General features: G+C 37.9%; 5 protein-coding genes across 14 annotated transcripts; 3 read left to right on the top strand and 2 right to left on the bottom strand.

Annotated features, from left to right (window-relative positions):
* Positions 1 to 2899: 2899 nt before the first annotated feature.
* LOC119660602 lies at positions 2900 to 29475 on the bottom strand. 8 transcript variants are annotated; one of them, XM_038069284.1, is made up of 16 exons: positions 29209 to 29475; positions 28980 to 29141; positions 20445 to 20735; positions 18072 to 18246; positions 17292 to 17363; positions 16029 to 16264; positions 15883 to 15968; positions 12163 to 12849; positions 11537 to 12056; positions 11112 to 11471; positions 10541 to 10998; positions 10384 to 10482; positions 10017 to 10327; positions 9680 to 9959; positions 7973 to 8113; positions 2900 to 3861 (listed from the first exon to the last, which is right to left on the bottom strand). In XM_038069284.1, exons 3-16 carry the CDS (start codon positions 20662 to 20664, stop codon positions 3658 to 3660), a joined length of 3849 nt encoding a protein of 1282 aa, XP_037925212.1. In that variant the 5' UTR covers positions 20665 to 20735; positions 28980 to 29141; positions 29209 to 29475; the 3' UTR covers positions 2900 to 3657. The 8 variants fall into 8 exon arrangements, with proteins under 8 accessions (XP_037925212.1, XP_037925213.1, XP_037925210.1 ...); XM_038069285.1 differs by having other exon boundaries at positions 28980 to 29107; XM_038069282.1 differs by having other exon boundaries at positions 28980 to 29475.
* Positions 29476 to 32227: 2752 nt separating this feature from the next.
* On the top strand, positions 32228 to 39209 carry LOC119660296 (zinc finger protein 271-like). Of its 2 annotated transcripts, XM_038068768.1 has the most exons (5): positions 32228 to 32746; positions 33037 to 33517; positions 33582 to 33717; positions 37341 to 38464; positions 38593 to 39209. In XM_038068768.1, the coding sequence occupies exons 1-5, from the start codon at positions 32603 to 32605 to the stop codon at positions 39147 to 39149; spliced, it is 2442 nt and encodes an 813-aa protein (XP_037924696.1). In that variant the 5' UTR covers positions 32228 to 32602; the 3' UTR covers positions 39150 to 39209. The 2 variants fall into 2 exon arrangements, with proteins under 2 accessions (XP_037924696.1, XP_037924697.1); XM_038068769.1 differs by lacking the exon at positions 33582 to 33717 and having other exon boundaries at positions 32229 to 32746; positions 33037 to 33404.
* Positions 39210 to 40658: 1449 nt separating this feature from the next.
* On the bottom strand, positions 40659 to 48017 carry LOC119659454 (ATPase family AAA domain-containing protein 3A homolog). Its single transcript, XM_038067539.1, has 8 exons — positions 47670 to 48017; positions 47398 to 47552; positions 47223 to 47335; positions 42595 to 42801; positions 42269 to 42536; positions 41650 to 42206; positions 41395 to 41593; positions 40659 to 41341 (listed from the first exon to the last, which is right to left on the bottom strand). Exons 1-8 carry the CDS (start codon positions 47869 to 47871, stop codon positions 41276 to 41278), a joined length of 1767 nt encoding a protein of 588 aa, XP_037923467.1. The 5' UTR covers positions 47872 to 48017; the 3' UTR covers positions 40659 to 41275.
* A 313-nt stretch (positions 48018 to 48330) lies between these two features.
* LOC119659455 (aurora kinase C) lies at positions 48331 to 50220 on the top strand. Its single transcript, XM_038067540.1, has 3 exons — positions 48331 to 48581; positions 48783 to 49086; positions 49151 to 50220. The coding sequence occupies exons 1-3, from the start codon at positions 48465 to 48467 to the stop codon at positions 49957 to 49959; spliced, it is 1230 nt and encodes a 409-aa protein (XP_037923468.1). The 5' UTR covers positions 48331 to 48464; the 3' UTR covers positions 49960 to 50220.
* A 4135-nt stretch (positions 50221 to 54355) lies between these two features.
* Positions 54356 to 58425, top strand: LOC119659795 (myb-like protein X). Of its 2 annotated transcripts, XM_038068065.1 has the most exons (5): positions 54357 to 54757; positions 54826 to 55154; positions 55211 to 55432; positions 55598 to 56369; positions 57595 to 58425. In XM_038068065.1, exons 1-5 carry the CDS (start codon positions 54577 to 54579, stop codon positions 57645 to 57647), a joined length of 1557 nt encoding a protein of 518 aa, XP_037923993.1. In that variant the 5' UTR covers positions 54357 to 54576; the 3' UTR covers positions 57648 to 58425. The 2 variants fall into 2 exon arrangements, with proteins under 2 accessions (XP_037923992.1, XP_037923993.1); XM_038068064.1 differs by having other exon boundaries at positions 54356 to 54757; positions 55211 to 56369.
* Positions 58426 to 61847: the final 3422 nt, after the last annotated feature.

The following is a 61847-nucleotide window of genomic DNA, read 5'->3' as shown; positions in this document are numbered from 1 at the left end:
GGCGAGAAGTTTGACGTATTATAACTTTGTTACTAATAGTGCGATTTCCACGAAACTTGATAGGATTAAGGAAATTAAAACGCAACACCTTTTCCGTCGCTAGTAGTGATTATTTTATTGCGGGAACAAATTGATCATTTATTTAACAGGCTTATTCTCATACACTATCCAACCCAAAAATCCGAAAAAAATCAGGAGGCTGAAACTATATGGTACCTAGGCTCCGAAATACCTTCCATACTGGTATCCTTTCAAATGAAGTTAATAATAGTATATTACTATAATTTTTAGTAATTGGCTGCAAAAACCCCCCGTAAGTTCATCCTAGTACCACGAACTACAGTAATGTAGGCTATAACATAGAACATGATCGTACCAAAGTTAAATTAGGTCAAAGTTATCGTTTCTTTACAAATTCATGACTATAAATATCAATATCACCCGAAAATGGATACTCTCACATAATATTATATATGCATATATTACGTGCTACGTACTAAGGGAGCAAATGCACACTTAAATGTCTTTATGTTATGACCTGAAGCGTCCAGCTTCCGGTTTCCCGACTTATTTTGTATTAATCCGCGAACAAATATATTATTCGTGCGATACTGTCCTCTGTGCAGGTGCAAAATTTGGTACTCCTAAGATGAACTTAGATAAACTTACAAGCCAATTTCTAAAAGTAGGTAATGTACTATTAGTAAGTTTATTTGAACAGATTATATTGAGCTCTACATCTCCTATAAGGGCATCATGGATTGAGTAGTCTCCGAAAATCAGATCTGTCTCACTTTAAGTGTGCACATTTTGACTCCTTACTCGCGCACTTTGCAATTCACGTCAGAACTAATATTCGGAAAGTACTAATCGGGAACTTTCATTTGATACCCCACATGACCCTTTAATCTTCCCGTAGATTTATGTCACTCACTGTATGCGTAGGATTTCATAGTTGGACAAATGCGTGTCCACCAAATTTCGTTCGGATCGTCTTAGTTGTTTTGGAGAAAAGTGCCTACGCCAGACAGACAATGAATCGATTTTAATAAGGTAGTTACGGACACTTGTCAAGCTCTATCAAAGCTTGATGTTTTTAAATATTCGTAAATAAATGTATTACCATTTAGTTAAAGAAAAAAAGCGTGCATCTATCTGCGCCATTTCATTTTTAAAGCGTTCCAACTCAACCTGCCATTGCTAGTTTCGGAAACAGCTGAATTGCTATATACAAATATATCCTGGAAAAATTCGCTGTGTAATTTCATTGATGGCGTTAAGTTTAAGCCATAGCAACGCATGTCCGAGCACCATTAATCATTTTTAAATGTTATTTTTATTTTTATATTTATTATAGTACAATTATTAGTACAGTTATTTTTTATTTTTATAGTACAATTTTTCCGTTCCTTTTAATTACAGGTATTACTGATAACTTTCGAAATTTATAAGTTCCACAAAACGAGAATTATACAACCTCATGGGGAAATCTAAAGGAAAAAAGCTCCGGAAAAAGGTGCAGGATAAACTCGAGAATATTACTCAATGGCCTAATGATGAAAGAAATGTTGAATAGATCACTGAGGTTTTTTGAAACCAATTTAAACAAAGATGGACTACAACAAATCGGGTATGAGAAAACACACCCCAGAAAAGGCACTGTCTATCTTCGTTCAAGGGAAATATTATAATTCAGAATGCTAATAAAGAAATTGACTTGACAAAAAGCAAAGACCCTAAAGCGGAATTCATTTTCCTGAAGTATATATGGAGGTTCAGCTGCAGGCATTGCTCGACCATATAATATCGCGTTTATCAATTTACTTGGCTGTACTAATTGACAATAGTTCAAATGAACAACGAGAAAGTTTGGAAATAATTTTAAAAGGATGAATCACAACAATCGCAGTATTAACAAAAATTTCAGAACATCATCGGTAGTGACGCAAACATATTTCAAATTTCTTAGTTCCTTTACGATTGGTAGCTAATAACACCGGAAAATTATATGGCAGAAAATCTTGAAGACCAGTATGAAAACGATTTATTTCTAAATCGGTTCTTGGAAACCTTACTCCATAAGGCATATAAAATATCAATAAGGAAGTGGCAAGCGCGATCTTCTACAGATAAAAAGACTATGCAAGAAGCAAAAGAAAAAATGCAAACAGAATTTAGGCAAGAAATGGGGCTCCTGGTAGATGTTCCGAAAGCCGGGTTTAAAATTACCAATGATGGTAACATATCAGACTTAAACTCACTAAGAAAGAGGACAACTGGTCCTCGAAATACCAGTATATTGGTAATAAAGACTTTTTAATCAGAATTCAAAGAAGAATTTAGCCTTTTCTTTCTGGTTTTTTCAATTTTTTTGTGAACTTGGAGCCAAATCGAGCGTACACAACCAACCGATCATTACGATCTTCAGTTGAGAATTTTGCAGACTTTAACCCTGTTAACTTCCACGAACGTCATCTCAGACGATGCGCTGAAGCTAACGAAAAAAAATATTCGGTATGGAGTCGTTTGTTTACTCATAACAAATGAATTATACTATTGAACATCATGTGACCATTAAATTTTGTTTTATATCGAATCTCTTCACAAAAAATACATGGGGAATAAGTATTACAAAAAAACGTACGGTCAGTCATGTTTACCACAAATAAGTTGTTTAGCCTTCCATCTATCCTTCCCCAATTTAAGCCATCTCCCATGGACACTCCTAAAATTTCAGTCACTCTTTACCGCCCTGAGATTAGTTGGATTTCAAAAGCTAATACTGTCGTAGTTGATCATTACAATTATTATTATTATTATTAGAGATCTATACCACAATGATCTCGTTGTGATCGCAAGCCTCAGGCGATTGATCGTGAAATGAAATGAAAATTAAATGTCAATTTTATCTATAGGGTCATATATTTTAGGTCTCGCTGGGTAGCCATGATACATAGATGACCTTTATTTTTTTAATTTTGAAGCCATCCTCATAAAACTATTTGACGTAACATATTACACATTAACTTTATTCTATAAAATCCATTTTAATAAAACGCTGTCGAAAAATGTACAGGCATAGATCTTCATTGTTAAACATTAATATTCTCAATCTAGATATACAGAATGTACTTAATCGGTGAAAATGTAAGAGAGGCAGTAAGCAACTAATTTGTAATGGTTGAACTCATTAATGAAGTAGAGAGCAACTTGTGTTTTTCATTCTAGTCAAATCAACTTACTTTGTTCAAACTCACATCGTTTCTTGCTAATAATAACACAGTTAATAGTATTTGGTGTATTCGGTTTCGTATTTTTTGTTCATCGTTATCTAGTTAGTTCTCCTTTAATTGTAGCGAAAATGGGTTTGTCATAATTTGCATTTATATCATATCAACTTTAGTCTTAATTTCACTATTGTTTCATATTATTATTAATTTCTAATATGACGTAATTTATGCTATTATATTTATAATAATCTTGACTAGATTAGATGTATTTTATTTGCTCTATTGCGCAAAAATTCTATATCATCCTATCAAAGTAGAAAAAACTTAATATTAAAAGAATTCCATAATTGAATATCAACACGCTGATCATCAGATGTATTGCAATTGTTATATTCAATTTTTGTAAGTTTTGAAACGCTTGCATAAATTAAACCGTAGTGCCGTATGCACTGAAAACTACACGCGAACTATCGGTATCTAGAGATATATCTTCAGGACTGGCCAAATCTACACGAACAATACTCGAGTTGTTACGACGACGTGCCGACTGAACTGCACCCCAATTGCTCAGAGTCCAGTGGAAGCCATTAGATTGAGGTTGTTCTTGTTCCATCTTAATTGTTGTACTAACCTGTTTAAATAAAAACACATTAGGGTATTTTAGTTGTAAGCAAATCTTAATTGTTAATTTGATTTTATTATTCTAATTTAACAAGTGAGGAACAGCTCTCTGGCTTTCTCATGTGGTCAAATTCGAGTACGAACAAATACAAATACGCACAATACAAATAGCCAGAAATGTAGCCTATTTTGAACTTTGAATATTCTATTTTAAATTACGAGAGAATATACTCGTACATTCAAATTCAATGAAAACTGGATTTTAGCGTGTACCTTGACGTGTTTTCTCTCAAAATTGCATATTGTCAATTGTAAAATGATTGCTTGCAAATAACATGCCAAACCAGCAACCTATGCTGTTTCCACCAATTGAATACTTTAGCAGAAGTTTATTCAAATATCAATAGCAATTTTTCTCTTTCATGAATGCAATTTGAAAATAAAATAATCAACAAACATTTATCATTTATTATGATTTAATAAAAAAGCTAGGAAAAACAAATAATAAAGGAATTACACACTGACACTGACACACTTGATGTACTTAGATGACATCAAGCTGTATGCTGGTACTGACGACCATCTTAGAAGTCTGTTGCGAATAATAGACATGTTGAGCCGTGATATTCGGATGGAGTTCGGATTAGACAAGTGTCGAATCCAAGCTATCCGCAAAGGTCATCACGGGCCGCATGCGAGACATACCATTGGTGACCTCCACATCGAAGTTATGACCGAGACAGACTTCTACAAGTACCTAGGAATTCTGCAAGGAACCCATACTCGAGTTGGTGAGCTGAAGGATGCTCTGCTGTCCGAATTCCTGCGACGTGTAAAGCTGGTGCTGAAATCGCATCTCTCGGGGAAGAATAAAATATGCGCCTTGAATGAGTTCGCTATCCTTTCACTGGCTTATGCATTCGGAATATCGCCGTGGACGAAGACCGATCTGGAAAACGTCCAGCGGCGGATACGGACAACTATGTCTAAATTCCGAATGCATCATCCAAAATCTGCCGTAGAGCGGATGAACCCGCCTCGTGACATCGGAGGTAGGGGCGTGGTTGACGTAGCGGCACAATATCATCGCCAAGTCGACTCACTGCGCGCTTATTTTTACAGCAAAGAGCAGGCGGATCAGACTCCACTTAACTTGAAGGATCGATCTTTCAATCCTCTGAGTGGGGTGAAGTCGGACCAAGAGCGGATCGATGAATGGAAGTCGAAGGGAATGCACGGTAAACACGTGAATTGTCTTTGGCAGTAATTTGTCGAACAGATGGCTGTGTGCTGGGGAGCTCTATGCTGAGACGGAGGGGTTTATGTGTGCCATTCAGGACGGTGTGGTCGCCACCCGAGCTTATAAAAAGCTCATCATGAAAGAACGGGTGGAGAACGACCAATGCAGAATGTGTGGTTCGGCGTTAGAGACGTTGGACCATCTCATTTCTGGCTGTACTATTATGGCACCGGTGCAATACATCACCAGCCATAATTCTGTATGTAAGGTTATTCATCAAAACCTTGCATACAAGCATGGGCTGATCACGGGAACATGTTCGGTTTACCGATATGAGCCGCAAGCAGTACTTGATAGTTCTGCTTGCAGCATGTATTGGGACCGGCAAGTTCTGACTGATCGCCATACTCCACACAAGCCTGACGTACTGATAGTTGACAAGACGGGTCGCTGCGCGTATATTATTGATGTTGCTATCCCCCATAATAGCAACATTGAATGGAAATACGTGGAGAAGAAGGTGAACTATGAGCCATTGGCTCGGGAAATCAAAGAAATTTGGCGTCTCGAGCGGGTGGTTGTAGTTCCCATAATATTGTCAGCTACAGGTATTGTACCTAAATCCCTCACGGCTTCCCTTGATGTTCTTGGAGTTTCGCAGTCTGGTTCAAACCATGCAGAAGTAGACCATTCTGCATACGTGCTCGATGTTGCGGGGAGTACTCCACGGATTCTCCCATTGACCTACCACCGGCCACTACCACCAGCGCCCCTTTAGTTTTCAAGTAGGTAGGATCGTCCGAGCCTAAATGCTTGGCGCTTAATACTAGTATTAGGTAAAATCCGACATCTGCCGAGATTGTGATAACAAGGAAATAATATTTCTTTTATTTATTTTTTAAGCACATATACCTTTATCTGCTTTTCACACTTTAGATAAGTGTAATGTATATTTCTAGTGCTAGTGGCCAAGGTAGCCAATAAAGAATATTTTTGTGCGCGTCAATTTTTTAATAATTCAATTTCTTGTTGCACGATGTTCGTTACACTTGAGAAGTGTTCGCGCAAAATTTAATACTTAAAACTTTTTCGTCCATACAGTGGCTCACTATAAATGGGATTTGCTACGTTTTGATACTTTCTTAGAATATTTATTTTATTCGAACTATAAACTAGAAGGAATGAAAGCAGGGAAATTATTTAAATAAATTTGTTCAGTGCCAGAAAAAAAATAGAAAATTTATAATTCTCCAGCGTGATCAATTTAATGATTTTACTCGACTATACGGAAAAAGTAAAGTTACTAATTTGTATACACTTGTTTGGCATTCAGTACGTCCTGGATTCTCATAGTCATACTAGAAACTAGATTTTCACAAATTCCCTGTAGTAGCCACGATTCGGTTTGTGTCCTCGAATTTTGTGTTTTAAAACAGTCCACAGGTATTCGGTGGGATTAGGTCTGGATATTGGCAGAGGTCAGTCTAACGTTTTTGTTCCGCACTTCAGAACCCATTTGGTGGATTTTGCGTCGTAACACTGCCCTGTTAAATAACAATGTCTGAAGCACTAACGCTTAAAACTTTCATGATGCCAAACAAATAATCCTGTAGAATTTTTATATAAGTGTCTACCTTCAATTTTCTCCAACCTCCCAGCTTCCTTTCTTGCCATAAGTCCCATACCATAACTGAGCCTCATTCAAACTTCAGTGTGAGCTCTACATGGTTCATTCATTCGCGGCCACCCGATTCAAAACGGTTTATTTGGGTCTCATCTGACCATGTAGCCTTTTCGAAGCCATCTGCAGCCCAGGTTTTATATTTTTTTGCGAACACCAGTCAAAATTTTTGATGTTTCTCTGTTAGTAAGAATTTCTCAACTTTCGCGCGCCCTCTAATACCAGATTTTCGCAGTGTTCGGTATTTATCGCTGTTTATATTCCTTACGCGTTGCTTATCCTGAACTTGGCTAAGAATCCGCTTACGGCTTGTTTTATTTTTTACAGATAAACAAGAATTTTTTCGACAAATTTACTGCTAATGCGTTTCACATTAGGTAGCATCTCCTCAATTTCGTTGTGGATGTTGTGAGTTAAGGTCTTATTCTCTTATCCTGTGTCTACCGACGATAACAGGCGCCTTAATGATCAATTTTGAATTTATTTGTACGTCTTACCTTTATATTAACATTACCTCTTATTATACAGTGAGCACAGCTGTCAACCACCCATCCTTACTGAACCCGGGAAACTTAAAAATTGAGCGCGCGAACATTTGTTACACGATCCAAAATTAATATACCACTAGTTCTGGCTGAGAAACTAATAACTATTATTAGAGCCATATATGATGACATAAAATGTCAAGTGCTTGCTCTCTCAACCGAGTCAATGAAGGTGGGCTGAGTTGGACTGAAGATAAACAACAACAAAACCAATTGCACTCTTCTCATTTGCAATAATAAGCAAAACATCGAACGCGTTGCGTTGATCATTTTTTATATCTAGAAGACGTTCTTTCTGCCGAGGGTAGCTCCAATCTAGATGCCGCTCGGGGTGTTAGCAGCGCTGAATCCATTTTCGCTCATTTTTTCAAAATGTAGAAATGCAACTATTTCAACAATAACATCAGCTCCACCAGTGTTCTTTCTTGTCAGATATTAAGAATATTGCGGGCAAGCAAAAAAATCTCACATAATCGAAATAGTGCATCGACTATAGGCTAATAATGAAGTTACAATTCACGCGGGCTTTTTCAACAATTTCAAAAGTAATTATTTGTTATTACAAAGAAAATTTTCACTGCCCATCTCATTTAGCTTATATATAAGTACAGTATACAGTATTATCGGAAAAAATATATGGCCATGAAAATCTTACCTCTCTGTTCCCGCATGGCAAAGTTTCAGTTCCACCAGCTGCTGCGACCGATTCTCTAGTGCCGGCACTACTATCCGAATCAAGAGAGTCTATACTTGAATCTCCAGCTCCTCCCCGGTACCGAGCAACTGAATTTACCGCCTAAAATAAACATTTTTGAAATGTTTTTAAATCGATGAAAAAATATTTTTCTTATCAAATATGTCCATTCCCCAAACTAAATCTCCTTCTTAATGCAAATATTAAATTTACGTTGTTCAGCAACAAAATAAAGGTATTAAAATTCAAAAAAATTAAAATATGGTCACAAACTTTATCTCTAATCGCAATATTTAGCACAGATAATTATTTATCAATTATGTGTCAACAATCCATATTTAACCAGGGCCTTGAAGTGTGTTAGAGCACTTCATTCAAGGCCGTAACGGTCGTGCTTATATCGCGGCAGAACTCCATGTGGGCTATATTGGGAAGTTGCGCTGTACAACTCGAGTGCCGCACCCTTCATTTGCGGCGGAGGTATTAGATAGGCCCCTCATGCACTCAGTATAAACCAGTACCACTGTGCTAATTTCGACAGAACTCTGATTGTGGTCTCCAAATCAATCCGTGTCTGAAAATCACCGTGCGATTATGCCGACACATCAGGTATTTATCAATCAACACTCTGGACCTTCATGTCGCAAGGGACTCGAATGTGGTTATGAAATTATGATATTTTGCAATATTCGTCAATCCAAACGCAAACGCTTTGAAAGCATGCATTATATTTCCAAATAAACTGTCAAGTGTGCCCAAACTCGCAAGCTATTAAGTCATACATCTCAATTTTCTCAGTCACGAGTCTTGTTCTTGCCATATGTTAGCAACTCTACGGGCTGGCAGTTAAAGGGCCGATCTGGTTCATCTTCCAATGGTCGATTTTTTGAGTTTTTGGCATTTTCAATCATTTCAGCCCCACCCCTGACGCAGGTGAAAAGTTTATGGTAGGGAAGGGGAGGCTCGCATCAATGAAGGCGGTGCGAATGGGGAATATTTTGATATAGTCAATCTTGCGACGATATTGCCTTATAAATAAACTGATTCGTTACGGAAATAGCCTTTTTTAGGGTGATAAGATCTTTCAACGAGGGATGACAGCCACAATTCTTCGACGATGTTAAAAAAGGAAACTTTTTCTTACTGTGTAGCCCATTTCTCTAAGGGGTGGCACTGACAAATCAAACTTTACCATAATGATAACCATTTCCATCCATTTTTAAATGGAGTGAATGAAGTGCCGCTAAAATGTCTCAACGGGCTTTGAGCGGAAAAGATCTCCCGCTTATCCATTGATCCTCGCCTTTCCGCCTGAGTGATGGGGCTCAAAGTTAAATCCTAGCGATTTGACATGAAAATATTCCCAATTTGGAGCGTAGATGGCCGTCGCAATTTTTTAACGGTTTTAGAGAGCCAATCGAAATTAAAAGCATTGGCAATTAGCAAGGGTATTCCAAGAACAATTACGAGTGATTGGAAATATTCGTAAGAATACCGATTATGAAAATTTCAAGATTTTACATACTCGTATCTCGCAGTTTGGAAATCTCAATATTTTATGTAGCAATAACCGTCCCGAGTACGATAGCACTCATATAACAATATGAAATGGATCCTTTGGAATCTTCTGAGCCACCCAAGTTAAATTTGTTTTTTTAATCCACTTACATAACGCTTTACCTGTATATCTCCCTGACAATCTTCTACAGCTCGTAATATTTCCCAGCACAATTCCGAATCAAGCGAAATCGGTTGCTCAGAGTCGCGATTGTGTATGGATATTGCGATATGTACGGGATGAGGAATCGGCAAAGGGATCAATAATTTCTCAGCAACACTTCGATGATGAGTTTTTCGCTTCCATGGTCTCCATGATCTACTCGTGTCAGTTGTTTGTTGCGTTCGGTGTGCCCGCACGCGAGGTGTGGTTAGTCCAGTCGTTGTATCTCTAAGTAACAATTACAATAAATAACAAAGTAAATATCATAAAGGAAACTCATGATACCTCTTCTCCGGTTTCCGGAAGTTCATGGTAATTCTAGATCTTGGATTGAATGCTGAAACCTCCAAAAATGGTAAATGAACTTGTACATTTCCTCGTGGAGCATACACATTGCCCAACAAATCGGGTCCATTTGAACCTATAACATCGGTGGCGTTTTGTACCATTTCAGTGTAACGTATTAAATCAAGTTGGGAATGTGGTTCAAGCTTGAAATGTGTATCCGTATCACTTAGCGGTGTGAGAAAATCTAAACTAAATATTTCTGTATAAATCAGAGCTGCGAGGCCTGGCCAATCGCCAACTGATAACCCCTGTTGGAAGTCGTTGCATCAATTATTAGTTGGGTTTCATATTTAAATGGAATTACCTTATTGTCCCAAAATTCATCTTCACTCAACGATAGTCTTCCTAAGACATGTGTAGGGTAAAATTTCTCTAGCATATGAGCAGCCAACTGGATTGCAATCTGATGAGAAAGTTAATTTTAGGAACTTTTTAGTAAATGGCACAACTATTTCACGTACCTTTAAATCGATCGTATTTAATTTAACTCTGGATTTCACAGCGGTCGTTAATCCGGTCTGCAAATCTCGCCGGCGCTTCTCTAACTTCTCATGCAAAGAAATCATTAAATCTTGAGCTTCACGATCAAGTGCTTGATATGGTCCAGTTTTAGAGAGTTGAGCGGAAAATGGCCCAAAACATGCTTCTACAAATTGACTAAAATCTTTTTGCGGTTGCAATATAACACGCTCCATGGAATGTTGGTAAGCTTGTAGTTCATCCAATTCCATTTTAGCCTCAAAAGCAGCCAGTGCTTGCTCGGGTTTTATAACAAAATAATAATCAAGAGCTAGACCCGGTCCGGCTATACGTTTAACAGCAAAACTGTCACTTGCCGGAACCCGACCACATTTTTTTATAAAAAGATGGAAGGTAAGAGAGTCCCATAATAATCGCAGCGAATATCTTGCAGCTCCAACTGTAATCAAGTTAATGATAATAAAACTCAAACCTTGCACAACCACTAAATAATATTCTGCTGTCTAAAGCTTAGAACAACTTTTAGACTTTAAAAAATTATCTAAAAATTACCTAAAAGTACAACAACTGATGCTGTCGGGCAAATAAATGTCGCTACAATGACTGCAGCAAACGGCTGTAAACATCCTTGCACTAATATATTCCATATTAAGGCTTCAAAGAACACACAGTATCGATTACGTGATGGATCCGGACAATCCAAATCATATACAAGCATAATATACACATGAAGTAAAATAGTGAAGGCAGGTACCCATATGGGGGCGGCTAATGCTAACATTATACTGGAGAAACTGGCAGTAAGACAGACTATAGGGAATATGAATAAAATAACTACTGTTCCAAGGAAGCCTTTGATGAAATAATTCCACACCCGATTCATATTTCTTGTAAAACCTTTACCAATGAAGCCTATAAATAGAATGCAATACATTTTCACTTAAGATCAGTTAGGATCAGTTTCAATTATAATTTACCTGTGTCTGGTTCTGACTCAAAATGTGTACGCGATTTTGAAATGTGTCGCCATAATTCTATTAACCGCGATGCCATCGTTTGTGTTATACTAGTTTTTCGGGGAAATAATGTCCCATTCACTTGTGATAACTCCAAATCAGGCATAAAGGGCTTAACACAGCAAAGAGCTCGCAAACCGATCGGACTACACCACGGAACCAAAATTCCCAGAAGAAACATCATATTCCACATCCAACACCATGTTCTCTGCATTAGGTTCAGTAACCGCCAAAACGGCCAGCGTGTACTCGTTGCACGCACGGTTTCTTTTTCAACTAAGAATACTGGCTGACTTGGATCTGATCGTGGCGTTACTATTGATGTTACTTGTTGACAAATTACAGTGGGTATTACTTCCGATTGGCCTTGGAAATTACGACGTATGATCCACGATTTTGGTGACCATATTCGACATGCCCATTGGAAACTTCTCGTCGGTGTTTTCGCATTGCATAGTTCTTTCTTTAGAACTGGTTCCCGCTGAAATGTTTTAGATACGTTTATTTCTGGCGCGACCATACTCCACATACATACGACCATGTTCAAAAAGTTTTAATAGCATCGGATTAAAAAAAAATTGACATACCTCTTTCATGAATATCATATCTCTATTCAAGAAATACGCTGTCTGCTGCAAATTATGGCGATTACACATCAAAATAGCTTCTTCGTGTGCAGCCCAAGTAGATGTATTCATTTTGGAAGCCTCAGCAGTCCGTAGTTTAGAACGTAACCATGGCGCGATTCTCGACAAGACCGAATGATCATTCGCTAAACATTTCTGATGATCCTCCCGAGATCTTTTCAATTCCTTTTCGATTTTTTCTACTGCTTTGTGCATTATTACTACCGATTGTGCTTGCTGCACAAGAAGTTGAGGTATTCCATCGCCTAACTCCGCTAAATCAGAATTCGACAATATTGATGAATAAACACGTTGTAAATACTCCCGCATTACAGCCTCGTTAACTTCCTCCTCTATTTCCTTATCCGTAAGTTTCTTTTCTCGCAATTCGGCTATAAGGCGCTCACGAAAATGGAGGAACCATCCTCTTGTCTCTCGCTCTAGTATGCCTATTAAAATAGGTAAGGCTTTGCGCATTATATCACGATTGAACAGGCGCAAATCGATTTCTTGTCCTTTAGGTGTTAGGAATAAGTAAGGAACCGGCTGAGCCGTTTCACATTCTACATCGAATTTTTCCATTGCTGCTCGCCTTAGTTGTTTCCGAACATATGTGCATAGTGCATCTAAACAGTCTTCATATTCGGGCTGATTATGATAAAATAATAATAAATTGTTATAATTGTAGATGCTAATTCTAGTAAAATAGCAAAGCAAAAGTATAGTCATAACCTAGAGTCTTTCTAGCAGTCAAAGCGTTGCAAGTAGCACATTTTCTATAAGCCATATGAGGGCATATAAAACAATTTAAATTTTTTTGTAGTATATCAACATTTCCCTATTTGAACAACTCATCCACAATATGGAGACCTACTACGGCTACCTATTTCCTAGTAACCAACATAATGTAACTGATATAAAAGAAATGTGGTAACATCCAGGAATTCTTGAGAACACCCCCACCCCAAATATTTCTTTAACAATATTGCTATTCAAAATAAAAGCGCCAAACAGCACTAAACTCGTCAGAAATAATTATAACCTTTGATTTCAGAGAAGAGCATCGGCCGATAATTGAATCGTATCTATTTAAGCGCAATTTGCTGAAAAATTCATATGGCTTACACGCTCCACTTGCAGATTTGTAACCTCCAAATCCAAATAGACTAAGGACTAAGGTTAATAAAAAATAATTTTTTTTATTTTTGAAAATTGAAACAAATATCAGCATTTCCGGAATCTCTCCTTCTCATATTTCTATTCCACTTGCTTGCGAGCACTTTAACTAACAGGTCAAGTAGAATGGGTTTAATGGCACCGAAAGCGTTGTTTGTTCAAAATATTTTTAGCAAACTAATTTCATCACTTTCAGCGGTGGATTTATAATCAACACTTTTATCCACTGACAAGAGAATTCAGAATGAACAGCAACAACCACAATGAACCACCAAAGGATATGGGTAGTTGTCAGCTAAGTGTGGTTGAAAACAATTACTTCATGGAACGGTGATGGATCGTACCTTAATGTCGGTCGGCCTGGTACAGAACAACGGAACGTTGGAATTCTCCCAAATCATCTGAAAACTATTATATTTCCGGGTTTTGCTAAATTGTCGATAATGATAGTGCGCCGGATAAAAAAATGAATACTGCATCAAGCGTTGTAGAGAAGATCCAGTCAAATTAATAAACACCGATCAGAGAAATTGGCCATCAAATTTAATTAAGGATGTAGTAAGCAGACAACAATGTTAGTTTAAGTGTTGTAATTAAGGACTAGCTAGTTAGACCTTTGAGATACATTGTGCAATTAGCAGCAGCAGTTGTACTGTAAAAGGGATTAAGACGCGGCTGAAATATTTTTGATTTTGTAATCCTAATTTGTGTTGTGAAAATGACTTAACCAAAAAAAAACCTATTTGGCAGAATTATACTAAGATTAATGATTTAAATAAATAAGCATCCAGGGCAGTATGCAACAAATGCCAAAAAGAAATTCATTGAATACCTTAGCGATTAAAAGACCACGTTCAATCATGTAGCACATGGTTTTTTTAATAATTGGATAAAATAAAGTAAAAATATTGCAATTATTTTTTCGGTTAAGGTTTTGGTTTTTCAAATCCCTCATTAAGTGACAACGATCAAGCGTAGGAACGTCCAACTGCAACGAGTGTTACAAGATTCCGATCTACCAGCTTCACATTTTTTGTAAGGACTTCAGATGAGCTCAAGCAGCAGTTAGATAGTCAAATTGCGAAAGCTATATATGCTACAAACCTTTCGGTGTGTTGAGAATCATCAGGTTACAAAAGCAATTTAGTTGCTGCGACCGGGCTATCAGCCCCCATCACGATTGGATTTGGGAAACAGATTACTTGATGAAATTTAGATCGAAGAGAAGAAATATAGAAATACTTTTCTACTGTAAAAAACAGTTAATTCGTCGATGGATGGACTTTCTAATGTTCATATGGATCCTATCATTTGCAGCAATATTACTAGTGAATTTGGAGAGGTATATTTATTGGAAAGTATCGACAGATCCAGAAAACCTTGTACAGTAAGAACTTTGACCCTATGGTGAGACGTTCCGAGCGGAACAGTTTTTGCAAGCTGAAATAGCCTCTGTTGGCTGCCAACAACCGTGCGCGGATTTCGTCGTCGTAGCTGTTATAGGTTGTGATTTTCGACTCTAGGTAGAAGAAATTATCAACGGTCTCAAAGTTGTAGTTTCCTATCTTTATTCTTCCCGTTCGACCAGTGCGGTTTGATGTTATTGCTTGGTTGGTTTTTGGTGCTGACCTTACCAGCATATATTTTGTCTTGCTTTCATTGATGTGCAGCCCAAGATTTCGCGCCACTTGCTCGATCTAAATGAAGGCAATTTGCACGTCTCGAGTCGTTCTTCCCATAATGTCGATATCGTCAGTAGTTGGGTGGACTTAAAGAGGATCGTACCCTCGCATTTACTTCAGCACAACGGATTACTTTTTCCAGGGTCGGGTTAAAGGGAACGCATGATAGGGCATCCCCTTGTCTTAGACCGTTATTGATGTCGAATAGTCTCTAGATTGATCCTGCTGCTTTTATCTAGCCTCGCACATTGGTCAGGGTCAGCCTAGTCAGTCTTATCAATTTAGTTGGGATACTGAATTCCCTCATGGCCGTATATAGTTTTACCCTGACTATGCTATCATAGGCGGCCTGAAGCCTCTTTGGTATGAACCAATGATGTCCTGGGCGTATGGGACTATCTGACCTAGCAAGATAGAGGAGAATATCTTATAAATGATACTCAGCAACGTGATACCTATATAATTGCTGCAATGCCTGATATCTCCCTTAGTATGGAACAGATAAGGCCTCGTTGCCAGTTGTCATTTCAAGGCAAAGAACATTCTTCATGGTGAAAGGTTTTCATTAAATTGTTCATGCAATCTCCACAAAATTCACTTGCATTGTGCAATGCCCTCTCGTCTTTTTCGTTGATATTACATTTATGTAACAACCGAGATTAAATTTGAATTTGTCATTCGGAAAGATTGCGGATGATAAGTGAAAATAAGATACTTTTCGAAGAATATCTATCTTTACTATGAAAGTAAACCTATATATAGTTTGCTTATACTTTCGCTTATGCTTTGTTTTACATTGAAGTTTCAAGTTTTGGCTACTTACCCTACAAACAAGTTCTGCGACCAAGTAACGACAACGCTCCTCTTTTATTTTATAATCTAAATTGTGTGCCAGAAGCGAAGGTATCCCTGCAATCAAATCAAAAATAATTAAGAGCATATTTCTCCGTCGTCAACTGTTTTATTTACCTATGAACATATCAAGCAGTTTTGCTAGCCCAATCACGAACGATCTCAACGCGCTCGCAACTGAGAAGAAATGTGATAATATTCTGGCGCGTGCAGTGACAACGATGAATCTTGCAGCTAAGGCTAAGTCGCTCAAGAACGAGTCTTGGGCTCGAAACCTTCCTTTCTGAAGAAATTGTGAGAGCCTCCATTTATGAACTTGACCCGGAAAGTTAAGACTAGGAACATCAAATTCCCTAGATGAAGTAAAAGATAATATGTACCACTAAATATGGAGGTAAACGCCTTCTAATGGAAATTATTAGCAAATATTCAGCTCATTTTCGTTTAGGTCATTATTTTGAAGAAATTTGCGATGATAAACGGTGAAAAAAATGTTAAAGAGCTAATGTGCCAGATCACGGAGAACGCATGAGAAAATCTAACAAAGAGGATGGCTCCTAAACTTTAATCCAAACCACCAGACACATTAACAAATTGTTTAAAGAACTTGGGAACTCGAATGCAGTTGCCAACTTTTTTATATTGTCGAAAGGAACTTGAAGGCATTTCACGCGATAATGAGCTGAAAACTTTCTCCATTTAATTTCTTATGTAGAACACTGACAAACAAAGATTGAAGCAAAAGTTTGCAAGCCAAAAGCAGTGAGTAAAAATAAGTAAAATTATTTAACACATTTGCCCAAACTCTTCTTTTCACCAAATCAAATGTAAATATAAAGAAGTGTGTAGTTCTCTGTGTTACTTGTTATCCATTCATTTATACACTTGAAGGAAAGCAGGACGTGTGATGCATTTGCTACCCGTCTAAATCAATTGAATGTTTGAATGAATTGAATGTCATTATCGTCGATTCCAGCCCAAATATAGGTAGCGCCTTCACCAATTAAACTGCAATTTTTATTTACGAACGACAGAAAAATGAAGACTCACAATTACAAGACAATCCCTCTGAATAAAACAAAGAAATATAAGTCTATGAAACATAAAACTGAGCTTTCACACTGCATAGCATCCAAATGGCTTTTTAACACTTGTTCATAATTTCTCCAGTTTATTGTTTTACAACGTATCAACAACATGCTGTTATGGCATTCATTCTTATCGTTAAGTAAATTTTGGTGGGAAGTCAAACACGAGAAATCATATCTGATATAGATTAAAACAAAAAAGTGGAAATATTTGAGGAGACAATTGATATATACATGTTTTGGTTTCATAAATTATACTTGTGTTTTTCAAATAGTTCTCTCATTTATTTACCCATTTCGTCGAATACTTTCCAATTGATCCAAAGTCAACTTCTTCGGTTTCCCATACTTATCCTTTTGCAAGCTTTATGGAAATATTTTGATCGTTTATTCAAGGTGAACATCACAGAACATTCAGTAGTTTCATAAATTCAATAAAATAATATGAAATCTTAAATAATATTTGTAAAAGTGTTACGCCCTAACAACTTCAGGAAAAAAAATCCGAGTAATATATTTTCAAAAAATTTGATAACATTCAATAGTGAATGATGATTTTCTTGAAAAACGGTGTATCACTGCTTTTAATGTTACATTATATTTTTACTTTCTTGCAAACATGAACTAGGAAATGGCAGCTATGTAGACTACTTCCCTAAAAAGTAAACTAACGCGAGAATCTTAAAATAACTGTCTCCATAGGGATCAATGTTAAACGTAAAGTGTTCTCTCAAAAAAGGCAATGCTCTCATTTTACATTCTCACATTATAAATTCTTAACGAAATTGTTATTCGTTAATATCTTGCATTGTTAAATATATGCAATGATTGATTCCTGTCCTAATAAAAATCTACCTACGCAGTGCATGTAAGAGCTTGCGTGTTAGTGTTTCATTGAATAATTTAAATTTCATACAAAACAATACCAAGTAATTACTGTTACAAAGATTTAAAAATGCAGCAACTGAAAATGTGTTCTCTACATGAAAGCAACATTCGAAATAAATCAATTTACAAACTGAATTAAATAGATGATCTAAATAAATATTTTAAAGAAATTGACAATATTTACCCCCTTTCTCTAAGCGATTTCAGTTGGTTATTTGTGAGACGTCGTGGTTCCCCATTTCCATCAGCAGCAACAGCATCCAATTCGTCAAAAGGCGGTGCAACAAATAAATCCCGTAAGTTAATAGGGCGTGACTTGCGATTATTCGTTGTATTTGATGCTAATGGTGATGGGAGAGCTGTGTGGATAAAAAACAATGGATACAATAAATTGATATTAATACACAGGAATATGAAAAGATCAACAAATGGAATTGCTCTATAATTTTAAGATATTCAACTATATTTCTTCAAACGAACGATCACGGTAATATATAAGTACTGAATACTAATACTGAAACAGTGAATATCTTTACGAATTTCGAAATACGCTTGGGCTTATGTATGCATTCAATAAAAAACATTTTCAAAATTCACCATTAATTAAAATAAAAATAAGCAAGTGTTCTTTCTTTGTGTCCAATATTTTGTTTGAAAACTTCAATCCTTTGCATAGGGCCTACTGATAAGATTTTTGCTTTTAAAATATTTAAAGGCTTTTAATAAAACTTTGAAGATAGAATAATATAGTTTTTGTTAATTATATACTGTTATGAAATAAAGAAAAATTTTAAAAAGAAAATGATTCCGTTTTTTGAGTTTGTCTTGCAAGAAGACTTCTTCCTTTGGTTTACTCTTTATTTTGTCTGAAGTATATATATAAATAATCTTATAATATTAGAGAGTTATAATTGGGTTTCCGGATAGCTCAGTGGTTAGGGCGTAGGTTGTGATAGCAGAAGGTCGTGGTTCAAAATTTCACTGATGACAGGTAGGAAAAGGTAGGAATGGTAGGAAAAGAAGACGTGGCAAACCTTGCCTCAGATAAAACGATGGCGTAGACAAAACAGCCATTAGGGATATTGAATTGCTGAACCTCAGTGTCAAAACGGGATCTCTGTAGTTCCTTACTAGGATAGACGTAAACCGGACATCGGTTGTTGCGCCGTTGGTGATGATAAATGATCTTAAGCTTAGTTTCAGAATTTCGAAACTTATTATGAAGTTTTACCTCAGACCGGTGGCTTGATACGCTGGATGGGGATTTAAAAGTCTCAAAATTGCATACAGATCTTTTTATGAAATATGCACAGTTTTGTTATCATTAAACATAATGCTGTACAAATGTGAAGCCCACGACAATGAACACATCTGTACTCTCTTCTGACACTGGAAAAAGTACCGTTATGTTACACTGAAAAGTACTACTGGAACAATGAATTTTCAATGTTAACAACATTTGACATCATTGCAAAACTTTTGACATCATTAAAATCAATTATTAAATCAATAGATTTTACCAGTTTTAAAAACAAGCGACCTAAAAAATATGCATTTTCTTCAAGTTGCAAAATCATATACTCGTCAGTATGGGCAGAAAAGCTGATATTCCGGCAGCAAAAACGAGCAATTCAGAAGCTTGGGCAGGAATTAGGACTAACTTACAGGGCCCTTTATTCTTCCAAAGCGATTGACATGTGACCGGTATTTCATTTTGTGGAAGGTCCCGTACGACTTATTAGAAAATATGCCACATAACAGAAGGAGTAAAATAGGATGTCTCCAGGATGAGGCATTTCCATATAATTTCAGAGGTGTTGCATCCCTTCTTAACGAAGAATACCATGAACAGTGGCCACTTGACTACTTCCTAAGATATTTGAAACAAATGGATTAAAGGTATACTCAAAGATCCTTAGAAGTTTTTTTTTGAAAATCCCTAATGTTACTGCAAGCATATCAAGGAGAATATTATCAAAAACAATACGTAGTTTCCGCAAAAGAGCTTCCTTAGTATATTGTGTATATTTAAAATTCGAGAAAAATTAGCTTAAACCACAAAATGTTGTGTTAGAAAAACACAATTATTGCTTTTGGAAATTTATTACTTCCAAACGGCTCACTTTATTTATACAAATTGGCATTCATACGTTAAACCGAATTCTTCGCTACGATCCAGCGTTTATTTCAATACCATAACTATCATAGTTTTTGATTTATTGCAATTTTAAGAAATCGAAAAAATGTTTATCTTTTTTGCTTAGAATTGGAATTGGAATTGGAACATGAGGAATCACCTGGCATACCGTTTGTGTGGTTGTTTTGAAAGCAGATTATCGTTATTACATTCAGGGAAATGTTGACCCCAGAATTTAGCATAATTTGTAAATGGTCAAAGGTTATATACAATATGTAACTCAGTAATATTATATATCTATGGGAGTGGAAGCTAGAATGTTTAAGCCAGCATTACCATCCCATTCCGCCTGCGCATTTTCAATTATAATATTGTATTTCAGATGAAACTCTTTTATATCTTAACAATACAATCACTCACCAATTGGAAATGTTTTCCAGTGATATAAAAACTGTTCAGCAACATTTTTGATATGTTCAACAAGTTGTTCAACTTCAGGTGGAGCTCCGACTAGATTTACTGTGAAGTGTACAGGTTCCTTTTCCGGTCCGACTAATGATGTTGGACGTAAATGTGCACCGGAAGTACTGTTTTGCAATGGGGGCAAGTTACGATCTCCTTCACCGCCATAATACTCCATCTTAGATATTTCAATCTAGCATTCTCCGCTACATATCCAATTGAATTGAAGAGGCATCAGAGATATATCTGCTGAAAAAATTAAAAAATTATGTTTAGTTAATAATCAAAAAAGGAAGGAATGAAAAAAAGTTGAATATCATAAAAAAATTCTAGCGAAATATTTTAATACATGAAAGGTCGCCGGTTGCTCCCACAAGAATATCTAGAATGTGGTTAATCTAACCAGATTAGAAAAATGGTTAACCTAACCAGATCAACATATATGTTAATAATATTTCATAATTTTTATCTCAATTCTTCGCATGAAAGTACTACATATTCTTCAGCTTAAAAAAATTTCTCCAAAAATGCATAATAATGAATAACACGTGTTGCAAGCATAATTAATCATTTTCCATGTGCTCGAAAAACTACAATAGCCTCACATACCTCGTTACAATCCAAACTCTCAACTAAGAGGATTTCATCAAAATTCTATAAAAAGAAACTTTACTTTTCAACACGTGTTTCTCAGAGAAAAAGCAATAAATGATCGCTGCGATTGCTATTTTAAGATAATATTAGTTCGAAAAAAAGCCAATTTCTAGCAAGAACCCCCAACTATCCTCAAAATGGACAGAATGGATAAACAAAATATTCGCTGGATAAATTTGTATACTGAACTCACTTAGCAATGGAATTATTATTAATTTAATCGATTTTCATGCAAATCACGAATGTGCCCCGTAATTGCACTAACATTTACATACAAATAGCAAAATGCAATTAAATATTAACTCAATCCAAGAGCAGTGAAGATTAGTGGTATTTTGCGACAGCTGTAGATACCCTCTGCCATCAATAAACAAAAGTAATTATGAAATCGCTTTGTTTGAATAATTTCAGCTTTCGGAAGTACATATGTAGCCCCGATGCATGGAGGCAGCATATCTTGTTTGATATGTTGCAGACTAAATTTGTTGAAAAGACACATACCTTTGGTCAGTTGTACGATACAATCCAGTCATCGAACGTATTATTAAAGGAACATTGAGAGCAGAGTCGCGACTAGAATCGCAAATGAGTTGTGGGAGCAATAACTTATTTATGCATGGTTTATTGAACAATGGAATGCGACAATCGTGAGGAATACTTGCTTAAAAGAAATTTAGCTTTCCACTTGTATGGATAGTCATACAAATAACATGAGCTTCTCTCCTCATTTTTAAATTGTTTCAATGTCACAGTTCAAGTAGAAAACGGTGCGTGGCTTATGATATTCGATGATATAAAAAGTCTAAATTTGTAAAAAGTTTCTTTCTCTTTCGGGCAAAACGATAATGTGTCTAGGGAGGATTTTGCATATTTTTCTGTAAAACATTCGATTATCTATTCTATCTATCTGTAGCCAGATAGACTGCTAATGTGGGTCTCGTCAGGTGTTCCCACAATATTTTTGTATTCATCATAGTTAATACTTTAAACGTCGTCTTCCTTTTTGCATGAAGAATGCTTTAAAAAATTAAAAGATGTCATTTGTGCTATCGAATTGTATATCGCCCAATTGACTTAAGTTCATCAGTGGAAGCAACCAGTCAGTTAGTCAGAAAATCGCACTCATATTGCATAAATTCAAATGACCTTCGGCTTGACTTGATTGCATGCCTTCTGATCTGATAGCCTCCGCTCCATCTTCATTTTGTCAAGAGACAAAAAATACGAACAAAAATCAAAAAGTCTTCCTCATGAAATACTTCCAAGATGATAACCCAATATGGAGTTATTGTTTCATGAAGATCAAAATGAGCATCAATTTAAAGCAGAATGACAGAAACTTTTTTGTTCACGTACCAGTGAATTTTATTGATCATTTTTAATGAAGCCTACGCTCAGTTAAAACAGTATTTTTTATAAATTTAGAATCAGTAGTAAATTATGTTTGCTTTATTTAAGTTTTATATTCCCTTAAATTCATTGTGGTGAGCAATATAGCAAAAAATATTTTTCCTATGATCAACAAGCTTAGAATTGATAGACACTATTTTTCTCTGCGAAACCGAAACATCCCGCGGGCCAACAACCTATATATACAAAGACATACTATGACCCCAATAATGAAAAATTACTATTGTACATTTCATTGATGATAAACTTTCCAAATGAAGAACCCATCACAAAGTGAACAAAATCGCAAATGATCGACAACGAATACTATTCCAGATGATTGGAGCTGGGTCGTTGTCCTTACGTGCAAAAAATACAAAGCGCAAAAAAGATTTACAGAAGTATGAAATGAACGGAACCCGGTATAGACTGTACAGATTCGTGGCAATCTTTCAAGGAACTAATTAAGGGGATTATTCATAGTTAGCATTTTTATTAGAATCGATACGGTGTCTGTCTGTCTGTCACACCCGATTTATTCGGAAACGGCTAGACCGATTGTCACGAAAATTGGTGAGAGTATGTAGTCTGGTGTTCTCTTTATATGCAGTAAGTGGCGCCATCTTGTGTTAAGTTTAAGGGGGGCTCCCCATACATGTGAATGGAGGGTGTACATTTTTTTTTACAGAATGTAGCCATGTGGGGTATCAAATGAAAGGTCTCAATTAGTACTTTTTGAAACTGGTTCAATATTTGATGCTGGGTGAAACATAGGGGAGTGAGGGCTCAAAATATGACCCCCAAAAAGTGTAACAGGTCTCGTTCTCAGAACTTATCCAACCAAAAAATCTGAAAAAAACCACAGTGGTGTATCCCTATGAAATCTAGGCCTCAAAATATATCCGGTTCCGATATCTGCACAAATAAAGTTAATAATAGTATATTTCCATATTTTAAAAATTTACCCGGCACCCCCCTTATATTCATCCCAGAAGTACAAAATTTAGCATGCGTGTAATGAAGAGCATAATGCACAGTTTGGTCAAGTTTGAAGAAAATCCAACTATTATTAACAAAGTTATAGGGGGTGAAACTTCACAATTTTTTGTGAATTTCGTGTACTCTATAACCTGCATGACGTCATCATCACATATCAATTCGTCAATACCACAACGAAATGAGTTCTTATGAATTGGGTCGCAGAGAATTATTTTGTTTTAGTTTTTTAGTTATTTGTCAACCAGACATGTGTGTATGTAGGTATATAATATATGCGTGCTAATGAACTTTGCGGGTAGTGCCTAATTCAGATAGATATAAGAAGTGAATCGTATATATGGGTACGCTAAATTTATATACTTGCATATATGTGTACAGTGTTCGGAAATAGGCAGTTTGTTTGTTTAGGGTGAGCGTAATATCTATGGCTGTAATATGTACGTATGTCTCGTAGTTTGGAAAAATATGAAGGATTATGTTGGATTTGTAGCTATATACGGATAGAAAAATGTGCGTTGAAATTTCTTACATAAGATGAACACAAAACTTTTATACTCGAAGCGCGAGCTTCCGGTATTCCGACTTGTTTTTATTTAGTAATCCATTAGAACGTAGGCTCAAGAACCTTGAAAATTTCAGAAATCACAATCTTAAAAACAATTGCCTTTAAACTACCGGTGCTTCTTTAGAATAAATGAATGCCTAAGAGAGGTTCAGTCACAGACAAGAAGGAAAACGGCAAATAAAATCAAATCAGCAATAACATGTATTGTAGAGTAGAGTGAACGCATTACCATTTAAAACTATAAAATACTTCGCCAGTTTCATCAGGAAGGAGATATTAGTACCCTCAATGGTTCTCAATATAGAGCGAATAACGACGTGTGCAATTCCAAATCATCTAAAGTGTCCAAAAATAATAAACCAGCTTATAAGAAAACAAGTCGGAATACCGGAAGCTTCGGGTATGAAGATTTTGTGCTCATATTATGCGAGAATGAGGTAGCCCGGATAGCTGAGTGGCTAGAGCGCAAGGCTGTCGTACGGAAGGTCGCGGTTCAAATCTCGCTGGTGGCAGTGGGATTTGTATCGTGATTTGACGTCGGACACCAGTCGACTCAGCTGTGACTGAGTACCTGAGTCAAATCAGGGTAATAATCTCGGTCGAGCGCAATGCTGACCACATTGCCTCCTAGTGTACCGTTACGGTCTTGAATGAAGTGCTCTAACACACTTCAAGGCCCTGATCCAACATGGATTGTTGCGCCAATGATTATTATTATTATTATGTGAGAAAGTTTCTATGCACATTTTTCATTCGTATTTGGCTGAAAATCAAAACTACAAAATACATACATATTACAGACGTAGATATCAGTCTCAACCCAAAGAAACAAACATTGCCTATAAACGGATACTGTACTTATAGGTGCATGTATATAAATTGATCGTACACCTATTTCCGATTTACTTCGTGCATAAAAGTATACATATATATATATAAAGTACGTATATTGAATACCGCTGGTTCAATGTGCAAATATATCTATCTGAATTAGGCACTACCCCAAAGCTTAATTAACATATACATACATTATTATTATTGATATATAAATGACTAAAAAACCAAAATGAAATGTTTCCCTGCGACCCCCATTCTACGAGAGCTCACTTTGTTGTGATATTGACAAATTGATATGTTATGATGATCTCGTACATGTTTTAGAATGCATGAAATTCGCATTAAATGTAAAAGTTTCACCTTCTATAACTTTGTTAATAATAGTTAGATTTCAAACTTCCCAAAGTTATGCCTAATGTTATCCCCTATACCACTGCCAAATTTGCCAAACGAGACCTGCTACACTTTTTTTGAGCTCTCACTCCCCCCCCCCCACACTCACTTTGTTTCACCCGAGATCAAATATGGGACCAGTTTCGAAAAGTACTAATTGAACTCTTCCACTTGATACTCCACACGACTACATTCTGTGAAAAAAAAATGTTGCACCCTCCTTTCCTTTCCCCCTCTCTTAAACTCAAACAAAATGGCGCCACTCGCTGTATGTAAAAGGATCCACAGATCACACGTTTTCGCCAACTTTTATGACAATCGGTGCAGCTGTTTCCAAATAAATCGGATGTGACAGACCGACAGGCAGACATCGACTCGATTCTAATAAGATTTTGTTTCACACAAAACCTTAAATACCATAGCTGAGGCGTGAACGGTAACAATATAGGTAGCGAAATTCGAAAAAAAATCTGGAAGCAGCCAGGAAGGAGCTGCTAGAAGCATTGAAAAAGTAGACACATAAAGATCTAAAGTGCACTGTTAAAAATTTAACATCTTTCTTGACCACAAATTATGACCTTTAGAGGGTGGTGCAGAAACTCAATGATACAATCTGGCGCGAATTAGCAATCCGATTGACGGTCGGCTAATAGGCGAGGGGTGATGTCAAGAAAGGTTCAATCTTTGCTCAATACTTGAGAGGCGTTTTTCAACCAAACCCACAACTAACGAAAGAAGAATTATCGTTTTCGATTCCCCCACACAAACCTTCCGAAGTCTCAAGATTCTCGCTAGACAACAAAAGGCTCCTGGTTTCGACTTTATTGCGCAAAATTTTCGCCTTTGTTACTTTTCGAAGTGCTGGAAACTGTCGCAAATAACGATGATCCCGACGGAATGTAAAAATCTTACGCTTGTTGCATCCTATAGATCGATATATCTGCTTCTCTCACTATCAAAGCTATTCGAGAAACTTCTACTACCAAGCTACAACAATACTAGAATCAAAAAAGAAATTACACCTTCTCACCAATTCATCGATTCGCATTCGAGATAAGCGATACTTTACTTTTACCTTCGATGACGATACGGCAATGTTCTGCACACACTCTAATCCTAGTGTTTCATCTCGAAACCCCGAGAATTACATGCAAGAAGTTGGGCTGGAGAACCAAAGCAAAAGTGTAATCATGTCACCTTCACATCGAAGAACCGAACATGCCCCCCAATTAAGTTCAAAAGATTCGAAGACCTGCACTCTCATTCCAAGCTGCCATTGGAATTCAAAGTGGTGATATATAAAGCAGGGATAAAGCATCTTCTCACACCGCCAACATTGAAATCTAGCAAAAAATGCATCCTAAATATTAAGATCGACTTTTTCCGCACTATGGTACAACAGAAACTCCAATATTCGCCGTGACTTGGAGATCTTACAAATAAAAGACAAAATTAATCAGCTTAAGCGAACATACTCTAATAAACTTTCTACACATCCAAGTAGTTTAACCAGGAACCTATAACATAAAATTAAATGCCATCGCCTGGAGAAGAAAAGTGTTTTGTCTTCATGATTTATACATTAATATATATAAAAACTAAAATAATTGACTGCTCTTTACCCTATATTCCCTAACATTTGTGGCGTACGTAGACGGTTTTTAAGGTTTTGTGTAAAAGAAAACCTTGTTAAAATCTATTTGCTGTCTGCCTGTCTATCACACACACTTTTCTCGGAAACTGTTATAGTGATTGACACCAAATTGGTGGAAAGGTGGGAGCTGTGAACGCTCATGCATACAGTCAGTTACATCATTCTACGTCGAATTTAAGGGGTCCCATACAAGCAAAAGGGGGGGGGATGTAATTTTTTCTTTCAGCAAATATAGTCATGCAGTATATCAAATGAGAGGTCTCGGTTAGCACTTTCTGAAGCCGGCCTTAGTTTTGATATTTCTTGGAAAGGTGGGGACTCGAAATCATTTCACATTTCTTTGACAGACCCATTTTCAGAAACTACTCACCCGAAAGATCTGAAAAAAAAATCAAGATGCCACTATATGGTGCCTAGGCTTCGAGGTACCCATTTGTTATTTTATATGTAGAAAGGTCGAAAAATAAATGTGGTGCAAATGTGGCGTTTAACGTTTTTGTGAAGAACCCGCTTCTTATCCCCAGTGACCAAATAAGGAAGGAAACCTTGCGTTTTTTGTCATTGAAATTGTACAGGTGACCTTCCTTTTTCATGAAAGGTAACTCGTTGAGAACCCAGGAATCAAATTTCACAACAGAGCTCAATATTAACTGTACTTGGTGGTACGGTGCAGATCTACGACTGATGTTTGATCGATATTCCTCACTCACTGTAAATTTTACACACAAATTTTTGGCAAGCTTTCACCGTTCTATGTTCTTGGTCGAACTCATACAATAAATAATACCTTAAATAAATTTCATCTACTTTCATGTTGAAGACGTCGCAATTCATTCAAGACTAAGACAAAGGACCAACTACCCCTTCTTCAGCGGCCTCTTCCAATCATACATTTCCCATCCTACACCATACCGAGCTAGCAAATATTAAAGGATCGCCGTTAAAGGTGTGAACGTCGCGGCTTAGAAAAACCGAAAACTGTCTGCTCGATTTTGTGGATGTTCACACTATTTACTCGCATAAGGACATATGCAACTGACGAGTCGTTTGGATCTCAATCCTGCTCCTGGAATGTATAGCTTTGGATTGAGCATGGTCCAAGTGTACTCCGGGATGTGTTGAAATGTGGCCCGGACTCGAGGGAGTTGTGGTGTCAAATCAAGCAACCTGTTCGAGTTGTACTCGGATGAGAGTTTGGCACGAGCACACTAAACTGTGCGCATTTGGCTATCCATCGAATGTAATAAGATGTCCTCAAAATCCACACTCTAATACTCCCATTTATAAAAAAACAGCTGTTTATGGGTTACAGTCTTCAGCTATATTTCCAAATCTTCAACTGTAGTTAATTATGTTTGAGCGTTAACAACGCTTTGATAACGAAGAACAATCGATGTTCAATCAAGACATTTCGATTTGTCAACTTTTATTGATTAAATAGCTTGGAAATTATGATGGAAGGGCATTGCGTTAGCTTTCATAAAATGTATCCAAAGTTAGGAACGATACTTCGTCCGTTCATGGAAACGGCACTTACAATCAGGTTTACAGCCGCTGACTACCAATTAAGACCTACAATCTGCATTTATGAGCTACACATAGCACTGTCTAGGTCGTTTGTATGGAATTCCTCGTTGAACGGCGAATTACTTGCATCCACTTCTTTTCAGTGACGAGTCCAACAACGCTGTCTTCCCCCCTTTTTATCACATTTTCAGCTTCAAGATGAGTCCGAGTTCTTTGGGCCTCGAGTTGTATTCGCGTAGTTCTCGTGTCAAACGGACAAACAACACAGCATTATGTTTTGAATTGTTGCGATTCCAGACATTGTAGAAGCCTACTTGGTCCGGATCGAATTTCACCTCTTTCTCGCCTCGAATTCTTCGATTTTTATCAACACAGGCAAGGCATCAGTTCACCGCACGCAAAAGGTGGACCAACAAAATGTTAAATATATGCATGAAAGCGTGTAAGTGGTAGGAGCCTATAATGATGGACTTACTTTTGGAAATGATATCATTTTCGATTGCTGGTTCGCATCCGGGCAGCAATTTTTTGACTGACAATTACTGATGACGGGATTGGATTCGAGTCCTCTTGAAGCTGGAAAGCCCCGACTGAGCAGTGTCACTAGCAATTTGAATGGGGGACACTAGGGTTTTGACTTTATTCGAACGAAAACAATTTTTCTATTATCGTTTGGGAAACTGAACATGGAATACACGACTCACACTTTTACAGTGGAGAAACTTCAGGCGGCCACTCTCTGACAGCCATGGATTCATTCACTTTTCACATCCTTTTTCACACGCACATCCTTCCAACGAGACCAACGTAATAGTACGAGTTCACGGATGATTCGCCGGAGTGAAAACCCAAGTTCGACGGAATAATGCAGAAAAGCAAAAGTCTACAGAAAACATGAAAAACATGAAAGATCACTCGCAACCACCACCCGCTGAACGACTCCAAAAGCCAAACTAATAAGAAAACCAGAAACGAGATGGACGAGATCAGGAACAAGTATCCGCTGGAGTTTATCGGATGCGAAAGCGAGACGGGCATTGGATTCATGGAAAGTTGAATGTATGGAAACTGGAGTTGACTGATTCCAGCCCAATTGGAATTGTGACTTTGCGTTATGATACGATGACAAAAATTAGGCAGTTACATACGTTGGTGCGGATATTGGATCAACGACTTGCGATGTTTGTACAATTTTCTAACTAATTAGCAATCATAAACAAATTATATACATATTTTCCAGTGTCCAGTGTTCCAGTGTTCATAGCCGAACTCATTAGACATTTGGTTTAATTTGAAACCAAAGAAATAAGATTACCATTGTTTACTAAAATAAATGTTCATTTAAAGTATGAGGTAATCATAATGCAGATTTTCGCGTAACCAAACATTTTCAATTTCGTAATAAATTCTAACAAAGAGAAAAGTTACAAAATATTAAGAAAAGACAGTTGTTAGTTACTTTTGAAAGCTGATGATAATCTTTTGTATATCAAAATCATTAATAACACATCATTGATTGTGCAAACTTGAGTAAAGAAACTAATACTACTAATACTTGAAATATATGATTTTGACTTTTTCGACAATATTTTCTATTTTATTCGCATATACAGATATTTCCGGAACCACTTGTTCCCTTCAGCAGTGCCACACGTCTACTCATAATTGGTAATTAAAAACCTATATACTAGTTTATTCTAAAACTTATATACATACTATTCTAATTAAACTACTATATTACTTATTTCTATATCCTGAAACAGGAAGAGTTTTTTATTAGTTTTTTAGATAATGGGTAATGGGAATTACCTAGGTCTGAATTGAACCTAGTGTCCGCGGGCTGTTTACTAATATATAGGCTTTCGTAGGCGTCAATTTGGTAAATTAGAGACACCATAGATTTTGTAGGTTTTCGAGAGTGCTTAATCGCCACTTCTACCATTTCTTTATGCTCCTTAAATTGTGTGCTTACCGACCGATATACACTTTTAGACGGATCATCTCATCTACAGTTTTCCGGTCGTTTTTCTGAGATTTTAGTTGGTATGTTCTACTTGATCCTACCAGTTGTATGTCGAACCATTTTAATGTGCGTTGTATATGTCGTGACAAGTTTGAAATGGTAACGCTTGATCTTTTTGGTGGATTTGGTACCGATTATTGACTGTACAAGGTAGTGAGGTTGCCCGGTTCTATCCTTCGTGTGTGTTTCCGGATGGTTTTTTTAGAGTGGTGCTGTTGTACCCATTCTTCCTTGCAATATCCATAATACGATTTTTTTCTCTCGAAGTCTTCCTCTGCAAGTGGAATTGTTATGAGGTGGTAGATCACTGTCCCATAGGCTGCTATTTTTTGTTGGTCACTATGGAATCAAGTGGTCAGGATTCTTCGCTGGGTGCTGGTGAGTTTCTTGTAAATATCAAAAGAAATCTGTCCGTTGTACCGTTGTTAACTTCAATCTGAAGTGTCGAAGTAATTAAGTGATGATGTTATTCAACATATTGTTAATACTTGTTTTTGGGATAACCATCATCATCCACATACCTTAGCCATATATTTGAGAGTGATATATGCTCCCTCCTCAAAGAAAGTGGGGAGGAATATGGGCGATAGGTAGTCATCTTTCTCCACTCTTAAGTGAAATCTTTATGGCATGATTGGATGAACAAATGTGTGTCATATGTCAATGAAAAGACTCAGGATAATAAAAAAACAGGATAAAAGACAATTTCTCACCAAATTAATCAAGAAAATAATTAATATAGAGCGACTAGTGATTATGAGAGAGACTACTTTCAATGATTTGATCGAGTATCCGTCAATGCATATCAAATAAACAAGTTTTTCCTGAGAGCTCTACTGGTAATTTTTTAAAGATTACGATCTCTAGCCATCGTTGTTTTGGAGGGCCTTTCGACCCGGATGTTCAGGCCAATATTAAGCAAGTCTTCATCCGCACGAATTACATGATATACCATTGAAAACGGCTATCGCACAATTTTTCCATGAAGAGTGAAACCGCCAATGTTCTCATTTCGGACGTGATCATGATGAGTTATACCATGGAGGTAAGGCAAAATTTTCGTTACGATTACCACGAGTCGATGTTCCTTGTCTTTTCAGGACCATAGACGACAGGGCGAAGGAGGTTGTAGTAGATTTTAGATTTGAGGCTTTTGCTGATGTGCCAAGTGCAACATCAGCTGTGGTGTACCACCTCATTCATACCATTCAAATCGTGATACATTTGGTTATTGGTGACTTTCTTTTGCCACTTTGACTAGAGAGTGCGATGAGGCTTTCTTACCGAGTTATGGGCCTTGGCCAAAACATTCTCGACTTAGAGAAGAATGCAAGGATAAATAAAAATGAAACCAGGGTTTTCGGTCAGATTCTTAGCAACTCACAGCGATAAAGCGTAGTCGTTGTTAACGCGCAGGACTCCGTACAAGGATTTATGTCAACCACTAACGGAGATGCTTCCTGTACAATTATACTTATTGGCCCGCTTTTTTTAGTTCTGAAGTATATCATTTTAAATCCACCTATAACGTCTGCAATGTAAATGTTTTCGAAGTGCTCTTCACTATGCGTCTGCTTATATTCCTTGCCAGTAGCAAAGATGCGACACTATAGCTTTCTCTTAATTATTTATTATTTTCACTTGATTTACATTTCAATCAATCCAAAAATATACCAAATTAACTCCAATTTTTTTAAAAAAGAAATCTTTTTAAATAATAGAAAACATGTTTATTGCTTGAACCAGTAACCGACCAAAATTCAATTGCAAACTATTGCCGATGCACCTAATTTCGATGGTCTTGCAATGCCTTAACACCATTTTTAGAACCACTGTACTGTTTGTTTTGACAGACAGCGTTCCACACCACTGCCTTGTGGGAACGTACAAAAGAAACTATTCAACATTCTGCGAACCGCATAGTTCAACGCACCTGTGCCTTCCACTGGATAACGTTTCGCACACTGACACTTCATGTTCCACTTTTTGACGTACCCGTTGGTTCCATGACCATTCGCGTCATAATTATTGTTTGCCGCAATCAACACACTGGATACTTTTAAATTCTGCGGAAAATGTCTATTGTGGATGCGATAAATCTGAATTTAAATAAGATATGTCGGGCATGCTTGCTTCACAATGATAATATGAACGAATTGAATGGAGTGGTTGAAAGTGCTCAAATGTCACTAGGCGACTTGTTGTTGGCATGTTCGAAGGTAAGTAATTGGAGCTGGGGGTTCGATTGTGAAAGGATTAAGCAGGCTAAGTGAAGAAAAATGTATTGTGCCGTTGTATCCCAAATAAAAATACAATACTACGTATAACCTTGTTGGGAGCCTACAATGGTTTGGCTGGGAAGTATTCAAATTGAATGCTCGGCTTTCAATCCAGCCGCGTTTACCAATCTATCATTGATTGCTTTCCAGTAAAACCAGCTCCTTAAATAGATATCAATTACTTAATCGTGTTCACGTGTAAAACCTACATCTTTGTATATATTCCACAGGTCACAGACCAGAAGTACATGCCCACCCTGCTATGCCTGGAATGCACCAGCCAACTGATAAATGCCTACAATTTCAAAGTGAAATGCGAAGAAAACGACAGAATCCTTACCAACTACTTGACCGGACTGAAAAACAGCCCTAGTTACGTTTACGACGAACTGTCGCAGGACCCCATCGACATTAAAGTTGAGATAGATGATGATAGGACCCCAAATGACCAGGACCAGAGCTTGGAGATCTGTCGAGTTGAAGAAGGTGAAAACACTATGGCTCCTAGCGTGTGTGATGAAATGAACGAAGACGACAAAGGCAATTTGAAGGTTTCCATATCATTCTCGGATGAAATTACGCCCGACGCCAAGAACAGGTACCGTTGTGAGGTTTGCAGGAATGCATATAATCATAAGAAATCCCTAATTCGACACATGAACAAAGTACATAGAGCTAATATCTCGAATCGCTGTAAAATCTGCAATAAGGGTATGTGGTGCGAATGGAAGTACATCGAGGACTTGGGTGTAATTGTTTCGAATTTGTATTTTAGTGTACGCTAAAGGGGCGCAGCTTGAAGCTCATATGGAAACACACATGCAAAATCAAATATTTAGTTGTGGGATCTGTGGCGAAACTTTTGATTCCGAGCAAATGTGGAAAATCCACCGAGAAATGCATTCAAAATTGTAAGCATGTTTTTTAGTATTTCCTGTGAAAGTCACTCGTAGCTGTTCATGTGAAAACTTGGTGAATATTGTGCATACGATTCATTGTAATGTGGATGCCGGAGTTAGGTCTACTAATATGTCCATCATGCATTCATCATCGAATGTAGTAGTTGAAACTAACATTCATAAACGAAGTACAGTTGTCGGGATTATCGGTTGAAAATTATAATTTCGTTTCTGCTATTCCACTATCCATTTAAGAAATTGTATCGCCTGATCTGACTTTCATTTCATTGTTAACTATTTAGAGTATTACATGTGAAGAGCGGATTTTCTCTGGTTATCCCTGATAAAGAAGCAGCTACTTAGCTGTCAAAGTCGTCTAGCCCCACAAACATTATTTTATTTTTTTCTTTGCGATCGTGTTCATGTGAGAATGTAGAATGGGTGTAGGTGTCGCAGCATTTACTTCCTTTTCGATGCCGGGTTAGGTGGCATTAGGGGATAATGCCACCTGGACTAATAGAAAAACTATTAGAAAATAGTCAGTCCGGCTGGAACCAGCAACCTCACCGTTGACAACCAATTATTGAGGTGACTTCTATGTGCACGTTACCAGGCAGTTGAGTAGAAATATGACAGCTTAGCATGGGTGGACTGCAATAGAAAATAACTCTTTCATATGCGGAATATATTGATGGAAAATTAACTCCACTTACAACGAGGAGGTGTTTTAGATTTGTAACATAGAATGGAATGGATTTTACCTCAGTAGAATTGGACTTCGACACGCTGCTGTAAAGAGAAATTTACGGGACTTTGAGAAAAATATGGATTTTTCAATATTGTATTTTGGGAGAGACGGAAAATAGAAATTTGAACCACTAGTTATATGCACATGGGATGCAATTTCATTTCCCCCAACGCCTCGAAACAGAACTCATACTCGACCAGCTTATCCTGCAGGGTGAAATCTGAATAAAACCGGTGCAATTTAAATATCTCAGGTCAATGTTTTCAGTACAGTAAACTGTGTGCTACGAATTGCTTCACGTAAAGGACCAGATTGAGTGAAGTAAAACCGACGTTTTTTCGTCATCAAAACATCAGTAAACGTCCCAAATTAAAAGTCTTCTGCAGTTTCGTTCGTCTGGTTGATCTTTATGATTTCTGCTCTAATCGACTATTAATGACAATGAACGTTGCTTCCGCTATGATTACATTCGGAATGAGAACATTCGCGATCGATATGGGATATAATTCGTGCTGGAAAAAAATTACTAGCTATGATTGTCTGGAGCCTCAAAGTCGATGGGAAATGACCAAAAGGCTGCCAGGAGCAGTCTATACTAGAGTATAAAAAAACACAATTTTTGTGAATTTTTTTTTCAGCTCCTTTACTAAATATGGCCATGTGACTTTTTCTTACCCTTTGAGAGTACAATAATTTTGCCCTGTGAGTTGGGGTTTAAAAATACATTCGAAGTCTTCCGTGCTTCCGTAAAAAGCTACTAAAAGGGATAGAAATTTGTTGCCCTGAACCTGCAGATTTTGAATCTTTACTGTTACCGAAAGTCAACAACGCTTCGGATAGGGATCGACCTCACGGCTATCGACGGGCTTTGATTGGTTTCTGGAATGTGTGCACGCTCCTCGACAGCTGTGGAGAGGATCCTCTAGAATGCCCGCTTTCGCCAACTCGAGCGTCTAAACGAAGTACGCGGAATTTAGATCTTCGCTGCACCTGCTTTTCATCGATTTCGAAAAAGCTTTCCACAGTGTGCACAGGGAGTGTATCTGAATTGCTTTACGTAGGAGGGGCATTCCCGAAAAACTAATAGCTATTATGAGAGCCCAAACTTCGGACGATTTTGAGGTCCAAAGCGGAGTCCGCCAGGGTTTCATATTATTTCTTGTTGTTATCGGTGATGTTCTTCATGCTGCTCTGTCCGGAGGAAAGAGATGCAAGTAGGGTCGACTGAAAATAAACACCAACAAAACCAAGGTTTTCAATCTGACGGGTCATCGCACTCTCCCTATCTGCATTAATGGGCAGAGCATCAAAAGCCTGGATCAATTTGTGTACCTAGAGAGCATGGTTTCTGCCGACGGCGACTATGAACTAAATTGTTGTTGTAGTACACGCAGTTCATGAGGGCTTCCTAAAGGTGACATTGTGATCCTAATGGGTGATCTGAATACCAAGGTGAACTCTGACACTCGAGACTCGAGGAAAACACGGTCTTGGCGACCATCACGATAATGGTGTAGCTTCCACCACCTCATCATTAGTGCACATTGTTCGAGTACAGAGCCTACGATGAGGTTAGTTGGGTTGCAACTGACCAGCAAAAAGATTGAACATTTTGCGATCAGAAATGATTTAGGAACTGCCTTCTGGATGTGCGCATGAACAGAGGCGCTTTCATTGGACTCGAAAGAAAACACCATATAATGGTTGCTTGCATCTTGTGTTCGCCACTTCTTGTAGTGTCGCAGAGTTGCGACCTCCGAGGTCACTATGAACCGCTTCTATGATGTAGGTGTCGTCCGACAGTGGGAGAGCTACTTTGCTGATCGGACGGGACGGTGAACGGAGGGGATTAAAGGCTTTATTGACCGCTATGAGTGATGGTGGGCTTGACGTACTCGAAATACGATACCATGCGACGTGACAAAAGAGAATTTGTTATTGCACTGGCCAGGGACACGGGAATGTTGCAGAACGCAATGATTTGAGAAGTGTATACCGCATCATGAAAGTATTCGTATGTGGTCGCAAATCTTCCCATTGTACTGTGAAGGAGGTTAACCGTCATCCGCGATGACAAACAGCTGAAGAGTTGGAACAAACACTCCACAACGCTTCTACATAACATATCACATCCGCTAAGATTCTTCCTCTTATGGATGAAATTTCTAGTCACCGCAACATGCGGATACGGACTATTCTTCAAGCAGAAGAGAGTACATATTTAGGGATCAATTCTTCCCTTCTTCAAAAGAAACATTGAAGAACAGCTAATTCTCGTCATTTGAAACCTACTTGACTAACAAACTACTCCATCCAAAATACCAAATATGAAAGGTGCTCCTTTAAACCACATCAATCCCTCACTGATGCAGAATTAGAAAGTGTTCAAAGCTCGACACACAAGAAAATAATGAAACGCAAAGTTCTCCCTGAAGTACTTCATTTTTTTGATTCACGTAGATTTTTAGCTACGGTTTTAGTTCGACAAAAGTTTTTTAAGCTCTGGCTCGATAATTGGGTGATGAATTATCAAACACAAAACCTTTCACACCTGAAGCGTCCAGCTTCCAGTTTCCCGACTTGTTTATACTAGAGAGGCTTCCCATGAGACAGATCATCCATTGTGCTCTTAAGAATTACAGCTCTTTGCAATAGTTTCTTATTAGTATTCAAGAACATTAGGTACATGCCGCATCAGAAGTACAAGAATTTTTGTTTTCTTTTGTAGTTGTGACATGAAGTTATAGTAAATTTTCAAAAAGCTACGTTCCGCCAGGTATTATTTTTTTGAGCCTATATATTAGATGGAAGCTCACATTTCTTACAAATAATATTTAAGCCGGGCCTTTCATACAAATTTGCTAACGAAATATTCATCAATTTTCAGACGGCAACGAAAAAATAAGACTGAAAACAAAAAGGAAACCACAGCGAAACCAAATGAAGTGGATTACTCTCTTTGTTTGCCAAACGGATCAAAAAGTATCCAGTGCAAAATATGCTCTCTAGAATTAGGTAAAATAGCAAAGCTGAAAGAACATATGACACAACACACAACCGTCAATTCGTTTAATGAAATCAACATGACTAGTGAGTGGAAGATGACACTTGGATTAACCAAGTCCACTAGTTACGAAGAAATTATAAATTATATAATAAAATCCATAGAAGAAGGATCTTTGTCAAACTTCTACTCTATCTCTACCAAATCTGGAAATGAATTATCAATTAGTGATTCAGAGACCGAATCAGATTCCGATGATCAACCGTTCACTGATTACTCGCGTTCTGTTTACAAATGTGAAATTTGTTGTAAGATATTTGAACGCCGTTATAAAATTCTATTCCATCAGCAAACGGACCATTCCGGAGACGAATTGAAATACCAATGCCCAAAGTGTTCGTGGAAATTTATAAGTAGTAAATTGCTTAACGACCATTTAAGGACGCTTTGTAACAACGAGAACAAACGATATTCCTGTGATGAATGCGGCATGAAGTTCACATGGAGTGAAAACCTAATTGCTCACCAAAATGTGCGTCATTGTGTTGCGGAAATTAAGAAATCTAGAAAAGAAATTACCAAGGATAAGAAATATGTTTGTGAGGTATGCAATAAAGTGTTTGTTCGAAGTGAGCACCTCGATCGTCATAAAAGCGTGCATTTACCACCGAATCTCAGGCGTTTTGAATGTGAAGTATGTCACAAGAGATTTAATCGTAGAGATAACATGCGTTCACACATGCGAGTACATGAACGCGGCAATCGCGCTGATCGTGAAAATGGAGGGGGGAAATGTGATGCCGAAGGTAGGCATCATCTATGTGTCTATTGTGGTCGAGGATTTACGAATTCATCAAATTTGATTGTACATATGCGCAGACATACTGGAGAGAAGCCGTATAAGTGCGATTTGTGTGGCAAGGGTTTTCCGAGGTCTTCTGATTTGGCATGTCATCGCAGAACCCACACAGGAGAGAAACCGCATTTATGTACAGTGTGCGGAAAAGGTAATTTAAAATTTCCATATATTTGGTTTTCTGGGGATCAAGTTTAATTCCATCGACTGCCATATTTATACAGCCTTAAAAGGCGTATTTAAGCCTAATTAGTCTAACAATAGCATCCTTCATTATAGGTTTTTCCAGATCCAATAAGCTTGTTCGACATTTACGAATTCACACTGGAGTTCGACCCTATAAGTGCACCTATTGTGATCGTGCCTTTACACAATCAAATGACTTAACATTACATATTCGTAGACATACAGGCGATAAACCATATGTGTGCGGAGTTTGCGGTGATCGCTTCATACAGGGTACAGCTTTACAGGCACATCGTCGAATGAAGAGCCATTTTGAAGGTCCCGAAAACGACGCCCCGTTCGCTAGTATGAGTATGAACAATCCAAATCGTTATAACTCACAAAATCGTGTAGATCGAATAGGCTTGCCAAACCGGGAACCAATAGAACCCATCGAAATCAAACCAGTAGGGAGAGCTGGTAATTCGAAAATGCCTTGTACTTCAAATAGTGGTGATAACGTTTTATTTACGAATAATATTATAGAGGCGAGTGTGGAAAATATTGGAGATTGTAATATAGTTAGTCTAGTACCTGCGCAAATACAAATTCAAGAGTACCTTACTGTACCAGGAATTGCGTATTCTTCAGAGTTGCAGACTTTACAGTAACATTTTTTAGGTTAAAAATGTTTGATACATTATACGCATCAAATATAAGTTTAATTTGGATGAGCTGAGTTTTTTAATGGAGTCGCTTATTTTTTAGCCATTTTAATAACCTGGCCAATTTTGTTTAACGGTTTATTCTAGTGTTAAAAATTTAATTCTCATGCACCCATCGTTCCTCACATAGGGAAACACAAAACTTTATACCTGAAACGTCGAGCTTCCGGTTTCAAAACTTGTTTATATTTCCTTTCACTGATTCATTGGAGTTTGCACTTTTCTTCTGTCTCTATTATTCACAATTTCCCAATCAAATCTTAGTCTACTTTTCTGCTTTTTAGTAGAAATGAAAATATGAAAAAATTAATGACTCGTACGTAGAATCCGCATTATGGTCAAAAATGGTGAAAAAAAATAAATCAATACTGCCAATAACTTGGGAGAGGATCTTTGTGATATTCAAGAAGATTCACTTTGTTTAAAAACAAAACTTTATTCTAAACAGATGCCGAAAGTTATTCAGATCCCTCCACACATACTGCTAATGGTCAAATTGTTAACATATTTTTATTTCGTTGTTTGTTTCACTGCGTTTGCCTTCGTCAGAATGGATCAGTTCTTGTTTACATCGTGATTATGAACATTTCTACAGAGGCTTTAATGTATACCCTAGCCAACCATAGGCTACTATATTTGGCCTCATTGATGACATTAAAGGAACAAAACTTTCACAAAAAATTACCACCACTCAATTTACATACAAGCCCTCCAGGTACGCACTAGGGAACCTCCCTTCTCTGACTTCAGTTAATGAACAGTAAAAATAAAACTTAATTACCGTCAGTCTAGTTGAATGTCTTGCCATCTACCCTAAATCCGCAAAAGAGACTGCATTCGATGAGATCTTCGCCAATGATTCCTTTCAATGCTGCTATTTTTTATAGGCAGTGGGATTTGTATCGTGATTTGACGCCAGATACCAGTCGACTCAGCTGTAAATGAGTACCTGGAGTCAAATCAGGGTAATAACCTCGGGCGAGCGCAATGCTGACCACATTGCCTCCTACTGTAGTGTACCGTTACGGTCTTGAAAGAAGTGCTCTAACACACTGATCCAATATGGATTGTTGCGCCAACGATTATTATTATCATTTTTTATAGATCTAAATCTCAGCAAATAGGCTTTTGATGGTCGAAGTAAAAAATGCTCAGATGATCTTAATATGAACAACCAGACTAAAATAAAATTGAAGAGTATGCAGTCAACTAGTCATAGTATACAGAAAATAACCAGTATTCTTCATATCTGGTCAGCGAAATCGTTACATCTTAAAACTAGGCCTATTTTGATCTGAATCAGGCGGTTTCGCTCAATATAATCCGAACCCATTTTATGTTGTCAATGAATATAGGCGAGCAATCAACACCTGGCAACGAAACTCAGTCACGTATCTTCTAAAATGAAACTGTAAACGTTGCTTGCTGAAACTAACTTTAAATGACCTACACGAATTTGATTTCAATTTTTTTATATATATTTTGCTTACAACAGAAGGAACATTTTCGGATAAACTATTCGACCAGATTTGACAGCGTATGATATCAAAATATAAAATTACACTAATTTCAATATTATAACGCATTGGAATCACAGAATTCTCGTATCAACAAAGAGAAGTTTAATATAAATTTCTCTATGGATGTTGACATTCACTTAATTCTGTTGAATGATTTTTCTTTTCTAAAGTGTGCACGACTACAATAACAATTTTCATGTAAAAAAATTTGTCATTTCGAGACATTCTAATCAACGATGAAATAGTAAAAATGCATCGCCATTAAAATTAAGTGGAGAGTGAGTAATGGCAGTCGGTTATATCTCCGCTCGAATTTGGCAACCCGGTTCTGAGCCTGGCAAGCAATATTTCGAAATGAGTACAACTGAAATATTACTCTATTCAGGATATTCGAGAAACCCAACTAAGTCTAAATTTCATTCTCCACTCTCCATCGAAAATGAATTAGAAGATAAACTTAAAATTATAATTAAATCCCCGTTTTGCAGCGTTTGCTATCTTGAACCTCTTTAACTTATTTTACAACTTCGAAAATTCAGAAACAAATTAATTTTATGTGACTGTGTCTTTTGTGATAGTTTTGTGGTCACTGCGTTCTTGTTCCGATAGCCAGGCCATCTAAAAGATAAACAGTTAATCAAAACTATTACAACGGAGGGTACACAAAATACCTTCTGCTTATGTTGATAAACTGCAGCCTCGCATCGATCCAAAACCATTTTCTCTGTTAGCACACCATCCTCAGAAGCATAAACCGCTGCTTGCCATGACACTCCCAATTTCGAAATCTCTCGTCCTGACATTCCCTCACACAATTTCGCCATTTGTGAACAAACTGCGCCATAATCGAAATTCTCCAATTTGAATCGTCTGCGAATCGGAATTTCAATTAAATTTATTATAAAAAATAGGAGGAGGAAACTCACTTTTGTCCCTCTGCAGCTGGCTGCAAAACAAATTTGTCGAAATACAGACGAAGCAAACGTTCGCGCTCTTCTAGGCCAGGTAATGTGAATTCTACCATTTCATCCAGACGGTCATTGATTGCATAATCAAACTGCTCCGGGGTATTACTAGCTAATATTAACATAAACTTATGATTTTGTTCACTTGTACGATAAAGAAATGCGTTTAATGCTGCACGTAAATCTTCGGAAATTTTCTCGGACGATCGCTTTCTCAAGAACGCGTCAGCTTCATCCACGAATAAAAGCAAACCTCTTCTACTCGTCTGGGCCCAATCGAATACTTTATGAATAGCAGTCACACCTTCTTTGCCCATAGGTGCAACGTCACCTCCAGTCATAATCGCATAGTCCATTCCAGAGTGTTTCGCAAGTCTTTTGGCGAACAACGTTTTACCAGTACCCGGAGGACCATGCATTAAAATATTTCTATAAAAACCACGATTTTGCCTGGTATTTTTTGTTGCAATTGCTATATCGCGAAGTCTCTCTTCCAGTTTTGGTTTCAAGATGACACCCTTGAGTTAAAATTTCATATTTCAATTTATAAAGACTTGAAAACAATTAAAAACCAGATTACCTGTAGAGCTTCAGTTGGTTTCGACCTCAAATTTTGCACAAATTTTATTGGATGCCTTAGAATGTCTAGCAATGCGAAACGAGAAGTTTCTCCTACGAGTGAAGGTTTTCCAATGCGGGCTTCAACGTAACGGGCTGTAACACCAGTGGCTCCTTTTGCTGTGTAGACTCCCAGAGCCAACAATGAAAAACCTCCGGCCGCAGTTAAAACTTTGTCCCAATCAGTTAGCATTGCCTCAGCACCAGCGCCGAGAACAGATCCTGCGGTCCTGCAAGTGAATGATCCTTTGAAATCACAGTTGGAAATATTGTTTGGCTTTTACTTACTTGATACTTTCCAGAACGGTAGTACGGTTTTCTTGAGCTTTCAAGCGAATTTGTTCTAAATTGATATCACGATTTTCTCGATCAACTTTTGCTTTAACTCGCATTTCGTGCTCAAGCAGTTTTAATCGATTCTTTTCCTTCATTTCGATTTCATGTTCAATGGTTTGACGACGCATTGCTTCTTGTTTCGCGACGCTTTCTTCTTGTCTAAAATATAATTATATAGATTAGATTTTCCTAAACAACAAGGTGATCGTATAGCATAAACAAGAATTGCTGAAGTTGAAAATAGACTCTTTACCGAGGTATCAATCGCGCAGCACTCTGACCTACGCTAAGTCTGCCTTCCTCCATTCACTTGGAGGTGAAATGTAAAGCAGCTAACGATGCATATAGACATCAGTTAGCTCTGAACTTTTCGGAACACTCGAACGGTCATCGGTTATCCGCACTGGAGCGAGCCTTTTTACGCGCAGCCTCCAATACAGGGACATATATATTTTTTCTGCATCCGAATATTTTGACACAACTGCTTTTCTTATCGATACCGGTCATAATAATCAACCCAGGTGGTATGATCTGCTGTGCATGCAACAATTGAAATCTCAGTAAGATGGTTTATGATGAGTGCTGCGACCCGGCAAATGGAATTTCCATAACTTAACACGTCAGCCGTTGAGTACCCAACGACTACCTAAATCTTTGTCTCTATGTATTCCGAAACGTGGGGGAAAGTAAAGGTGATTCTAATCTTGAAATCAGGGAGAATGCAACACTTCGTGAATCTATGTTTCGAAGACGCTCAATGTGTTTTGAATTCAAGATAGACTTAACTAACCTTGTCCTTGTCTTCGAACAAAGTTGTTTATCCTTGATCTATCAAAAGCTTTAGATATGATTCACCACAACTTCTGAAAGTCATCAGTCGTACATCGTCTCAAATCAAATAATCGATTGGATCGCCAATTATCTGCTTTCACGGAGTTTAGATACAATCACTCCAAACTTCATAGATTCAAACAAGTTATACTCCAAAGTAGAGTAACAGTAGTGATCACTTTCCGTGTGCTGCTCATATATAGTCTTGCGTCTACCTGTCAGTTCTTTGTGGTACGGTGTACCAATTTGAAATCATTATTTGCGGTAGCTTCTGTCTCCATAAGCTGTGCAATAAGAAATTTCTTTTTGTCACGACATACACTATGCTATACTTCCTGAAATTTGCTGCGGAATCGAGCGCAAACGCTGATGTTCACATTCAGTCCTAAAATCCTCGATGAGAAGCAGGAATGAGATACTCATTCTGTTGCACAGTGCAGTCAAACCGCCTGCACCAGGAGCCCAAAATGTTTCCTAAAATAAATCACAATAATCGACTCCCTAAGCAGTATTTGTTAGGACATCACCGAAATAATTACCACGCCAATGCCTAGTGGAGAAAACACCACCTCCTCATAATATCCGCACAACATGAGGGAGCACAAAAGAGATTTCCGAAGATGTAAGAGGGAAGTTTCCGACGATCCAGCCTACACACGTGCCATTACTCAGCTGCGCAATGAGGAAGTCCTGAAGTCGATTACTGAACATAAACCCAATTCGGTACTGGTGGAACGAACGTCAGATATACCACCAAACGAGAAAACACTACCCCAAACAACGAGAGTAGTACTCCCGCTTCAATCCCTACTTGTCGCAAATTGAGCACATTTTTAACTGTGACCTGCGTGCCTACTTACCATGAACGCATTATGAAACGGCCCCATCGAGCGAATTTGGATCATATGATTTCAAGATTTGCCTTTGACTGGATATAGTAATAATAATAATAAACCTCTTTAGTTGCAATATCGATTATGCCAAAGCTTTCGATAGCGTCCTGCATACCAGGCTAATCGATGTTCTACATCTGTATCGCATTGATCCGATACTAATAAAAGTTTTTGGCGACAGTCATGGAAGGGCCACCTAATCAGTGCGTACATCTGAGGGTGCTAATATCTCAGAGCCCATCCGTATACGGAGGGGCATCTTCCAGGGGATTCGTTGTGTCTCCTTTGGTTTTGTATGCCACTGAGCCCCCTTTCATGACTACTGAATGATATTAGAGGGCATGGTTTTGCAATAAAGTGTGACCTACGTGCTAAGTGCGAACTGACACACTTGATGTGTTCACCCGTGATATTCGGATGGAGTTTGGATTAGACAAGGGTCGAATCCAAGTCATCCGCAAAGATCATCGCGAGACGCATACCGGACATAGCATTGTTGACCTCCACATCGAAGCTATGACCGAGACAGACTTCTACAAGTACCCGGGAATTCTGCAAGAAACCCATGCTCGAGTTGGTTAGCATGTCCGAGTTCCCGCGACGTTTGAAGCTGGTACTGAAATCGCATCTCTCAGGAAAGAATAAAATAAGCGCTATCCCTTCACTGGCTTATGCATTCGGAATATTCCCGTGAACAAAGACCGATCTAAAAAACATCCCGCAGCGGATACGGACGACTATGTCCAAATTCCGAATGCCGTGGAGCGAATGAACCTGCCTCGTGACATCGGAGGCAGGGAGGTTTTTGATGTGACGGCACAATATCATCGCCAAGTCGACTCACTACACGTTTATTTTTACAGCAAAGAGGAGGCGAGCTCCTTGCATGCGGCTGTCTGTACGACAGACTGTGGGCTGACTTCACTTAACTTGACCTTGACCTTTCAATCCTCTGAGTGGGATGAAGTCGGACCAAGAGCGGATCAATGAATGGAAGTCGAAAGCAATGCATGGGAAACACGTGAATTGTCTTAGAGAGCCACTTGTCGAGCAGATGGCTGTGTTCTGGGGAGCTCTATGCTGAGACGGCAGGGGTTCATGTGTGCCATTCAGGACCGCGTGGTCGCCACCCGAACTTATAAAAAGCTCATCATGAAAGAACGGGTGGACAACGACCAGTGCAGAATGTGTGATTAGAGACGTTGGACCATCTCATTTCTGGCTGTACATATCGGTATACCGATATGAGCCGCAAGCAGTACTTGATAGTTCTGCTTACACCATGTATGGGGACCGGCAAGTTCTGAGTGATCGCCACACTCTACATAACAAGCTTGACGTACTGTTAGTTGACAAGACGGGTCGCTCCGCGTATATAATTGATGTTGCTATCCCCCATAACAACAACATCGAACGGAAATATGTGGAGAGGAAGGTGAACTATGAGCCACTGCCTCGGGAAATCAAAGAAATTTGGCGTTTCGGGCGGGTGGTTGTAGTTCCCATAATATTGTCAGCTACAGGTATTGTACCTAAATCCCTCACGGCTTCCCTTGAAGTCCTGGGACTTTCGCACATTCTGGTTCAAACCATGCAGAAATACATCATCCTGCATACGTGATGTTACGGAGAGTTGTCGACGGATTCTCCCATTGACCTTCCATCCACCACTACCACTAGCGCCCCTTTAGTTTTTAAGTAGGTAGGATCGTCCCGCCTAAATGCTTGGCACTTAGTATTAGTGTTAGGTAAAATTCGGCATCTGCCGAGATTGTGATAACTTGGGAATAATTATAATAATGTTTGGGGAAAATCCAATCGAATCTAGGCATTCAAACGGTTTCTTTCAAGGGCGCATCGGATAACCAAAACACTAAGCGATCCGGACCTTAGAGGTATATACTTTCCCTCAATCCCGCAACAAAAGAGGAAAATAGTCGTTAGACAGCAACAGCTTTACGGACACAATACTCTTTACCGACGCGTCAGTTATGAAAGGAGAATCGAACTCCGAGACTGAGGATTATAGAAATTGCCTATGCAGTCGAGAAAGGCAAAAGAAATTTTATTGGTGGTATTATTATTGTATAATTTCGAAATGATATAGCTTTTTCAAACTTCAAACGCATTTCCCTTGAAATGGACGAGTAGGACTCGAAGAGTTTTCATCCGATCGACTTGATAATTTAACTGTAACTTTCTCGTCTGATTATCTAGTCATTTTACCAATTGATGAAGCGAATCTTTCTTTAATAAAGAACATTTCTTCATAGAAAGTGCAAATTTATGTTCTAAGTCTAAGTCCAAAAAAAAGTTCTAAAATTATAACTATAAATATTACAGTGAGAACCAAGATATCCCTGTGAATTGTGATGAGAATTTCTGGTTCATGTACTTGCAGCCCGATTATTAGATGTTGGGATTTTCATGGGAGTTGTGGTTCCGTCCAAGCGGGAAAAAAAGGAAATTTGAGTAGGTCTTGCATCCATCAGTATGAATGCTGAGCAATACACTCAGTATAGACTGGTACCGTTGCTGGTTGTCACACCGGGGCTTTGATTGTGATCACAAAGTTTATTCGTATCTTAAGAAGACCTTGGGGGTAAAACTACCAGCACTTAACCGTCTGTTACCCTCATCAAAACACCACTTAAACATTTAACTTGACGGCATTGTTGAAGTTTGTGTGTGAGACGCTTTCTCAGATAAGCTAACATAAAACGTATGGCTACCTCTTGCTTCAAGCTACAGTTATTTTCCCTTCTACTTCCAAGGAGATTTAGGGTTTTTAGAAAAATGAATGATGCAACTTCTGTTTCAAAGTCAGTAAGAGTGTACGATTCCTTATATACTTACTTTCTCAAATTCTCCTCCTGAACGCGTTGTTGCTGAGCCAATTGCTCCTCATATCGCCTCCTGGCCAGCTGGTCTTGATACTGAGCGCGAGCCTGTTGCTGTTTTGTTTCCTCCTGAAAATTCAATGAGATCAAATTTATAGTCTGGTTTTCAGGTTTTAGGCAATTTTTCATACAATTAATGTTTTCCGCCGTTCTTCATGGTCAATCCGCTTTTGTTCTACTTTTGCCTGCTCAACATGCGCCTCGTATTCTTTCACTTTTGAAAGATATTCCTGTTGCCGAGTCTGCTCCTGCATTTTGGATAATTCCAGGGCCTCCCGGGCATGTCCTGTAAAATTCAATATGTTAATATTTCACTGCACATAGATTTAAAGCCGCCCTGGTGCAATACATGTCTACGTTATGCAATAGGCCGGCAAATATCCAGAGGCCGTATTTTACTCACTTGATCGCTCCAGCGTCTTCGCAGCCTCCGCAGCGCGTTCCAGAGCCGATGAATCGAATCGATACGCCTCCATTGCTTTACGTTCGGCTTTGGTGAGACCAGGATCTCCAGAACTTTGACCTGCAGTCGAAGGGATTCCATCACTCCCACCATCCTCAGGCGGCACAGCTGGTTTTGCCCTTGAACCAAATAACCACGACATGACTAAAAGATCAGTCACCCGCTAACAATCGAATGTAGATTAAACAGAAAGAATTTCTCTCAATTAAAAATAGAATCACTAAGGAAAACGTGCAAGCAGAATTTTATCACACTTCGAGGTTATAAGACCTACAACCTCACGTCAAATCAGAGCCCATGCTCCGCTCATCGTATTCGCTGGACAGGCCGAATTTTCCTACGAGCAGCATCAGCTGATTTTTCTGATAGGAGAATGAAGCGTTCAAAGCTGGTGTTGATAACGAATTGAGTTTTATAATCGTTTTTGGTCAACAAGGACTGGTCATTTTAAATTATTTTGTTTGATCCAAAGACAGTTTAGAGAAATTCCAAATTTTCTATTTCAAACTTCGATAATGGAATTAGATTTTCATAATGAAATCATCTGAATATTTTGACAGCTCCTTTCAAAAGTCCCCGCCTGGTTGCATTGAATGAATAAACCAGACCAATTTTGTCATTCATTCAAATTCAAAACGGTCCAGTTTCCCTACTAGTTAACTGTCTTGGACTCACTGCAAATAATTAATTATATGGACGTTTTTATGTGATAAAGACAGATAAATTCCTCCAAATATGTATCGAAGTACGAATGGACCGAAGGTTGGGAAGGAAAACGTAGGCGCCACGATGAAATACGGCAGTCAAAAGCAAATAGAAAGTCGGGGGACCACGAAAATACAATTAACAAAGGTAAAGTGCCTAATATTTACGAAACTAATTAGCCCGCCTGTTTAACATGTACAAAAGTTTGTCAAGATTATTCTACTTATAACTTCATTAAATTCATTTGAGAAACTATAGTATTTCTGACTTTCAAAGAAGTTCGTTAATGGCCGATGATCTGTAGATTTCAAATACATTTTAATCATTTTCTTATTTCGAACATTCCAGGAGAGCAACACCGCACCAGTATCACGAGGAAATATCCGCACTGGAGAAATTAAAAAAACAGTACTCGCCTCTAAAACGTGCGTTCTCGAGAGTACGGGTCCTAGCAAGCAGACACTAATAGTTAACAAAACGGATGAACAGAAATCCACTGAGACGAAACCGAAAGTAGAATCAACAAAGACTGAAACAAAACGACAGGCTGCCATTCTCAAGACTGATAACCCAACGCCTATACAACCGAATAAAGAAGTAAGAGGCGACATTGAACACGCTATTCCAGATAGTACTGTGGATAGGGCTTCAAGTAAGCTTTCCAAAACACTAGACATTATGCAGTCCCTAACAAATGATTAAATTTGTACTTGCAGATGTTAATGATAAAAAAAAGTGGTCACTTTCAAATTTCGACATTGGACGCCCATTAGGCCGGGGAAAGTTCGGCAATGTGTACTTAGCTAGAGAAAAGGAAACTAAATTTGTAGTAGCTCTGAAAGTGTTATTCAAAAAACAAATACACTCAACGGGCGTTGAACACCAAGTGCGGCGCGAAATTGAAATTCAGTCGCATCTGCGCCACCCAAATATACTTCGACTCTATGGATATTTTCATGATGATGCTAGGATTTATTTGATATTAGAATATGCACCGAAAGGAACATTATATAAAGCTCTACAGGAGCAACCAAACAAACACTTCGATGAGCCGCAAACTGCCATGTATGTTAAATCTCTTGCATCGGCTCTAATATACTTGCATGAACGTGATGTGATCCATCGTGATATAAAACCCGAGAACTTATTGCTGGGGTACAATGGTGAATTGAAGATAGCTGACTTTGGTTGGTCAGTGCATGAACCGAATTCTAAACGGACAACATTATGCGGCACATTAGATTATCTGCCACCTGAAATGGTGCAAGGCAGACCACATACAAAAACGATTGATTTGTGGAGTTTAGGTGTACTGTGCTATGAACTCTTGGTTGGTCAGGCTCCGTTTGTTTCTCCTGACCATGATGAAACATATCGTAAAATTATGAAAGTTGATTACAAGCTACCCTCGTTTGTTACTCCTGCAGCTGCGCATCTAATTTCGAAGTTATTAAAATTAAACCCGGAGCAAAGGCTGCCTTTAGAGCAAGTTTTGGAACACCCATGGATAATACTTCATTCTTAAACAAATGCCCGTTATGATACTCTTAGTTTGTATAAGTTTATTTTTCTTTTCGTTACATTAATCCGCTCTTAGTTATTTCACAAATGTTTTTGTTAGTTGCAAGGCAAACTGATTTTACTGACCTTTTTCTATTTTTTGAAATAAATTTCCTGTAATTTTTGCTAAAATTTTATATAATAAATTCAAGGAAAGTATTTGAAAAACAATATAAATGGTTTTTTCCTGTGACAGCAAATCAATAAATTTAAAATTTATAAACTAGATTAGCCTCCTTATGAAAACAGTTTCCATATTCAGCGGATGGCCTGGCTTCAAATAGTAGAGGGAAATATAACTCGCTTCTGTGAGTCGACTTAGTTTACTGAGTGCTTCAAAAGAGCCAGAATTATTTTTACTTCACCTATAGTCGCTCTGTTGACTGAGGAAAATTTCGACTCAATAAATTAATAAGCAATTCATTACAATAAAACACAAAGGAATTAAATTATAGAATATTAGTATCATTGTGATTTTCTGAAGATATAGAGAAAATCACGCGAAACTTTGAATGGAGTATTTATAAATAGTTAAGGAGGTTTTGTTTCTGCTCCTAGCTCGATCAAGTAATAATAAAATCAATCAAGAAAACTGCCAAAAAGTGGTCTTTTATATAAAACTTGAATTGAATTTGCAAATTGCAACGATAATAATTCGATTTGGAACTGAAATCCTATTTTCCCAGCATCAACAACAATAGAAATGGGTTACCAAGGAATTTGACTAACGCATGAAATTAATAATTCAAAAACGATCGTTTCGAAAAACAAATGTGAGGAGTATAAGATCGCTCTGTATGTACAATACATATCACATGTTTAATATATATATTATAATATATACATACATATTCTTTTTTTTCAGCCTTTGTCCCATTCACAAGCGGGGTCGGTTTCGCCATTTTACTTTATCAAATGCCTGATCTGGATGCAATCCTGCTGCTTTTAAATGCCCATCCAGTGTATCAAGCCACCGTTGTTTCAGCCTGCCTTTTGGTCGTTTACCATCGACCGATGTTCAGACCAATCTTGGCAAGTGAATTCTCGTTAGCACGAATTGGGTGACCATACCATCGAAGACGCCTCTCCCATAATTTTTTTACGATCGATGCAACCCCATAGCGATCGCGGATATCCTCATTTCGGATGTGATCAAAACGTGTCATGCCACAAGCTCAACGCAACATCTTCGTCTCCATTACCGCAAGATGCCGTTCATTGTCTTTTATATTCGGTCAACACTCAGAACCATAGAGAGCGACAGGATCGACGACATTGTGGCAAATTTTAGATTTGAGACGTTCGTTGATACGTCGATCACAAAGAACACCAGTTGCCACTTCATCCAGGTTGCGTAAGTGCGTAAAGCAATTTCATAGCGCAGTTTTCCATTGGTTGATAGCGTTGACCCGAGGTATTTAAATCGCTCAGTTCTGGGCAGGTCACTGTCGCTCGCAGTAGTTGGGCCTGTTTCATGGGGATCGGTCGTCAAAAATTCAGTTTTATTCAGATTCAATCTGAGACCGTGTTTCATGAGGCATTTTTGGGCAAGTTGCTCGAGATCATTTTTGCTATTAGATGCTAGAAAAACATCATCTGTATAAAGCGGGTCCGTGTACAACAACAACAACAAACCAAGAGGAATGGTGAGAGGGCGCTTCCTTGATGAACACCAGCAGAGACATGAAGCGGCAGAACACGAGTTCTTGTGGCATTATGTGTTGTCGAAGAGCATACCAGATGAGTTCGTGTGGCATACTGTCAAATGTTTTCTGCAGATCCAAAAATGCAATGTAAAGAGAGCGATGCTTCTCAAGGTGTTTCTCCATGAGTAACCGCGCAGCGTGCACTGCGTCAGTAAATCCGGCTTGATTCACGATTATTTCAACGATTTCGCGAATACGGCTTTCAAGAATGCGTTCAAAAATCTTCATGATATGGGAAAGTAACCGGATCGTACTGCAATTTGAACATTTTGCTGGACTACCTTTCTTTTTCCATATTGGAACGTTGGAGACATCAGCGCCATGGATAATTTTTTCCAAGGCCGGGTTAAAAGGATGCTTGGCCTATAACGTTATTGTTGGCGAACGGTCTCGAGAATAGTTCCGTTGCTTTTATCTGACTTCGTACATTGTTCAAGAGCAGCATAATCAGTCTTATCAATTTAGCTGGGATTCCGAATTCTCTATGGTCTATGAGAATATTTTATAGATGATACTCAGCAAAATGATACTTCTCTAATTGTGTGTGATATCCCTTTTTTAAGGTTTTCTATAAAACAAAACCGTATTAAAATCGGTTCAATGTCTGTTTGTCACACGCATTTTTCTCAGAAACAAATGTAGTCGTGTGGGGTGTCAAATGAAAGGTCTCAGTTAGTACTCCCCGAACCCGACCATAGTTTTGGCATTTATTGGAAAGTTGGGGAGTGCGGGAATCTAAAGTGATCATGTCTATCACGGACCCATTCTCAGAGATCACCCCACCGAAAAATCTGAAAAAGTCACGAAGCTGCCTCTATAATGAACCGTGATTGTTATTCATCCATGTTTACTTACAGATGTCTATGAATGAGGAATACCTGCTTGCAAATAATTTGCTCAACATTTCCTTACCGATTATTCATTGCACCTAATTTTGTTAGATAGCATTTGTCGTTTTTATAAGCATAACTTTACAATTAATTCTCTTTTATAAGCAACCTTAACAATTTTCTGTATTTCTTTCAAACTCATCGTTTTCATTAAAAATTTGCTTATTTCATCAAATGATCTGCAAATTCATTAAAAATTCACTTATTTCGTCAATGATCTGCAAGATTTATCACATTGATACAACCATGCCAATGCCAATAAACCCAACAGAAATAAAAAACGCCCAATAAATAATGTTTTTTATCGAAAAATATCTCAGAACCACCTATTCGCAAAAAATTGCCCCCGGGGTTTTTTTAACGCTACTGTATTAGTACCCAAAAGTAGATATCTCTAACGTATATTCCAATATAGTCTCTTCACTGTATAAACACTTTGCCAATTAGGCAAAAGACTATGAAGCTACAAAAGTATTTTGCATTCATTATCAAGCTCTTAAATAATGGAAAAAATTCTTCGGAGGATTCTTCTCTCGAACGCAGTCAAGAATTCACAATTTTTCTCGCTAAAAACATGTCTTCCGAGGAATACATGAGGACTAACAAAATCATTGTCTTGTAGAGTAAGAGCTTTAACCCTATGGTGAGACATTTCGAGCGAAACAGTTTTTGTAAGCTAAAATAGCCTCTGTTGGCAGCCAACAACGGTACGCGGATTTCACCGTTATAGCTGTTATCGTTTAACTAGTGCGATTCGATGTTTTCCCAGGGCCAGGTTAAAGAGAATGCAAGATAGGGCATCGCTTTTTCTTAGACCGTTGTATATGTTGAATGGTCTCGAGAGTGATTCTGCTGCTTTTATCTGGCCACGCGGATTGGTCTGGGTTAGCCTAATCAGTCTTATCAATTTCGTCGGGATACTGAATTCTCTCATGGCCATTGAACTCGATGCAGTTGATGGCCATATTCCAGTTTTTCTATCGCTTGCTGCAGCGCGAGTCTTCCGTTGGCGAGAGCTCCAACTCGCCGATATTTTGGTTGTCGAGCAATTCATCAAAATTGTGTCTGAAATCAGATTTGCCTCTTTAGTTATCCTAAAGCCTCAAATAGTTATCAGAAAATAAAATTGCGCATGCTGTCGTGGCGTTCTCAGAAATCAAACTTCCCGAATCAACATTATTTTCCTCTGCCCAGATGCTGAAGTGTTTAATGGCGTCCTCATGTTTGATTTTTAGCTCATCATTACCAAGTGCTTCAACGGAGAAACTGTTGTCACTGTAAAGTAGTAAATTATTTTCATTTCAAACAAGCCATTCAAGAATTTCCGATTGTGACGGTTGATTACACTTATTGAAGCAAAACGTAAAGTAAATATTGTATATTACCATATTTGAGAAATTTGTCCGAAACTTCCCTTAAGTTCATTCTCTCTCTCTATTCCATTTAAGCTAATAGGACTTATTCTCTGCCAATTGCTCTAGATGAAGCAGCCTTCTGGACCTTTCAATTATTTACCTCCGAACTAAATGGTATTTTTCATGCGGGTTAGTTATCTATAAAATCATCAGTATTTACATTAAACATAGTGCTTAATTTATTGTTATTGTTTTTTCTCCAAATCCTAAGGCATCGAACAACGATGCATTCCGATATTTCAAAATAAACCGCTCGCTACACTCTGCGACATTATTTGACTGTGCAAACCTCTATTACCAGCCAATGGTCGATAACAACATTCAATGTTTTGCTCCAGTGTTGTTCTGAAGTGTCAAAAACCAGAAACCAGAAGAAGGGTTTCGTGTTGACGTTTTCGCTCTCTCTGAACATCCCAATCTGCGGGTGTTTTTTTTCTTCTTGCGTGCATACATTTCATAAGTTTTTGCATGCGAACGGGTTGTGGCTCAAGTTAGATGTGAATTTGCCATTGTTCCCAGGTTTTAAGTAAATTTTGAGCAAGTTTCCAGTCAAGAGTTATAATTCGGAAAAATGACTGCTCCGCGACTCGCGCGAGCTACAAGAAGTCGCTTTTTTATTGGGATCGGTGCACTTGTGTTGATGGTGGGTTTCGTGGCGATTTTTCGTAGTTCTCAGCAACAACTGGACAAAAGTCGTGAGATGGCAATCCGTTGCGAACAAAACCAAGAAGTACTGAATACCCGAATGCAAGGTAACATTTGATACTGCCCACAATCTCCGGGATGCGAGTTGGCATCGTAATCGTTGTTCTATTTTTAGCTATCATAGAACAAAAATTCCGGCTTGAGACATCGCTGGAGAACGAACGCAAAGAATACCATGATCTTAAACAAAATTATGAGCACAAGTTGAAGGAAGAAAGAGAGATACACGCAAAAGCTTCACAGGAATCAAATGTCCGCTTCGAATCATTGCAACAGCATTATAAACTAGAACAGAGTGAGCATGCAGACTTGGTTGAGGAGTGCAGCAAAACTAAGAAAGTTCAGCTTGAACAAATTAATGGGTTGGAGCGCAAAATCAAGTCACTCGAAACCCTACTTGCACAAGCGAAGTCGCAGCACAATAAAGACGTTGAACATTGGACGGTAGGCGATTGTTATGATCGAAAAATTTTGTTTTTATCATGATTAAATTTTATTAGTTGAAGTATAACAACCTGGAACGGGAGAAAGAACGTGTTGAAGAGCTGTTGAGATCATCAGATGATAAAGTCCGTAGCAAACTTCTCAAACAAGTTGAAGATTACGAGAAGCATTGTTCATACCGTCCACCCCACTTCGAATCCACTGAGAACAGCGTGCTACCCCAACCGAATCCCTTGAAATCTGCGGCGCTTGTGAAAGATTTCAGAGAGCAGATAGCCGTGAGTGAAAATTTGTATAAGATTCCGATTAAAGTAAGAAATAGTACAAATCAACTGCATGTCACTAACAGCAATTCAGTGGGCAAAGGGGTGAAGTACATATCTAACATTGGCAACATTCGATCGCGTAATGGGCAGGTTATTAACTCTGTTGAAAATTTTCAGATGATTCCGAAACCCCTAGGCAGTGGTGAAAAGAGATCTCGGCAGCAGGACGATTTTAATAAAGACCCAATGCAACAGCCCCCACCGCTAAGGGTTCCGTACAAATCATCGACTTCGCCGACGGACCCGAAAACATCAGAAAACAATAAGCAAGCTGTACCTGCTGCAAGCTCTACTTCGGAAAAGACGAAAAGATCAAGTACACTAGCGAATAATGGCCACAGATTGAAATCAAAGCAGTTGCCTTTGGGTGTAGCACCAGTACCGGATAATTTCGAGGAATTGATAAAGAATGAAGATAAGGACGAAAGTGGCAATAATAACAATCGCTATGCAAACGTAATTGAAGGACTGTCCGGAAAGAACGAAGACGCTGAGCAGGAGAATGGAGCTCATGAGGTGAAAGACAATGACTTCAATTTAGTTGATGATAAGAACGACGGCAAAGATCATCTTCTAGAGGTATTGGATAACGTGAACAATAACGCGGCTGAAGAAGACACGAATAATATTGACGCGAAACAAGGTGATGGTGGACATATGGTTGGTGACGGTGTACTGGTTGCACCCAATCAAAATCTCCTAGAGAGTGTGAAGAAGGACCATGATGGCGGCAACGATGATATAGATATAGTTGAAAATAATAAAAATCCCATGTTGCGACACGATGAGGACGATAAGTTGAAGAATGAAGTAGATGGAGATGAAGGCAAGGAAATCGTTGCCCGACACGATGCGCACGAAGAGCAAAACGAAGAAGATGGAGATGATGGTGAGTATTGAGGGAACATTCTGTTTCTCCTTATCTTGAGATTCATTTGTGCAAATGGCAAATAGTGTTTTCTCACTTATTTACTCCAATCTCAAGAAACGAGAATTTCGCTTGGCTTTTTTAAGAATTTAAGTAGAAATCCATTATGACAGGCATTGGTGGCGTTTTAAACGCACAACTCATCCCTTCAATACGATCTTAATCCATAATTCTTTAAATGCGTTTTCCATCAAATTGGGTTAATCTATATTCAGTTGCTTAGAGTAAATTTCAACTCTGGCCTGGTGACAACTTATGAGCGGGTTTGAAATATATATTTGGGCAATTTTGATAACTCTGAAAATTCGCAGGGGATGCACTGTCATGCAAATGTACTTCACTTTCTGTTAAATCGGTGGAAAGTAGCTTAGTGGTGTTGGGAGGCCTCATGGCGCATGGTGCTAGTGCGATAAGATTATTATCGTACTATTGAAATGGTGAATGCTGGCGTATTCCTAACAAATTCTTAAAAATGCCGTGTTGCCTGAAGGAAAACGGTCAATAGGTCCAGATCTATCTTTAAACTAGATAATGCATCCATTCTTACAGTAAGAAGCATTCAAGAATATCTGGTTGAACAAAATGTTGACCCTTTAAATTGGCCTCCGCCTCAAAGCAATGCTTAAAATTGCAATTGGAAGATGCCAAAAGTTGTTGTACACAATCTTAGGTTAACTTGCGAAAAGATTTGTTCCAACTGGAACCATCTGTTGTTTATCTATATCGCAATTTTCGCCACGATTCGCGACTAAAGACCAAAACAACTCAAGGAGAAACTCGTATAAAGAGGCTTTGCGTACGCAATGGTACAGGGAATGAAATTATTTTAAGTAGCAAATGCACCAAAGGTCAGTTTCCTTCTCTGGATCTTGACCTTATCGCATTCATTTGTATGAAAAATATAAGCCCGACCTAAATTGGACAACTTGTTCAGAAATCGAGGTGGGCGGCAATATGAGTGTGCCGGTATAAAACAGAGTCTACCTCGTGAAGTAATACCTCACTATGGTCTGGTTAAGGGCAGATGGAAAATGTGGCGCAGTAACGCATGAGACACGGAAACATTGCATGTCCCTTTCGAAAGATTTTGCTAGTCTTTAGTGTCCTACAGCATCATTTCCCTACTTTAGTTGCAGGCAATCATTTCCCCCGAGGACGATTCATTAAAAGTTTTCTTTTCTTCCAGATGAATATCCCAATAACGCTCGGCAGCAAGAAGGTGAAGCAGTACGCAATTGAGTTAAATCTAATATAGGTAAAATTCTCTAAAAACTATGTAAAAATATCGGGGGAGGCTTAAGAACAGATAGTATCTTATCTTTACTCAATTTCTGTAAGTAATATCCAGAAAATATATAATTCATTTTATGAATTACTTTTGCGAAGATAGTCTCCGGAACTGCCAACCGTTGGAAACGCGTTTTCGATTCTCATGAATTTAAAAATATCTAAGTTGGAAGACTTTTCATGTTTTGGCCTTTATTTTTGTAGACAATGTGGTTCCTAATGAGAAAATGTCCAAGCCACAATTTAAGTACAATTTTCGCGATGGGCTGCTCCATATGCCCAAAAACTGATTTTTATGGATGATTAGCACAAGATTCATTCTCATTTCTGATTTTCCCGTTATATCAAGCGATTTGATAGAATATTTAAAAAACGAAATTTTTATATATAATATAGTATCCATGTATGTGTATATAGGAATAATGTTTAAGAAGCTTCGTTGACTACTATAATTTTCTTTGAATTTGTGATTTGCCGTTCGAATTTATCTTTAAGAGAATCATATTTTTATATTATTTTAAATAGCCTTGAAACTAACGAAGCACTACAGAAATTCCTCTTTTGTTTCTCGGTTTATATGAATCGTAGGTAAACAAACTTTTAATTCTGATAATTTATATATGCAAAAGTTGCTGCATTTGTAAAATATTTTCCAGGGCTGTATAATTATGTACTTTTATACTTTTAAAAATATTGATTATAAAATAAATGCTATTATATTACATTGAGAGCTTGGTCGTTTTAATGTTTAATTCGTTTATGAGATGATTTTAAAATTATCGTTTCCATTTTGTTACTGGCTACATTGAACTGACAAACTTGGAAAAAATAACTATGTTGATCCCTTATATTGCCAGTAGGAGAGAAGAAGTGGCAAGACTACATATGAAGCTAAAGGAAAGCCAAATCTTACATTAAAACAAACTCTTGGGTTATAATATCATCAATTTTTCAAAGATAGTAATTTGTAGAATTGAGCCCGAAATTATCGACAGTTTGGGTTTTGGGTTTAGAGATGGAGCTATCGGCAGCTATGAGAAATAAGAAAAACAGCTTCATAATGGCAATGTTATTGGCTCGTAGAATTTTTAAGTGATGTTAATGGCCAACCCTGTAGGTTGGTGGTGAAAGCGTTAATAATAAAATATTCAAATACAAATTCAAAAGATAACTCCAACGATGAACATCATACCTACACTCTTTACATGGGTGTAGATCGGATTGATAATCGCCCGCACTGATTTTATTATCTGGAAATAAATTCTCAGCATTTTGTATATATTTTGGATGTAACTTTTAATTCTTCTTAGAATTGTTAATAGTCTATGATATTATTACTAATTATTATTAACATTAGATTTAAAAATTTCGTTATTTTAACACAAGAAAATTTAAACATATTAAAAAAATTGTAAAAGAAAAGTTTTCCGAAACTCCCCTGATTGTGAACTTAATTATTTTGCTCAACGCCGCATAAGTCTACATTCATATAATATACCTGATGTGTGTCCGGATAGCTGAGTGGTTAGAGCACAAGGCTATCGTACGGAAGGTCGCGGCTCAAATCTCACTGGTGGCAGTGGGATTTGTATCGTGATTTGACGTCGGATACCAGTCGACTCAGCTGTGAATGAGCACCTGAGTCAAATTAGGGTACTTCTGTAGTGTATCGCTACGGTCTTGAATGAAGGCCTTGATCTAATATGGATTCTTGCGCCACCGATTGTTATGAATATATCTGATGTGAAAGCATCTGAAAATTCCTGGACCTTATATATTTATATATAATTGGTACTTACCCCTAAATAGAACATAGCGCTTCAACCACGCTCACGTGCCATTGTTGTCCGTTTGCTGAAATGTATTTATGACCCCTCCATGAATTCCGGAAAAGCTTACAGTTCTTCACTGTTCGATGTCATATGTTTCTGGGGAGACTGATTCGTCGGTCATCCTGGGGCATAGTACAATTGTCGCCATTAATGTGTGACCTATTCACTATCAATTCTGCATTTCTGGCACATATTTGGCGTTGGCCACTTTCCATATGCGACTATAGCAGCATTTAATGTCGGTGTTAAGACAGTTGTATTTCCATATTTTGGACAAAATAGCGATGGCGCGACATCAGGTTCGGTGCCGCTCTCGATAGAATCGGCGCTTCCTGGGTATATACACTGTTCAACGTCCTCGATATTCGCCTACTCTCTTCAGATTGAGAACGTTCGTTTCGCTGGTGTTAATTTCCAGTTTCAGCCTTGCTTCCTTTTAGAAAAACAGAGAAGGGAAAATATAATAGCCTAATGAAGTCCTCAATGTTCTTCGGCAGGAAGTAAAACGTCACCGATAGCAAAAGGGAATAGTATCGGTGACAGGATGCAATTCTGGTGAAATTCACTGTCGACTTTAAATTCATCTGAGGTTTTACCTACTAGTTTCTCCCTGTTGATGCTATCCAAATCGATGAAGAGAAGCTGAAGCGGAGATCTATACACCGGACACTGTTCCGAAATAACCCGCTGCTATGGTCATTGCTAGAAGGTGTAGAGCGTAGTGCTGTCAATCAAACTTTTAGGATGTCCTTTGATACGTTCAAGGATTATTTTAACTATTATCTTCTCGACGCCACATAAATACCTCCCAAGACTAGTGACCTTTTTCGGAATCTTAACGAACATTCCCTACTTCTTCTCCATGCGAGAGATCTCAGGTTCCCAGGATTTGTGGATAAATGCTGCAACTCTTCCTGCAATATCAACTTCAGGAAATCTCCCCTGGACTGCACCCAGTTGCTCATAGAAGTGCGTCTTTTCCTCTGTATTGGAACTACGCGCTAACGGAGGCGTAACATTGTAGAGTGAATGCTTTTCAAAGTTCGTAGATATTTACGGAAGTCATTTTCAGCCTTCTAAGAACCTTTAAGAATGCCAGATTCTATTGTATTGACCATAACAACACATATAACAAAACACTATCAGTTTGGTGTAGTGGGCATTCCGTTTAATGTGTATGTATCATTTTTGTACAGCAGAGTCGGAGATCAATTGGAGGTACCTTTCCACACTATTTGGTGTGATTTTTCTAATTTTTTACAGCAAAGTCGAGACTAAATTGCTTGAACAGGATGCACCTTATGATGTGATGGTTTTCTTACAATTCCACCACACACATGTAAAACCTTGAGGGTTCGGTTATAGGCTTTTAGAAAAATGATTGTATAATTTTTCGGAGGACTAGAAAAAATAAATCTAAATCTTATAAGGCATATTGGCTTATAAGGTAGAGTTAAAATACATATATTTAATTGTGTTGACGACTGCGCCCAAAGAAATTTGCGAATATGCCAAAAATAATCTAATGAATCAATTTAAATTTTTTAATAATCCAGAAACAGTTTCTATGAGCAGGTGATTATTCTTGCATGTTACATTTCCTAACCTCCCACTGATAATGTCATGTCAGCCAAATTTATCTGACACAACAAAATGGGCAAAAGGATGACGTCCGGTGGGCAGCGCTTTTCAGTCAAGGTCGCAGTTCTGTCCCGTTATTGGTATTGGCTCTGATTTCAATTTCCTATTCGCTTTTTGCAACTGGTTGCTGGTTACATGGATTCGCACGCATAGAAGTATTATAGAAACACGACACATGATGATTCATTTTTTATGCCGCTTTTTCTTTCTAGTTTCATTCCTGTGTATAGTCTTTTTGTCTTGACGGGTTTGTGGTTTTCCGAGTAACAAACTATAATTGGCTATTTGGACTAGAAAATATAGGAGTAAGGGATCAAAAAGTGCATGAAATCTAAGCCTCATCATTTGCATTCCGATATTTACTCCCTTACTTAATAATTGTATATTACCAAGATTTTAAATTAACTGGAAAACCAACCACAAGTTGTGCAGCAACCTAAAGAATAGTATAACGCATAATAATGGAATGTTTTGTGAAAATTTATAGAAGGCTAATGTTATTGATTTTGTGTGGATGTAGTTGATCCTAAGATTTTAACGCAAATTGACTATTATCGATGCAGTACAAAATGAAGTAGTAAACGTTTTGGAAATAGTTCGATTTTATTATGAATAGCAAATACTAATTTCAGTTTACTGAGGAACAAATAGTTTGTTCTTACATCTAGCATTGTGCAAC

This window comes from Hermetia illucens, chromosome 6, assembly GCF_905115235.1.
Source record: "Hermetia illucens chromosome 6, iHerIll2.2.curated.20191125, whole genome shotgun sequence".
In the NCBI taxonomy this organism is placed as follows: Eukaryota; Metazoa; Arthropoda; class Insecta; order Diptera; family Stratiomyidae; genus Hermetia; species Hermetia illucens.
The sequence above is the reverse complement of the archived record's forward strand: the minus strand, read 5'-3'. Positions and strand labels throughout refer to the sequence as shown.

Coding starts and splice junctions, on each gene's coding strand:
- LOC119660296 (XM_038068768.1), top strand. CDS start 32,603: ATGTCTATTGTGGATGCGATAAATCTGAATTTAAATAAGATATGTCGG. Junction 33,718..37,340: donor CGAGAAATGCATTCAAAATT/GTAAGCATGTTT, acceptor ATCAATTTTCAG/ACGGCAACGAAAAAATAAGA. Junction 38,465..38,592: donor ATGTACAGTGTGCGGAAAAG/GTAATTTAAAAT, acceptor CCTTCATTATAG/GTTTTTCCAGATCCAATAAG.
- LOC119659455 (XM_038067540.1), top strand. CDS start 48,465: ATGTATCGAAGTACGAATGGACCGAAGGTTGGGAAGGAAAACGTAGGC. Junction 48,582..48,782: donor CGAAAATACAATTAACAAAG/GTAAAGTGCCTA, acceptor CGAACATTCCAG/GAGAGCAACACCGCACCAGT. Junction 49,087..49,150: donor TACTGTGGATAGGGCTTCAA/GTAAGCTTTCCA, acceptor TTGTACTTGCAG/ATGTTAATGATAAAAAAAAG.
- LOC119659454 (XM_038067539.1), bottom strand. CDS start 47,871: ATGTCGTGGTTATTTGGTTCAAGGGCAAAACCAGCTGTGCCGCCTGAG. Junction 47,553..47,669: donor GAAGACGCTGGAGCGATCAA/GTGAGTAAAATA, acceptor TGAATTTTACAG/GACATGCCCGGGAGGCCCTG. Junction 41,342..41,394: donor TTTATCAACATAAGCAGAAG/GTATTTTGTGTA, acceptor TTTATCTTTTAG/ATGGCCTGGCTATCGGAACA.
- LOC119660602 (XM_038069282.1), bottom strand. CDS start 20,664: ATGGAGTATTATGGCGGTGAAGGAGATCGTAACTTGCCCCCATTGCAA. Junction 15,969..16,028: donor ACTGCTTGATATGTTCATAG/GTAAATAAAACA, acceptor ATTTGATTGCAG/GGATACCTTCGCTTCTGGCA. Junction 12,057..12,162: donor ATATGATATTCATGAAAGAG/GTATGTCAATTT, acceptor AAAACATTTCAG/CGGGAACCAGTTCTAAAGAA.
- LOC119659795 (XM_038068064.1), top strand. CDS start 54,577: ATGACTGCTCCGCGACTCGCGCGAGCTACAAGAAGTCGCTTTTTTATT. Junction 54,758..54,825: donor ACTGAATACCCGAATGCAAG/GTAACATTTGAT, acceptor TTCTATTTTTAG/CTATCATAGAACAAAAATTC. Junction 55,155..55,210: donor AAGACGTTGAACATTGGACG/GTAGGCGATTGT, acceptor AAATTTTATTAG/TTGAAGTATAACAACCTGGA.